The sequence below is a fragment of the Prunus persica genome, chromosome G8 (assembly GCF_000346465.2).
Source record: "Prunus persica cultivar Lovell chromosome G8, Prunus_persica_NCBIv2, whole genome shotgun sequence".
In the NCBI taxonomy this organism is placed as follows: Eukaryota; Viridiplantae; Streptophyta; class Magnoliopsida; order Rosales; family Rosaceae; genus Prunus; species Prunus persica.
In genome coordinates, this window is record NC_034016.1 from 10618968 (window position 1) to 10689543 (window position 70576).

Below are 70576 nucleotides of genomic sequence, written 5' to 3' on the forward strand. Positions count from 1 at the left end.
TATTTCTTTATACTTAGTCCAGGTGTCATAGCTTGATTGGTTAGATAGTGAATGGCTGAGATTGCTTTGATAAAATGCATCCAGCTGGTACTGTGCATAACGGTTATTTCTCCTCACACTAAGAGTGTGTTGTAGTACTGAAAATCTGAGCTAATGAGAATGTTCTCTCTGCTACACGTATAGCAGAGCAGTTTTGGATTTCTTCAAGTTTTCTTAAATTCTCTTCTCTCTTCTCACAAAATCTCATATACAGATCCTAAAACTCTAACAGATCCATCTCTTTTGTTTCAATCAAATGGCTAATAGCCATTCCAGCTTAATACAAATCCAGATAAGCCAAGATTTAATTCCTGATCATAATACATGCGAAAGTAGAGTGAAGCTACATACGAGTCTACAAGCTTAAAACGTAAGCTACGTATTGCAAGTTTTCAACAGCAAATCCCATTCCTTGTTGGACTGAATCTTGATGATATTTGGAAACCGTCATCTCTCAGTATATATATATTCTTGCCTTTCACTCTCTTCTCTTCCAAATTCCCACGCAGTCTCTTTTAGAAATCCCTCGTTCGTTCCCTTGATCTCTCGTTCGTTCCCTTGATCTCTCAATTCCCACACCATGAATCCTGCAAGTCTTGTCCAAGAAAAAATCAGGTTGTTCATAGAGAAGTTAGGCAAATCACTCTCGAAGAAGCATGGAGTAGTTCCAAAAGGTTATATAGATGTGTACCTCGGAAAAGAACGAAAGAGCTACCGAGTTCCTTTGAAGTATCTCTTGTATCCAACTTTCGAAAAACTCATCAAGAAGTCCCAAACCGATGTGCTCGATCCAAATATTGAAGGGCCTTTTATGCTTACATGTAATACTAACACCTTCGATAAGTTGCTGAAGATATTCAAGGAATACTAGATATATTGCATGCACTGCCTTGGTTGAAGATCTTCGGACTAGTTATTGATTATTTGTTCATTCATTGGTATACAGTTAATTTTTGTATTCAAGATTAGTTCTTGATTCACTTGACTAGAAAAAACCAAAATGAGTGAAGATGATGATTTGGCCACTCAGCCAAGACAAGGGTGGGGAGGAAGGAAAGGGTTTGAGCAGAGAAAGCTTGAGGAAGAAAAATGAGATGTTTAAGCCCAAAAAAAAAAAATTGAAAGAGGTTTTGTTTTTATTAAGAATTAGCCCCACTGAGTTTTCCCTTACTGGTTTTCGACCCGAATTTAATTTTTTATGCCATAGACCCCCATTTATTACAAAATATACCTTTGGAAATTGTTTAAATGTTATGTAATTTGAACCCTAATAATAAGGACTAATTACAATCAATAAGCAATTCACATTCTCCCTGCTCAGCAGCTCCTCCCACATCCGTCATGTATATATATACATCAAGCTTGTTAATAAAACTTGCTTTGTTGGATCCTAGTCAATGAACTTAAGTCACGAAAGCTAAATATTATTGCAGACAAGACAAAAGAAGCCTCTGTAGAAGACCTTCCTTCTTTCATTATCAAATCCCATAATATTTTCGATTGATCATATACCTACCATGAATCCTGCAAGTCTCGTCAAAAAAAAAAACTCATGTTTTTCATCAACAAGTTATGCAAATCACACTCTAAGAAGCATGGAGTAGTTCCGAAAGGTATATACCCGTGTACGTCGAAGGAAAGAGATACAAAGTTCCTCTGAAAGTATCTCTCGCGTCCAGCTTTCCAAAAACTCATCGAGAAGTCCCAAAACGATGTGTTCGATCCAAAGATTAAAGGGCCTCTTGTGCTTCGATGTACAGCCGACGACTTCCATAAGTCGCTGGAGAACTTCAAGGAGTATTAGAGATTACATGCACTGCTTTCGTTGATTATTATTAATATTATTGACTTTTGATTCGTATCCGACGACTAGCACACTTGTACTCTTGATTATTTGTTCATTCTTTGGTTCTTTTTATTTTTTATATTTTTTATATTCAAGATTAGTTCTTGATTCACGTGTATGGAAGTTCTAATATCTGTAAAGTCTTATATTTGTGAGATGGTTGATCGAAAGTTAAATATAATATTTTTCACATATTGGTTGTACAATCCCTTTTTATTGAGGGATTCTTCAAAAAAATTTTTCTAATGATCCGAATCATCTATTTTTTAGGTCTTTATTAATAAATTGAAAACCATTTAGACATCTAATTGTGTCCTACAAAATCAATGAACACGATGCTTCAAGAAAGTACTAAAATTTCAATAATTTAATTGAGTAGTCAAATGATAACGGATTCAAGTATTTTTTTGCAGAGATGGTTTTCAAATGAATATCTATAAAATAGACGCTTTGGATTAATGAAATACATTGTATGGTGACAAGGGTGTCCTTCAAATAAGTTATTTGAGGAATCCCTCAATTGAAGCTCATTGTTGGTTGTAAGAGTTAAATTATGTTAAATTATTTTACTTTATTCTTCTGTTTTGAATGAAAACCCTGGTAATTATTTCAAGAAAATATATAGTTTTATTCATGTGTCTTCTTTAAAGTAAACTATTTCATAACTCCAGTAGAAAATTATAATATGTTTTTTCTTTTAATTAAGAAAATTCATGTTTCTGGGTGCAAGTAGTTCACATGCAGGTGAAAATTAACATCTCTCTTTCACTTTATTTCCAAGATTAGGTTTCTACTCGGCTTATGAAAATTGAATATAGAGAGGAAAAGACAAAGTCAAATTCTGGATTAAAATACTCCAATAATACCATAGTGTAGTAGTATTTTTTTTGGGTAAGATGTTTTGGTTTTTTCTTAATTACTTCACAAAGGGAGCTTTGGTTTAAAATCAATAGGAAGGGCAGAAAGGCTGATATTAGAAGTTTTTTTTTTTTTTTTTTTGCCAAATATTTTCCTTAACCAATCCTTAATGTGGAATCATTTTGGCCCATTTGGGAATGTTTATATAATAAGCACTTATGCTAATTTTTAGTGCTTTGAAATTTTTGTTAAAGATCCAAGTATCAAGTGGTTCCTCGAAATCTGACAAGTACTTTTTTTAAAAACGCTACTTTTTTAGAAAGCATTTTTATGACGCAAGCATCTTATTAGGGCCAGCTTGGTGACGTTTTCGGAGAATGTTTTATGAGAAAGAAAATGAGAAAACGAATTTGCATTTTTAGGATTCGAAAATGCGTCTAGTAGATTAATTGGAAAACAGATTCATAAAATAAAAATAGTGAAAACGTGTCAGGTAGGACCATTTGAGAATAATAATAATATGTGAGTTATGTTTCAAGTATATTTTTTGCTAATTTCTGTCCTAATATATATTTTTTTAATTATGATATTTTAAAGGCTAAAATTATTACAAACAATGAAAAATGTATAATTTGAGAATAATAATGTATAATTAAAACAATTTAAAATTCAAATTTTAGAAAAACCTAGATTATAACATTATATTATCTTTAGTTATAAAAAAAAATTGAAATTGAATAATAATATGAAGATTTTATCATTAAATTAATATACACTAGTGTATCAAAATAAAATAATGAAATGGAGCGAAAAAACTGAAATTTTTTTATAAAAAAAAATTAATAAGACCCCAAAAAGTAAATAAAGTAAAGTAAAGAAAAAAAAAACAATCAGACCAATACGCTGGGTAGAAAATGAAAACGATAATTTGATGTTTTCAGTTTTTGTACCTGAGTTTGATTTTGTTTTCAAAAAACAAATTTTAGTGAAAATGAAAATGACATACAAACGCGTTGTTGGTAGAAAATGAAAACGGGGCCTTAAAAACGTTACCAAACGGCCCCTTAAATTTTTATGCAAAACACAATCATAAATGTTTTTAGTGCTTCCAAAAGCATTTCAAATGGCTTTAGCTCTTCCGTATCTTTTTACTATAACTCAATTCAAGTTCGAATTCCCCTCATCACACAATTAAAGGAAAAAAAAAAGGAAGAAAGCGAAAAGTCGACTCTCCAGTCCTAGTGAATCTTACTCATTAAGGCACTGTACGGACACAAGTCTTTATTTGGTTCACAAGGGGTCTTTCTTTCTCCAAGACTTTCAAATTCCAATACCAGAGGACAGAGAAGCTGAAACTCAAGATGGGTTTTGTGGGTCTTCTTGGAATTTCTCTTCTTCAATGCCTTGATGTTCTTGCATGGTATGCTTTCTCTCTGATTCTGAGAATTGATGAAAAACCTTGGTACATTTGAGTTGAGCAAATTTTCTCAGAAGATGATAAGTTTTCATGTTGTTTGTGATTTACTTTGTAGGCCTCTCCTTGCTTTGGTCTATCCTCTGTAAGCCTCTCTTCCGCACATACATATCTAGCTTTTCTGATGATGAGATACTCTGTAAAACGTTTTATTTTTTATATGTGTATCTTTATAGTTATTTTGATCATGATGATATGATGAGGATAATAATAATGTGACCTTTGATTTAAAGATTTTGAAATGGGGTTTTTCCATAGGCTTAAGGCTGTATTGTTCATGTTGATACAACGATGATGATGTATTCTTTGATGATTGTTTTCCTTTTTGACAGATGTTGTTCCATTAAGGCGATTGAAACGAATTCCATTTCGGATAATCAGAAGTTGAATACTTATTGGGTTGTCTTCTCATTGATTTTGCTCTTTCAAAATGCTTTCTTGAAGCTCCTACAATGGTAATTCTCCTGTTTTATTTAATTCCATAAATTGCTCTTTTTGTTTGCCAAGTACATAAAAGAAATCAAAATTTGAACCATTGATATTGTAGGAAAGAGAATCAATTCAACTTTCAGCCAAATTTTCTTATTTTTAGTTGTAATAGTTCCACAGACGATGTGAAGAAACCATGCTCTGTTTAGATGTGGATGAAGACATTTGCTTCACCAAATCTCACACATCACTCATGTTTGTCAGAAAAATATGTCTGTAAGGAAACTTCGTTTCGTTTCGTTTGCTTTTAAACTATCGTTCCACTTGTGTGTTCAGAAAAATAGAAATTAAAAATCTACCTAGTTAAACATCAGTTGAAGACTTTTTGGATAAAATGCTGAAATTCATTACAGGTTTTCATATGCTATTATAATGAGGAGGCTATTTTGTTACAATATTGGTTTCATCTATTTATGTTTCCTATTTCCCAATTCTGGACATGTCAGGCTCCCGCTGTGGCCATACATTAGGATAATGGTTGTCTTCTGGTTGGTGATGCCTCAATTTGATGGTGCCTTTTATGTCTATAAACACCTTGTCTGTCCATGCCTTACCATGGACTCCCAAATTGTTACCAACTGGTTCAACGAGCGAAGGAAGGAGTTGCTGTTTCATGCTGAGGGGGAGAGATATGTAAAGGAGAATGTACCTGAAGCTTTGGAAACTATTGCTTGCAAGGTAAGTAGGTAAAATTTGGTGAAGAAAGATATTAAAAATCGGATATTATGATGATGTTAGTTGAACTAATGCTTCAGCCGTAAAGAGTGGAAACAATTGAGCAGCAATTTTCTTTTTGAAGCTCATTTTCATTGCATTTGTAGGTTAGTCGGGCAGAGCCTAATCTCACTGGGACTGAAAACAGCAAATATACTTCTAGGGAGGCTAAAGAAAAAGCCATGGAGGTCGTCGCTGATAGAGAAGTTCTGAACACTCCACCTTCAAAGAAATCCCAGAATGAATGGACTTGTGCCATCAGTCAGGTAACCACCCAAAGTGGTACAACTGTTAATTCTGAGCTAGACTGTCAAAAACATAAGGCTGCATATGACGCACTAAAAATGAAGAGTGAGGCAGAGCCCACACTTACTCAGATTGAAAACAGTACATTTGCGGCCAAGGAGACTAAAGTAAAGACTATGGAGGTTGCAACGGGTAGAGAAGTTCTTGAGTCTTCAGTAGAAGTCCAGAAAGAGTTGACTTGTGCTCTGTGTGAGGTAACGACTCCAAGTGAAGCAACTTTGGATCCGGAATTGGAAGACAGGAAACCTAAGGTTATTATTAATGAAATGGTGCAAGGCCATGAAAATACTTTTCCAGCTTCAGTTACGGAAACTTCTGATGAATCTAAAGAGAAGCCAGCGGAGGGTGTATCCGGCGATGGACCCAAGAGGAACATTATTATAAATTTTAAGGAAAACGTGCAAGGCCAGCAACAGAACCCAAATGAAGTTTTAAGGATGAAGCGTTCTCGTCTGTGGTGCAATATTTGTCTTGTGGGCTGCAGTGGTAAGATTGACTTGATGTCTCATCTCAATGGAAGGAAGCATAAGGAAAATGTGCAAGAACTACAACAACAAAATGCAAATGAGGCTCCAAGGAAGAATGATCCACCTCTATGGTGCAATATTTGTCATGTGCGCTGCTCTGAGAGTAACATGGCGTCCCATCTCAATGGAAGGAAGCACAAGGAAAATGTGCAAGAACCGCAGAATCCTAGGAAGAATGAGCCACCTCTATGGTGCAAAATTTGTAGCGTGGGCTGCTCTGGTAATATTCACTTGGCATCTCATCTCAATGGAAAGAAGCACAAGGACAAAGTGCAAGAACAACAGCAGAATGCAGATATAGTGCAATGGAAGAACGATCCCCCTCTATGGTGCAAAGTTTGTGATGTAAGCTGCTATACTGAGTTTGACATGGCATCTCATCTTAATCGAAGGAAGCATTGGGAGCGTTTATCAGCTAGAATGCAGATTGTGGAGAGATAGAGTTGGTAATTCACATAACTCACCAAGATCCTATTTTGAGAGATGTGTGCTTGTGTTTCTTTCTGCTCTGTCTTTCTCTTTGTAGGAAACTTGAAGGACATTGCTTGGACCTAGAGAAGCGTTTTTCTGACACAAAAAAAACAAAATGGCTGGGTTCTCTCTGTGTTTTGTAGGGGTAGGAATTTGTGTCAATGGGTCGTGTTCTTGTCATGTTAAGCTACGATGAGTTTAACCAAATCATGTTAGCGTTTTATAAAACGAGTAACATGGCACAATTTGTGTAATGCACTAATAATTGTGTTTTGCTAATCGCATGAGATGACTGAACCTTTTACCTGTTTGGTAAACAAGTTATTAAAGATTACACAATCTACTCAAATGCAAAGGGTTGAAGCTCAAGTAGTTATGTGCAGTTACTTATGTGCCCGAGATTTTGTGTTCAAAATCTCTATCCCCAATATTGCATATCTCAAAAAACTCGGTTATACCAAATCAAATCACTTAACCTCTTTTTTTAATACAAGCGATAGTCTAAACTACAAGAAGATGAGGTTTTTCACACACATACTACAAGGGTGTCATGAAATTTGAACATAAAACCATTGGTCTACAAGTCAATTCTTTTTTTGACTTGGCTTAGACAATTCACATAACCTAAGGCCCCCGTTTGGTTCATGGGAAAGGAGACTTGGAGATGGGAAATCAATTACTTTTTCATGTTTGGTAAGTCTAAGCATAAGAAATTATTGCCTGGCCCATAGCAAGTAAGGGGGAAAGTGAAGCCATCCTCCAAACTTGAGTTTTGTTTTCCTCCTCATGAGAAAGTTTGGGAAAATGAGCCAATATTAAATAAACATTTTTCATGACTATTTTGTCCCAATTAACAATTTAGAATTACAATATATCATTAAATGCATTCTTTTTTTTATTTGATTTAATATGGGTATAATTGAAAATTTATACAAACTTTGTTTTCTATTTCTACTCAAAACAAATACGGGAAATGAAATAAAGTGATATCCCTCGGTTACTTTTCCAGCATTACCAAACGTGGGAAAGAAATCTTCCATTTTCCATCCCTTGGGAAATGACATGGAAAATAATTTCCCTTCAAATTCGTTCCGTAAACCAAACGGAGCCTAAATGCAGATAAGGGTTATTTCGCGAGTATTGTGCTTTGTGCTTATATCATTTCACTGGCATGGCAATTTCGTTATTAAATCAAACCAGGAGGGTTATTTGTCACTAGCAAGCACCGTACAAATTACAATTGCTGAAGGCCACTTCTCTCGACCCTCCAGTCCCTAATGTGAAACTTGGGTTTTAAGGTTTAAGGTTTTTAAGTTCCCCACTGTACGGACACAAGTCTCTCTTCGTCAAGTCTTTCAAATTCCCCAATCCCACCGAGGACAGAGAGACCGAACAGAAACGCTGAAGCCCAAGATGGGCTTTGTGCTTCTTGAATTTGCGCTTCAATGCTTTACTCTACTTGCATGGTGTGCTTTTTTCTTTTTCTTTTTTTTCTTTCTTTCGTTCTTTTAAAAAAAATCTTTATTTATATGAGAGTGAGTTGAGTTGAGCTGAGCCAATTTTCTCACAATTAATATTAACATAATAAGGTTTTCTTGTTGTTTATGAATTTTTTTTGCAGGCCTCTCCTTGCTTGGGTGTATCCTCTGTAAGTTTGTCTCTCCCACATACATATGTAACTTTCTGAAGAGATATTCTGTAAAGCTTTAGGTTTTCTTTATATAAAAAAAGAAGAATATATATATATATATATACACACACTTTAGTATCTTTTACTTTGATGTTCTGCATAATTTTTTTTCAAATAAAAATGCAAGGAAAATGGGTGTGGTTTCGAAATTACAATTTATTAAGATGATGGTTGTTGATGCCTGAAATTGGTTCAACAGTCAGGTCGACCTGTCGACTAGATTGAGGTCGGGCAGGACATGCCCGACCTGGTCTTCCTCCAAAACCCTCAAGAGAGTTATGGTGCTTAGGGATTGCAACTTCTAAGTAGAGATTGAGCTTGGACTTTCTTTCGGCCGACCTATCTTAGGTCCGGCTGAGATAAAATGGCCTCTTAGGCCCAAATTCGTTCTTGGCCTTTATGGTCTTCCAATACAAGTGGAAACACATCTCAACTATGGGTTCGGGTCTAGCTCGGCCTTGGGTTATTTTACCCCAGAAACAATAGTGATGATGTTAATAATAATGGGATCTTTAATTATTGATTTTGAAATGGATTTTTTTATTTTTTTTCCATAGACTTAAAAACTGTTATTTTTCATGTTAATACAATGAGGATGATTATTTTCTCTTTTGACAGATGTTGTTCCGTTAGGGCGATTGAGAACAATTCCATTTCAGATTCTCAGATGTTAAATACTTATTGGCTTGTCCTCTCATTGATTTTGCTCTTTGAACATGCTTTATTAAAGCTCCTTGAATGGTAATGCTGTTGTTCTATTTAATTGCACATTGCTCTTTTTGGTCGTCAAGTAAATGGAAGAAATTAAAATTCTGAACTTCGAATATTGTAGGAAACAGAAACTCAACTGAACTTGCAGCCAAATTTTTTTGAAATCCTTTCTGGAATGTGGATCTAAAGTTGTTTATTCCCCCCCCCAGAATTTTCTCAATTGATTTGGTCTTCCATGTCTCTTTTTCTTTCTTAGTACGTACATTTAAACTGATGAAATACGTACTATTGAGAAGAAACAGAGAGTTTCACAAACAATTTTAAAGTTTTTCTTTTTCTTTTTCAAAATGGTTGTGGCACAGCTTCAGACTATTTGTTTCACCAAATATTACATCACATTCATTGTGCAAAGTTCCATGGAACATCTACAAAGAAACTTCTACTTTTTTCTTTTTAATACTACGCTTCCACTTCTTTTTTCAGAATAATGCAACTAAATACCCCATCGAGTTAAAATATCAGTTAGGTTCTTTTTGATAGCTGAAATTTGTTACAACTTTTCAATGTGCTATGATCATGAGGAGGCTATTAGGTTACAGTATCTGTTTCGTCTATTTATGTTTCGCATTTGCCAATTCTTGACCTGTCAGGCTCCTGCTGTGGCAATACATTAGGATAATGATTGTCTACTGGTTGGTGATACCTCATTTTGATGGTGCTGTTTATGTCTATAAACACCTCATCTGTCCATGCCTCACAATGGACCCCCAAATTGTTATCAACTGGTTCAACAAGCGGAGGAATGAACCGTCGTGTATCAGAGAAAGCTTTCTTGCTGAGCTCGAGAGATATGTACAGGAGAATGGACCTGAAGCTCTGGAAAGAATTGTTGCTTGCAAGGTAAGGAAGTCAAATTTTTTCTTGAAGAAAATGTTTTATGTTAGATACAATATCGCTGTGAAGTAAATGTATGTTCTAGAATATCCCTACGTGTGTATGCACGTGGTGTTTTCATGAATTCTTACTTCAATGCTTTGAACTGTGGGAAAGCACAAATTCAGTTTTGGTTGTTAAATGAATCATTGTAATACTTTCTGATATGATACCTTGCTCCACCTTTTGCTTAGTTTGAGAGAGCAAGGTCAAATTTTGATGTAAAAGAATTGAAAATAGTTTCATCATAGAGAATGTGTACGAAATAGTTCGATGTTTGATAGTTTCATCCCTGATGTGATTCATACAAATTTCTTGGTACTTTCTATACATTTTAGCGGTTAGTAGTTCTTGTTTGAATTAGATGACAGTTTACAATAATCTCAAAGGGTAAGTGTAGTGAATCAAGTTCTCATCATGACCATTTTTTAGAGCCTAATTCATACAGTCAAAATCTGGAGAACCTAATGTTACACCGAAAGATATCAAAGCAGTGCAGGTAATAGTGAAAACAAAAGAAACAGAAGTTGACCAAGTAAAGGTTTTGCATATGCTAAAAAACTTCTCAAAACATTTTGCATTGTTGATGCATTTTGACATTCATAAAGAGTTGAAATGTACTAGTTGTAATTCATTTATGAAAAATGTACAGAACTATCTTCACTAATGGTTCCATTGCCTTTTCTGTTAAACTCTTTGGTGGCGAGCAGGTGGCCTTCACATATTTTCATCTAATTTTATACTCATAGTCCATTCTGTTATCCAATTTCGTCATACAAAAATTGATAGGTTTAAATTTTTTATTTTTGACATCTTGTACATGCTCATTTCTATTCTCGCAACATAATTTATGCTTCGTCTCACACGAGTGTGTAAAAAATACAACAACAATTGTTCTTTTTGAACCTTGTTTTCATTGCATTTGTAGGTTATCCAGACAAAGCATAATCTGACTGGGACTGGAAACAGCAAATTTGCCGCTATGGAGATTAAAGAAAAAGCCATTGAGGTTGTAGCAGATAGAAATATTATGAAGACTCCACCTTTGAATGAAGTCCATAAGGGATGGACTTTTAATTCCCATCTAGACAGTAAAATCCTCAAGAATGCAATTGAGGCACCGAAAGCAAGGAACCAGGCTGAGCCTAGGCTCACTCAAATTGGAAACGGTACACTTGCAGTGGTGGAGGCTAGTGTAAACCCTGTTGAGATTGCAACAGGTAGAGAGATTATTGAGTCTTCCCAAAATGTCCCGAAAGAGTGGACTCGTGCCCTTGAGGTAACAATTCCAAGTGAAAGAACTTTGAATTCCAACCTAATAAGGATACACAAGGCATCACATGAGGCACTGAATGCAAAGAGGCAGGCATATGTCCCCAAAATGGCCCTAGCTAAATCTGATAAGCATGAGGAGCCAGGAAAAAGTATACCGAGCATTGCATCAAAACCCAAGGTTATTATCAATAGAGAGGTGCAAGCAGAGGAGCCAGAAAACAGTATACCGAGCAGTGGATCAAAAGCCAAGTGGATAATCAATCGAAAGGTTCAAGTTGAGGAGCCAGAAAACAGTACACCCAGCAGTGGAGTAAAACCCAAGGTTATTATCAATCGAAAGGTGCAAGCAGGGGAGCCAGAACAAAGTATACCGAGCAGTGGATCAAAACCCAAGATTATTATCAATCGAACGGTGCAAACAGAGGAGCCAGAAAACAGTATACAGAGCAGTGGATTAAAACCCAAGGTTATTATAATTCAAAAGGTTCAAGCTGAGGAGCCAGAAAACAGTATACCCAGTAGTGGAGTAAAACCCAAGGTTATTATCAATCGAAAGGTGCAAGCAGGGGAGCCAGAACAAAGTATACCGAGCAATGGATCAAAACCCAAGATTATTATCAATCGAAACGTGCAAGCAGAGGAGCCAGAAAACAGTATACAGAGCAGTGGATTAAAACCCAAGGCTATTATAATTCGAAAGGCACAGGCAGAGGAGCCAGAAAACAGTATACTGAGCAGTGGATCAAGGCCCAGGTGGATTATCAAAAGAAAGGTGCATGCAGATGAGCCAGAAAGCAGTATACCAAGCAGTGGATCAAAATCCAAGTGGATTATCGGTCGAAAGGTGCATGCAGATGAGCCAGGAAACACTGTACCAGGCAGTAGATCAAAACCAAGGTGATTATCAATCGAAAGGTGCAAGCAGCTGAGGAGCCATCAGGGGGTATATCCAGCAATGAACTGAAAAGGAAACTTATAGTAACTCTCAAGGGAAAGGTGCAAGGCCAGCAACAGAACCCAAATGAAGCTTCAAGGATGAAGGATCATCGTGTGTTGTGCAAAATTTGTAATGTGCACTTCCCTGGTGAGATTGACTTGGCATCTCATCTCAGTGGAAGGAAGCATGAGGAAAATGTGCTAGAACAACACAAGGCAAGTAGTGGTCTAAGGATGAATGGTCCCCCTCTGTGGTGCAAGATTTGTGATGTAGGCTGCTGTACTGAGTTTGACATGGTATCGCATCGTAATGGAATGAGGCACTTGCATCGTTTATTGACCGGAATGTAGGGGTTGTGTACAGATAATGTTGATTGCTTGCATTCGTGCTCATGTATTTTGTAATTGTTTTCTCATTTGTAGGAAACTTAGAGATGACCCTGCATGCATTTAGAGGTGGTTGGATTTTACTACTGTGTTGTCTAGCAGTGAAAATTCGAATTAACTAGTTGTGAACGTGTGGCCCCAAGTTGTGAGTGCTGAACAAGGTATTAAATATTGGTCATTTTGGAAATATCGGTAGTCCCAAAATGTGGAAATTTCAATGGACATATCGAGAAAATATCGATAGCAGGAAAAATTAGATAAAAAGAATGAAAATTGTTAGAAAAATATGGAAATTTTGAATAAAACTTTGAGACATGTTTACTTAACCCTAAACCCTCGACTGTTCACTGGGTAACTCATTTCAACTTCTGGTGGCTAGGCTGCATTTGCAAGGGAAAATTGTTTAAGAGAGATACGTTCGCTTGTTTGCGTATTCGAGCTTATCGCCGGAGAAGACATTTTACTGAAAGTTCACATATTTAGATGTTATTATTACATCTTTGTGTTGGATGCTTTGTTAGGCCTTCTAGGCCTTCTAGGCCTTCTTGTTGTAAAAAATAAAATAAAATAAAATAAAGTTTCTTTTATTCTCTACCCCCTTTTTTTTTCTTTTTTCTTTTTTAAAAATTTCACCATCATGCCTCTTTCGATATAGGCCCAATTTTGAGTTTGCACTATAAATGCAGCTCACCTTTTTTTTTTACATATAGTTGGATCCAGCAACTCAATAGGCCAGCCAAGTATGCAAAGCCTTGACCACTGTTTTCAAAACATTTACACATATTACCATTGTACAGTCAATCCTCTAAATTTTATTAATTACTGCAATCAATAAATTAATATCACATTTCTACAATTAATCTCAATTTATCAAATACTTTCAACCAGTGAATACCTTATGGTAAGGTATATGTCTTTGGGTGGTTTGATTTACTTGCTTTGCAGGTTTGTGTATACCTCCTTCATAGGTAATTTCATATCATATGTCTCCTCCATAGGTAATTAACATTCATATCTATACCTCCTCCATAGATAAATAGCATTCATACGTATACCTCCTCCATAGGTAATTTACCTATCCTTACCTAATTAATATTGATGTATATTCCTAGTCCATAGATAATTATACCTCCAATGGATTGTAAAAAGAAAAAGAAGGAAGAAGAAAGAAGAAGATGAACAAGATGAAGAAGAAAGATTATAGGGATTTTTTTTTTTTTTTTTTTTTTGTATCAGCGCATTTTTCAAAATTAAAATGTATAGACAAGAAAATATTTTATAAATTCAAATCATAATTAACTAAAAGGTCAAATATAGTAATTATTGGCCTAAAATTAATTTCTTACCCATTCATGAATTGCAATTAGAATCAATAGTTGTATTAATTAGCTAATTATTATGATATAAATCAATCTTTCCCGATTTAAATCATAAGGGCATAATTAGAACATGAAAATAAATTTAAAAAGAAAAAATATATATGATTACATCATAAAATTAGAAAAAGAATGTAATATAATGTAATCCTATATTGCACCCAAATTCTATTATAAGAATTGGACTTATACCGAATTATTTAAAAAAATTATGCCTTGTTTGGCAATGGTTTAGTACTAGCCTCAATCTGGTCATAATGCAATATACCAAGACCATTGTTGTGGTCAAAATTCAAACAAAAACATACTTGTAAAGTCGCTTGGCACAGCTTTGTCTTTCGATGTCCACAATGAGTCCAGTCCCAGTTTTCTACAACCCTACAAGCTCTTCCTCTTTCATGTTAAGTGCTTGTGGTTGGCAGAGCCTTCATAACTCCCAGCGTACTTCACTTTGGCTGAGATGATACAACTAAATGCAGAATAAAACAAAGCTCAGATATGATCCTTTGGCATCTGCTCTGCATTCAAGAGAAAAGCAGAAAAATATAGATAGACATACCAAATTCTGGTTTTGCAGAATAAATTTTCATGATAATTTACAGGTCCAACACATAACTGGACGTGAGTTTTCTAACGCTGAAGGGCGAAAATCCAAATTGTGTCCCCCTATCACAAAATCATTTCACTATGACATTCAAATAGAAATTCAAAAAATCCCTGGAAATTGGACTGAATTGTAATCTTTATAATGAAATATTGATATCAATAATTGTTAAATGCATCTTACATCTCCAAGCTCACATTGGCAGAGAAATAAACCATATGCTGCATGTACTATCCTGCAATTCTGATAATAGGCTAAAATATATATTATGTTTGTCCTTCTACGCTTACTCTTTATTTCCTATATATAAAACTTTGCCCAATTTTTTGTTCTTTTCAATTCATGTTATAAGAGTGGTCACCGAAAAAAAAAAGACTGAAAAAGCATTGTAACTCAAAAATGAAAGAGGCAAAGCGCACGAAATAGCTACTTGACAAGCTTTTGTTTTGTGCAGAGGGCGCCAAAGACATTTCTGGACAAATATGCAGAGCATCTATCGTATCAAATACACCTTAAGCTCCCAAGTGGTTCAGAAGATGTAATGGCAAGGTTTGGTTTGAAAAGGGTTGGCCAGAGTTCTTTGAGTTTTACTCTCTCAAAAAAGGCAACTGTTTTTCCGGTATGAAGATGTAATTTTAAAGCTGCCTGCAACGAGTTTGTCTCAAGCCACCCATTCTTCAAAGTCACTTCGGGGTCATCCCTTAGGAAGGTAAGGGTCATTGACAACAGACAATTATACAACTTCATTTGGTTCAAACATTAATTTATAAATACTCCATGCAGGACTTTATTCAATACTAATATGATCTATGTTATGCAGCATCTTCCAGTTAGTTTCCGGAAGCATTTCACTACAATGAACCAAATCATGAGGCTTTGTCACTACGCTACACACACTACAACCCACACCACACAATCAAATTCAAATTCACAAAATGTATGAGCAAAATTGCACAAATTACCTCACTCCATAGAAACTTTGGCACCAACTTCCTTCATCTTCGCCACAATCGAATCCGCCTCCTCCTTCGTAACTCCCTTCTTCAACAGGGTAGGCGCCTTCTCCACCAAGTCCTTGGCCTCCTTCAGCCCCAAACTCGTAAACGTCCTCACCTCCTTAATCACTTTGATCTTCGCAGCAGCATCAAAAGAATCGAGCTTTACATCAAAGGCCGTCTTCTCCACCTTTTCCTCGCCTTTAGCCGCCGCCGGACCACCCTTGCCGGCCCCTTTCAAGCCGCCAAATCCCATCCCTGGCATCATCATCGCCATCACCGGCATCTCCTTTATGCCCAATTTCTCCCTCAGAACCTCCGTGAGGTCCGAGACTTCAAGCAAAGTCAGGCCCGAGATCTCATCCGCGATCGCCGACACCGTCTCGGACGGAGGTGGCCTTTGCTCCGGTGCATCGGTGGTGTAATTGCACACGAAATGCGAACATATCCGGGGCTTTGATTGGAGACAGGATAGAAGATTAGGGCTTTGGGGGTTTAGGGTTTTGTGAATGCAAGAAAAATGTGGGGAAATGAACCGTAAATATCTCATTTTGTTGGGCCTAGGTGTGATTTCAGGCAATTGAGGATGTTATCCGGGCATTGTGGTCGTGATTAGGTTTAACATTAGCTTCGTGCATCCGTGGCTTCTATAGCTCAGAAGAGAGTGACTGGTATGGCGCGAGAGGTTGCAGGATAAACCCTATACGGGGACGGAGGCTTAAGTTGGGCTCCACCAAGGTCTGTGAAACTCAGACAAAAATTGATGATGGGTCCAAATCCATTTCTTGGCCCTAGAACCTCCCTGAGCCCAAACGTTTTTGGGAAATTCTATTTACAATACACCCAACAAGTTAATCAGAACACCCAACACCTGATTTTTAATATTATAGCATGTTCACATATTAGACTGCATGTTTATTATATTAAGGAAATTTGGAAAACTAACTTTTTAGTAGCACACTAAAGACTTTAGTTTCTTTCTTAATTTTTTTAAAAATTTAGAGATATAGTCACTTGAGGTTCTGCTCGAACCATTTCGAGAACGCTCGAATGATGCTCAAATTCCTTTGCATGTCATATGCATTATTGGTTTTTCTGTGATGCATTGTAGTCTTATGGCATGTATTCATTAGAGAAGATTACTTTAGGTTCAAAGAAAGCAACAACCCTGCATACGCTATAGACTATAGTCCTTGCCTTAAAAGAAGCAGCACAAACAACACCTTACATAGCTAAGTAATGTTTTAACGTTACCACCACCAATAATGGAGCATCTTAAGGGTAAAGAGGATTTTGTAATTAGAAAAATTCCTATGATTGTCTTTTGGTCATGCTACTGAGAACTTCACTTCGTTTCTCCATTATTATTTTAATTCTTTGATGGGAACGTGAAATTTTTTTTATGATTAAAGGATCACTGATGGAATGTCGATAGATAAAGCCTTGAACACTGATTTGTACCCATAACTCGTTGTTGTTTTGAAGAAAACACTTAGTTGAGTCAAAAATAACGTGGCAATTTGAGATAATACTAAACGTAACTTTAGCTTTGTGATTAGCATTGTTATTCCTTTTATTATTCAATAAGTTTTGAGGTGTCTCTCATTATTACATTACATTGCAAAAAATAAATAAATAAACAAACAAAGATGTAGATTGTTGATGATGTGAACTAAAATCGGAACTTTTAAAGATTGTTGAAGAAGAAGAAAAAAATTGTACAATTTCCATGGAAACACAACAAGCACTAATTGCATCACTGCATGTCCACAACATAATGGCCACATCAAGCTTTTCAATCAGAATTTATTTTGGAAAAGCAGAAAAACACACTACTACATGAACTTTTTGGATGGTGATGAAAACTGTTCACTTTAATAAAAAGTTTTTGCATTCTTGCTTTATCAATTTCCTTGGTGTTCAATGTGTTTAATTCCTTAGCCAAATCAAAAAATAAAATAAAATAAAATAAATAACAATCTAGCCACAGCATGTGAAAGCTTTGGGATAGAAACAATCTTAAACTCTTGTAAATCTTGGTATGCACATAGAAATCAAAGCAAAATTTGTCTCTTCCAGCTTTCAGAGTTGCAAAGTCTGTTATATATGAATGGTAACCCTAAAGAAGAAGACAGGAAAAGAAGGGTAACTCAAAACTGAAAGAGGCAAAGAGCATTTAAGCAAAGTCTGGTTTGCCTTTTGCATGCTGACATATTACTGGATGGTCAGGCCTTGCTAGCTTAAAAGCACATCTTGGTGAAAATTTCTCAAAAAGGCAAAAGCATGGTGGCATATATTAGGTGCTCTAGCTAGTTTAGCACATTTTGGTGAAAACTTTCTGCTTTCTGCTTTAAAAAAAAGCATCTCTTCATCAGTTTTGTAGGCTTGAATCTGCAAATCCTGAACGTAGCCTTCATATTCATATGGCTACAGCCGTATTCTGACTCCCCAAAAAGCTGTTTGGATAATACACAAACATTTAAATCCCTCTACCTGTATAGGAAAATCTTCAATACTCCCCATCCCAATTTAGATCTCTCCCTCCAAGCTTTTCAGCTTTAATGTCAAGTGCTTGTGGTTGGCAGAGCCTTCATAAAAACGAAGTGAAGCCGTAGCTGCCTCCTACATTGGCTTTATCTTGAAGAAGACACATCTTAAAGTTTTCAAGTGCTACCTACAATGGCTGCTTTTCCTCACCAGAAAATTGATCTTCAAGGTCCAAAGTTTCGTGCTACAACTCCCCATTTTTTTAAGATGATCGCAGACGAGATTTCTGGAAACAAAAGACTTGTAAGCAAGCCCAACTCTCTCTTCAACTAAATACGTACATGCTCTGCAGCACAGAATACTTGTATGCTATCGATGTTCTTGGTTGCTGACTAGTCACTACTTAGTTCTGGCGTTTTACTCTTATCCAATCTTAGAAAAAGTATTATGAGAAACATAGTTTTTTTTCTCTCTCTCTTCTCTCCTACTCTCCTCACCTTCCCCTATACATACACTGCCCATCATAGTTATTTTATGGGCCACCAAGAAATTACAACTCTTATTTTTGCCTAGTTTGACAGATAGTAAGTGTTCGTGTTTCTTCTGTCCAAAATCAGAACTCATTTTTGCTCATTGTTTGAATTATATATATATTCTTTTTCCATTTTAAATTGGTGCCTCACTAAGTTTTTGAAAAAGGGTCTGGGAGTGCAATTAGACTTGAAACAAGACCCCCAATGTAGAGAGTGCAAATAGACTAATTTAGATGACACGCCAAATTCTTGTTTTGCCTAATTTTGAAATCTTGGTACTGACTTTTCTAAGGTCTAGGGTGCAAATCTAAATTGTGCACCTCTATCACAAAAAAAAAATTCACTATTACATTCAAATAGGAACTCGAAAAAGCTCTGGAAATCGAACCGAATTGTGGTCTTTGTAACGAAATATTGTTATCTATATTTGTTAATTGCATCTTACATATCCAAGCTCACATTGGCAGAGAAATAAAGCATATGCTGCATTTACTATCCTGCAATTTAGTTCTTTTCAATTGGTGTTATATAAGAACGGTCACCCAAAAAAAGAAGACAGAAAAAGCATTGTAACTCAAAACTGAAGGAGGCAAAGCGCATGAAATAGCTGCTTGACAAGCTTTTGTTTTGTGCAGAGGGTGCCAAAGACATTTCTGGACAAATGTGGTGAGCATCTATCAGATCAAATACACCTTAAACTCCCATGTGGTTCAGAATGGAAAATCAAACTCAGAAGATGTAATGGTGAGGTCTGGTTGGGAAAGGGTTGGCCAGAGTTCTCTGAGTTTTACTCTCTCAAAAAAGGCAACTCCTTACTTTTCCGGTATGAAGGGAACTCAAAATTCAACGTTTTGATATTTGATGAAAGCGGCACAGAGATGGATTATCCCATAACTATAACCCTGATTGAAGAAACTGATGAAGAAGTAAGTCTGTTGAAAGTTTGGAGTATTTTCCAGCCTTCCCAAAAACGAAGCACAAAACTGATCCTTTGCTATCTCCTCTGCCTCAAGAGAAAAGCAGAACAAATCCTCATTCTTCATCAAGGCCGTCATCTTCATCTTCATCTAAAAGGGTTCATGTTGAAGCTGCCAATGAGTTCGTCTCAAGCCACCCATTCTTCAAAGTCACTTTGCGGAAACACCTTGGGATGGTAAGGGTCATTGACAACAAATAATTATACAACTTCGTTTGGTTATTCAATACTAATATTATCTATGTTATGCAGAATATTCCAGCTAGTTTTCGGAAGCATTTCACTACAGTGGAGAACCAAATCGTGAGGCTTTGGGTCGGAGATAGATCGTGGACTGTGAAACTGATTTTTCATCGTAACAACGATCAATTAAGTGCTGGCTGGAGAGCATTTTTAAAGGAAAATTTGTTGAAAAAAAGGAGATGTTTGCATCTTTGAGCTTATCGACACGAACAACGTTGCACTGGTAGTAAGCATTTTTAGATGCTGATTGCGAGGGATACCATTTTATTCTTGATTTCTTTTTTCTTTTTAATTTGATCCGTAAAAGATGATTTTCCAATGTAGCTGTTTGAATTATTTAAACCTCTTTTTAATTTCCTATAAAAGTATTTTTAAGTATAACATGTACCGTTAGCGACAAATTATCATAAAATAGTCTTCGTTGAAATTTTATTAATCTAGTAATTTTCTCCTCTTCTAGAAGCATGAAAGTTTCTACTACACTACCCGAAAAACATGATGATTGAACCCAAAAAATAGATAATCAAACATTCGTCAATTAAATAAAGAGAAAAACTACAAAATTCATTTGAACAAACCTTGCCTCAATATGGTAATGTGGTTAATGAATCACATAAAGAAAGTTGTTTTCCACCATGCTATGTCTTTCACGTGTACTTTGCTTACATTCTTTTTGTCTGTCATTTCCTTTTTCTCTCTTTGTTTCCCTCATGCATCTCTTCATTTGGCTCCCCCTATGTTTTTTATTCAGTGCCTAGCCAAAAGCAGCCTCAAGAAGTCAAAGTTTAAACCAATGCAAATTCACTCACTTGTTCAAATAAAATGAAATACAAGAATTTCAACTAGGGCAGTATATAAAATGAAGATCATACGCGCGAAATACATAATTTAAGGACAATAAATCAGCACTTAAATTATTATAAATGTGCGATCTATCGAGTTATCATGATGAATCATAGCAACGGACATGTTATGCGTCAACTTTTCATCCAACAAATGTATATCCCTTTCCAAAAGTCGGGATTTGTTGTATGCATTAGCTCTAGAATCACTACATTTATTCGAGTAGCATATACTGTCAAAGAAACTATAACTGATTTAATAAATGAATAACTTAATCTTTGAGACAAACATATGGCGTCGACACTACGCCAGAAAAATAACCTTGAGAGTTGAGTGACTGCAACAGGCACAATAGTCGTACATATCAAGTGACAAACACTTCAAAATAGACACTGCAGATAGCCTCTCCCTCCCTTAAAACTTTTTTGAAACATAAAAACAAAGGACAATGGGAGACGCCCATCCATTTCCAGAAGTTCGCGTTGAGGCTACATTGATGATGTTGCTCGGTAGATTCTTCAATTTCTAAAGTTTTTTTTTAAGCAAGCCTATGTTCACTTATGTTTTTTTAGTAAACACTGTTTGTTTCGATTTTTTTTTTTTTTTTTTTTTTTTGGACTCAATTTGCGAATATCTTTCCAGTTGTAGTGAAACTTTACCTTTTAAGGTTTGATCGCAAACTTGACCCCGCTGTACGGACAAGTCTTGCTTCTTCACAAGGTCTTCTCCAAGTCTTTCAAATTCCAATTTCAAAGCTGAGGACGACGACAAGGAAACCATACAAAGAAGCTCAAGCTCAAGATGGGCTTTGTGGGTCTCGTTCAATTTTCCCTTCAATGCTTTGATGTTCTTGCATGGTATGCTTCTCTCTAAGAGAATGAAAATCTTGGCACAATTGAGTTGAGGAAATGTTTCTCAGAATACAATATAATTTTTCATCATTTCATGTTGTTTGTGATTTTTTTTTTTTTTTTTTTTTTTGCAGGCCTCTACTTTCTCTAGTGTATCCTCTGTAAGCCTCTCTTCCCCCACACACATTTTTATTTTGTTTTGAAGAAACTCTGTTTTCATCCTTGTAGAGTCCACTTTAGCATCTTTCACTTTGCTCTTGTGCATAATCTTGAATCTGGGTATTTTTCTATTTCTTTGCCAAAGGAGAGTAATTTTTCGATATTACAATTAATGAAAATGATGATTTGGATAATAATTTTATTTTTTATTGATTTGATACAATGATGATGGTTTCCTTGATGTTTATTTTATTTTTTTGACAGATGTTGTTCCATTAGGGCGATTGAGGCCAATTCTGTTTCAGATTCTCAGAAGTTGAATACTTATTGGGTTGTCTTCTCATTGATTCTGCTATTTGAACATGCATTTATGAAGCTCCTAAAATGGTAATGCTGTTGTTTATTTTATTGCATTTGCTTTTTCTGGTTTCCAAATAAATGAATAGAAAAGAATACAAAAGTTGGAACCTTGCATATTTTAGGCCACAGAAGCTTTAACAGAACTTTCAGCCAAGTTATTAGGAAAGCCTGTCTGGAATGAGTTTGAGTGAGGTGGTGAGTTTGAAACGGAGATGTCGAAATAAAATTGTACAAGGAATCTCAAAGATTTTCTAGCCTTCACTAGAATCACAAGGAGAGCAGAAATTTTCACAATGTGGCTGTTGTTCTCAGTAGCTATGGAATTTTCAGAGGTGAATTTGTGTGGCATATCAATTCATTGTGGTTTATTGAGACAAAACAGAGTCTCATAAAGAATTTTGAAGTTACTTTTTAGGACGGTTGTGATATATTGTTCATGTTCTCAGATATGTGGTAGCTTTCTGGTAATACATTCACAATTATATGGAGACGCATTTGGTCGTAAAACCACATTTTAAAAACTAACAGATATGAAAACATGCCTAAATCATAGGTTATTTGAAATTGTTCTCGTTGCTCTTTTCGAATTCAATTTAAACATATGAAATGGATGTAATTTATTCGTTCAGCTTCAGACTTCTTGTTCCAGAAAATGCCACATACCACATCTATGTACATAGTTCCACGGAATTTTTACACAGAAACTTTTAGTTTTTTTTCTTTTTAAATGAAAATGAAATCTATCGAGTTCCCAAGTTAGATATCACTTAGGTCCTTTCGGGCATAGTGCTGACATTTGTTTCAACTTTTCATTGTTTAATGATCATGAGGAGCTATAAAATTTGTTTCATCTATTTGTGTTCCTTGTTTTTCCATTTCTGTACCTGTCAGGCTCCCACTGTGGCCATACTTTAGGCTAATCATTGTCTTCTGGTTGGTGATACCTCATTTCGGTGGTGCATTTTATGTCTATAAACACCTTATCTGTCCATGCCTCTCCACGGACCTCAAAATTGTTGTCAACTGGTTCAACAAGCAAAAGAAATCCTCGTTTAACAGCGACAATGTTTTTACCGAGGTGGAGAGATATGCACAGGAGAAAGGACCTGAGGCTCTAGAAAAAGTTGCTGCTTCCAAAGTAAGTATGTTGAATTTGGTGAAGAAAATATCTTGTTTCTTGTTATGCCTACAGTTGTATAAATGCTTTAACTGTGGAAAAACACATTCTATGGAATCGTTGTCAGAGATAGACTAATAATGCTTTTTTGCTTCAGTCTGAGAGAACAAAGTCAAATCCCGATGCGAAAGAGTTCAAAGCAGTTTCATCTCTGGAGAACAGAGAGGTACACTGTGTGAGATCCCTGATGCAACACCTACAATTTTCATAACACTTTTCTATACACTCCAGTAATTTGTAGTTGATGTCTTTTGTTAGATGAAATCCAAGAACTGTGATCCTTGCAATAACCCTTGAATTTTGGCTTTCTCTGATTACTTCTTATGACTGAGAATTTCATTTTGATTTTGAATTATGCTTGATTTAAAGAGAAAATATTGTGAAATTAAGTTTGCATTTGCAATATAAGTTAGAGCCTGATTTATTAATTTGATGAGCTAACCTTTAACTCCCTTGGTCTTCTTCACAGATTCCAAATTTATCCAGAAAGCCTAATGTTGCATAGAAGGATATTAAATCAATGCAGATGATTCTGAATAAAAGAAGCCTAATGTTCCTCAGAAAATATATGCGAACATTTTCTCAAAATGCTTTCGTTGACTTTTTAAAACTCGTTGTGTTTGTCAAAACAAATTGGGAGGTTTTACTTTACTTTTTTTCTTTCTTTTTAACATTTTGTACATGCTCATTTCCGTTTTTGCAACAGAATTTCGTATGCATTTGCAGGTTAGTCAGGCAGAGCCTAATCTCACTGGAACTGAAAACAGCAGATTTCCCAGTACGGATATTAAAGAAAAGGCCATTGGGATTGCATCAGAAGGAGGAATTTTGAACATTCCACCTTCAGAGAAGGTTCAGGAGTGGACAAGTGCAGTCAGTCAGGTAACGACCCAAAGTGATACAACTTTTAACTCCTACCCGGACGGTAAAATACACGAGGCTGTATATGAGAAACTGAAAATAGAGAACAAAGCTGAAGCTAAGCTCACTCAGATGAAAAATGGTACATTTGCGACCATGGAGACTCAAGAAAAAGTTGTTGAGGTTGTTACAAGTAGAGAAGTTATTGAGTCTGCCCTACAAGTCCAGAAAGAGTGGACTTGTGCTCTCTGTCAGCTAACAACTCAAAGTGAAGCAACTTTGAACTCCCACCTCCAAGGCAGAAAACACAAGGCAGCATGTGTGGCACTGAAAGCAAAGAGCCAGCCATTTGCGCCAAAAATTGCCCCGGCTTCAACTGCAAAGGAATCTAATCAACCTAACAAAGAGCGAGGAAACAGGACGACGAGCAGTGCATCAAAACAAAAAGTTATTGTAGATGAAAAGGTGCAAAGCCAGAAAAATAGCATTCCAACTTCAAGGACAAAGACTTCTGATAAATCTAGAAAGGAGCCAGCAGAAGGTGCATCCATCAATGGAGGCCAACAACGAAATCGGAATGAGGTTCCAAGCAAGAAGGATTATCGTATTTGGTGCAAAATTTGTAATGTGCACTGCCCTGGTGAGATTGACTTGGCATCTCATATCAGTGGAAGGAAGCATGAGGAAAATGTGCTACAACAACAACAGAAGGCAAATAGTGTTCCAAGAATGAATGGTCCCCCTCTGTGGTGCAAGATTTGTAATGTGGGCTGCTATACTGAGTTGGACATGGTATCTCATCGTAATGGAAGGAGGCACTTGGATCTTGAATCGACTGGAATGTAGGGGTTGTGGACAGATAATGTTGGTTCCTGGCATTACTCATAAAGATACTGTGGGGAAAAAAAAACAATCATGCTCATGTATTTTCTAATTGTTTTCTCCTTTGTAGGAAACTTAGGAGATGGCCTATTTGCATTTAGAGGTAGCTGGATTTTACTACTGTCTTGTCAAGCCAGTGAAAATTCAAATAAACTAGTTGTGAACGTGTGGCCACAACAAGTTGTGAATTTTGAAGAATAGGGTTGACAGTGACACAAACACGATCTCTTCTGACTTGTTAAAGTACTTCATCATAAACATTTTGTTGAAATTCTTTACACCATGATGTCGGATTGTGGAAAAAAGTATAGAATCAAATCCTTATTAGGCCTCTATTTCAACTTTCTATTGCAACATTTTTTGATCATCAATGAAGTTGTTATTTGACTGAAAACATTAATTGAGCTCAAGCTTCAACTTTTGATTGAATGCTCAAACTTCACCTCACTAAAGGACTCCCAAAGTAATAGAAAAAAAAAAAAAGCACCAAATGTGGAATACGTGCAAATATAGAAGGGAAAAAACCTTGGCATTGATTTATTGTAATGTTCAGACAGGTTTCAAGAAAGGGAAATGTTTGTGAACATGACACCAGTGGCCAACCGGTCGACCCAATTCAAGATCCAGCTACGAAATTTTTTATTTAATTGCCACAACTTAAACATACACTATTGGAGTTTGGAGCTGAAATTACTGCGCCTACTAGCTCCATACTTTTCCTCGTTAAGAGATTTATATTGTACTTATTCCAATTACCAGAATCATAGAGCTCAGTATTATTGTTATTGTTTTACCTCCCATGGGTAATTTGCATGCATGGTCTTCCATGGACATGATACCTGATTCTTAAGCTCCTACTTCGAAATCACATTATAGCTGATTCTTAAGCTCCTACTTCGAAATCAATCTATAATTTCCTGTCACTGGTGACCACAGCAATAGACCACTATCCTACCTACCATTGGAAGCTAATGGGACATATATTTGAATGATGCATCACCAACATAATGAATGTGCAATTTGTTGAGTTATCATGAATTAACATGGCAACGAGCAGATTCTGCGTTGACTTTTTATCCAATAAACCCTTCCAAAAGTTAGGTTGTGTTGCGTTAACGCTAGAATCATTGTTGTTATGTAAATAGTAGATACTATCAAGCAAACTATATCTAATTTAATAAGTTTTCGCATTTCACATTCTGAACTGTTGGCATGACTTGACTTGCACACCAAGATTCTCGTATTGGTTGTAATTTATTTACTTTTCTATTTTTGCTTTCCTACTGTAAATAGAGTTAGGGTTATAGTTTAACTTAGCTTCTAAGGTTACTTAGCCTCCAAGGCGTTGATGTACTCAAGGTCTAAAATATCGGGAGTTTCGGAAATATCGGTGGTCCAAAAACCAGGGATATATCGATGGAAATATCGAGAAAATATCGATATCGATAAAAATTGAATAAAAATCACGGAAATTGTGAGAAAAACTTGGAAATTTTTATTGAAACTTTAGAGGATGTTTACTTAGTCAATTGTCTATTATTTTATCACAAAAAATTGGAAGGAAATGCATGGCATGGTGGGTTTGAGTGATTTAAGTTGATTATGCAGCGACCTGACAAACACTGTGACTTTAGAAAATATGTAGTAATTAGTGAAAAAAAATTAAACACACCATAATTTTTTAGTTATAATAATTTACCTCAATATATTACACTTGATACATATGATAAAATACATGAGCTTAACCAAAAAAACGATATCGATATTTAATACACTGGATGTACTATATGTGTCTCTTGCAAAGAGAATAATACATTGAAAATTGCGACAATTATTCTTCCATTCATATTTACAAATGCATGGCTTAATTTTTAAGACAATCATATGACGATTGGCCGACATCGACACCCTGGGAGAAAAAAGACCTTGAGGGTCGAGAGCCTACACCAAGCACAATAGTCTTACGTGTCAAGTGACAAACGCTTCAAATTTGACAATGGGAAACACACTTATCCCTTTTCACAAGTTGGCATTGGGAGGTTAACTACACTAATGTTGCTTGGTAGATTCTTCCATTACGAAGTTACTGTTTTTAAGCTTATGTGGGAGTACAAATAATAGTTTAACAAAACTACAGGGATGGTGGTTTCTCACACACGAAGGCGGATCTACACTCCAACCTAGTGCAGATGGAGGATGTGTATCTCGCAGATTTTCTCATTGTCTACATTGAGAATAGTCAAACAATATAGGTAGAATATTTTTCAGGTTATATTTCATTCTCCAAAAGAATGTATTTATAGTACAAGGATGTAACCCTAGTAGAGTCAAACTAGGAAACAAGATAAAAACCTAATTACACAATATCTATATAAAAAGGAAAGAAATATAATCCTAATAAACTAGGAAATAAATATCCTAATTAAGCTAGGATCTCGCTAACACTCCCCCTCAAGTTGGAGCAAAGCTGTCACACATGCCCAACTTTTCAAGCGAGTTGAGAAAGACCATAGTAGACACAGCTTTCGTAAAAACATCTGCCAGTTGATACTCGGATGATATAAACAGAAAAGAAATAATTTCAGCATCCAACTTCTCTTTAACAAAATGTCGATAACCTCCACGTGCTTTGTACGATCATGTTGCATAGGGTTATGCGCAATTGCAATTGCAGCTTTATTATCACAATACTAATCCATGGGTTTCTGGGGTACAAACCCAAGATCTCTCAACAATATTCTCAACCATAGTAACTCGCACACACCTTGAGCCATCCTACGGTACTCGGCCTCGGCACTAGACTTAGACACCACTTTTTTTCTTTTTACTCCTCCAAGTAACAAGATTACCACCAACAAATGTGAAATACCCAGACGTAGAACGTCTATCAATGATTGAACCAGCTCAATCAGCATCCGTATACCCTTTGACATCTGTATGACCATACTTGCAAAACATTAACCCCTTTCCAGGAGTTACTTTCAGATACCTCAATATGCGCATCACAGCACCCATATGATCTTCACTAAGAGAATGCATAAACTGACTCACTACATTCACTGCATATGCAATATCAGGACGTATATGAGATAAATAAATCAATTTCCCCATAAGTCGTTGATAACACTCTTTATCTGTAGGACTTGATCAAGATACAACCCCAACTTATGATTCTGTTCACTAGGGGTATCAATTGGTTTACAATCTAACATTCCAGTCTCTGCAAGTAAATCCAAAATATACTTTCTTTGAGACAGAAAGATACCATGTTTAGATCTAGCAACTTCAATCCCAAGAAAGTACTTCAAATCACCCAATGACTTCATCTCAAACTCAGAAGCCACATACTTCTGAAAATTTTGCATTTCTGCCTGATCATCTCCAGTCACAATTATATTATCAACATAAATAATTAAAGCTGTCAATTTACCTTTATGACGTTTTAGAAACGAAGTATGGTTTGAGTTACTCTGCACATACCCAAATTTCTTCATAGATGCTTCAAATCTCCCAAACCACGCTCTTGGAGACTGCTTCAATCCATATAAAGACTTCCGCAGCTTACACACAACACCCTCCTTAGAGGTTACAGGAATACCAGGAGGGAGATCCATGTAAATCTCCTCCTTGAGGTCACCATGTAGAAACACATTTTTGACATCGAATTGTAATAAAGGCCAGTCGCAGTTAGGAGCCAGGGACAATAGTACACGCATAGTATTGAGCTTTGCCATTGGAGCAAAGGTCTCCAAATAATCCACTCCATAAGTCTGAGTATAACCCTTTGCTACCAATCTAGCCTTGTAACGATCAATGGAACCATCAACTTTATGCTTCAAAGTAAACACCCATCTGCATCCAACAGCTTTCTTCCCTCGTGGCAAAGGAACTAAATCCCATGTTTCATTCTTGTTCAAGGCATCCATTTCAACATTCATGGCATCCATCCATTTGGGGTTAGATAAAGCATCCTGCAGCTTAGTTGACACACATACACTAGATAATTGACACAAATATGATGCATATGACTTAGACAAACGATGAGTTGACACATAATGGCTAATGAGATATTTAGACTTGGCATGTATATCAGGAGAATATTTTATTTTAAGTTTCCCACGAGTGGTTCGTGGGGATAACTGATAAGCTGACACAGATATATCATTAGAAATTACCTTATTTGATTCACTATCACGAGCCGATTAGGGCACTGGCGGGGCAGATGGGGGTATTGCATTGAACTCATCCATACAAGAATAACTGTAATTATTTTCAGATACAAGCAACTGGTCACTTGCTTCAGTGTGACCGGTCGTTTCGACATCGAGAGCACCTGCTTCATGTCCAGATATGGGTGACTGGTCGAGTTCCAAAGGGCGATCAGTCATTTCTTCACAGGGACCATAAGTTTCATCATCAGATATGGGCAACCGGTCACTTGCTTCAATGCGACAGATCGTTTCCTTCCCGAGAGCAGTATCTTCAAACACATCATTCTCCAATCCAAGACTCTCCAATTCACTCCCCCTCTCCCCCTAAATTGGAGAGGAGGGAGAGACATAATAGGGCGCTTCTTCATGAAAAGTCATGTCCAAAGTAACATGCACCTTCTGGGTAGCTGGATGATAGCACTTATAACCTTTATGAGTAGAAGAGTAACCAATAAAGACACATCGCAGAGCACAATGATCAAGTTTACTCCGTTGATGAGAGTAGACATGAACATAGGCAACACACACCCAAAAATTTTAGGGGGCAACTTGGAGACTGAGACAGAGGAAACATGGTCACCAAGCACATCATGTGGAGTCTTAAAATCAAGAACCCTGCTAGGAGTACGATTAATCATATAAGCAGCAGATAAAACAGCATGCTCCCAAAGATGATGGGGAACAGACATGTCCAACATAAGAGAGCGGGCAACTTCAAGTAACTGACGATTCTTGAGTTCAGACACACCATTCTGCTGAGGAGTAAATGGGGTTGTCGTTTGGTGAATAATACGTTGAGCACGGAAGAAAGATGTCAAAGTGTTATTCACATATTCGCCTCCGTTATCAGTTTGGAATATTTTGACCCGAGCATGAAACTGAGTAGACACCATAGTACAGAACTCTGGAAGTATGGAAGCAACATCATGTTTATTTTTCAGCAAGAAAACCCAAGTTAGTCGGGTACAATCATCAATAAATGTGACGAACTAACGAAATCCGTTCGAAGTAACGCGAGCCGGACCCTCCACATCGGAATGCACTAAATCAAAAGGCTTTGCAGCTTTACTGTCACTCAAAGAAAACACAGTGCGATGACTTTTGGCCAAAATACATGTCTCACATTTAAAACTGGACTCATCACAAGAGCGGAATAAAGATGGAAACAAATGCTTAAGGTAACCAAATGACGGGTGTCCCAAGCGACGATGCTATAACCAAATTTGTTGTTTATCTTTGACACTGCAACGTTGAATAATATTAACGACACGATCACGAACTGGTGCAGAAGGCAATGTCAAATAATGTAACCCCCTATCTGTTTACCATACCCAATCGTCTCGTGAGTCTTGAGATCCTGAAAAGAGCAATGCGTAGGATAGAAAGTAGCAAAAGCATTAAGAGTATCAAGTAATAGACTAACAGATAACAAGTTACAATGGATATTGGGAACTAGTAATGCACGAGACAAGGACAGAGTAAGAGTGAGAGAGATTGTACCCTCACCAGTAATTGGAGAGGGCAAGCCATTAGCACTAGTTGTGTATGGGTCACAAGTGTTACTAGACAACTCATCAAAAAATTTAGCATTATAAGTTATATGATCAGAAACACCAGTGTCAATTATCCAAGTATTGGAGCCAGTACCTAGAATAGAATCAGAAACACACAAATTTACAGAGGCAGCAGCAATAACACAAATAATGGATTTATCACTTATAATTGCAGCAGAAATTCAACAGATCATGGCATAGTACACAGCGGAACACAGCAAAGGCACAAATAACGGCAGATGCACGAAGACAGCAGAGTACACAGCGGAACACAGTGAAGGCACAAATACGGCAGATGCACGAAGACAGCAGAGTACACAGCGGAACACAGCAAAGGCACAAATACGACAGATGCACGAAGACAGGAATGGCACGAACATAGTAGAGGCACGAACACGACAACACAACACACAAACCCAGGAGGGCATACACGGCACAGGTAGAGAAATATATATATATATATATATATGTATGGGGATAAAGCACGGGTGGGCACAACACATAGGTCATCATAAAAGTTGGCTCTGATGTCAAGTCAAACAATATTGGTAGAATATTTTTCAGGTTATATTTCATTCTCCGAAAGAAGGTATTTATAGTACAAGGATGTAACCCTAGTAGAGTCAAACTATGAAACAAGATAAAAACCTAATTACACAATATCTGTATAAAAAGGAAAGAAATATAATCATAATAAACTAGGAAATAAATATTCTAATTAAGCTAGGATCTCGCTAACAAGAAGAGCTTTATGTTAATATTAATTCAGATTCAATAATCAAATATTTTGATACACTCAAAGAGAGAAGGGTTCCACTTCACTAGGTAAGCTCTTTAAATTTTTTTGCAATCGACCATATTTTTTTGAAGTTGGACAATGTTTGTAATTTGGTATTTATTTATATTTTATACTTCTTCGTATTATATTTGCTTGTAATGTGGGCTTGTTTGATTTATAAAATTTTATTCACATTTTTGTTTCAAGAGAAAAAATACTTATAATATATTTCTTGTATATAAAAAAAATTTAGCCTACCCTTATAAAAATTCCTGGATCAGCCATTGCTCACATATACAATACCAAGATGCCAGAGGGTTTCGAACTTGAGACCGCTATTTTACAAGTTAAGATCATTTTCCACTATATCAGACCCCATCGGCATTTTTAAGCTTATGTTCACTTATGTTTTTTTTTAGTAAACAAAACACATCTTTTGTTTTTTTAATAGCTAAAATTACAAAAATACACATGCCACGTCAGCACAGTTAACAGTGGGTGGGCATCGAGGTCGGAAAATCGAAACATCGAGCCAGACCAGATGAAAAAAAAGGGGGAAAAAATTGGTTGACTAAAAAAGTCAACAAACCGACATCAAACCGGACCAGACTGATTCCAACTGGTTCTAGTTCCAATTTCACACCTTACCAAATCGAACTGGACTAGACCAGTTGTGTATATTTTTAATTTTTTTACAAAATTATTTAAATTCAATGTTACATTTTTTAATCTCATAACTAATATTTTCCCAAGTTCAACTTCAGAAAATCTCCATTTTCTACGCTCAATATCTCTCTTTGTATGAAATTGGATAATTTGTAAATTTTCAAGCCCAAAAATTAAAATTTTAGTTGGAATATGTATAAAAATAATAATAATCCGGTCCAAAACTAAAAAAAATTGGAAATCAGATAAGAACTGGTTCAAACCAAATCAGTCAGTTTCAAATTTTTTTTATATACTAAAACTAGACCGATTAAATAGTTCCGTATCCGATTTCAATTTGATGTGAAAATCAGACCGAACCAGACCACATCCACTCCTAGTTTTGTTGATGGAAATTGACAAAAGTAATAAAGTGAGAAAATTTCAGTATTTTTAGAGATTTTGATGATTAAATGAGCAAATTTCAGTTTTAAAAAATAATGTGAGATCGAGCGCCCTGTTTCAGGGATAAAACAGTAATTAAATCTTTTTTTACTCATTTTGCAAACGCGGCTGCTGGCGTTTCATTTTTTTATATTTTATATTTTATATTTTTCCTTTTTCTTTTCGGACGACTGACTTTCCAGTGGCATGGAAAACTTTACCTTTATTATAAACTAAACTCTGGACAAAAGTTCCACGCTGTACGGACAAGTCTTGCTTCTTCACAAGGTTTTCTTCTCCAGGTCATTCAAATTCCGATTTCAAAGCTGAGGACGACAACGACAAGGAAACCATACAAAGAAGCTGAAGTTCAAGATGGGCTTTGTGGGTTTTGTTGCATTTTTACTTCGATGCTTTGATGTTCTTGCGTGGTATGCTTTTTTCTAAGAGAATGAAAATCTTGGTACAGTTGAGTTGAGCAAATGTTCTTGTTCATCATTTCATGTTGTTTGTGATTCTTTTTCTGCAGGCCTCTACTTGCTCTGGTGTATCCTTTGTAAGCCTCTCTGCCCCCACACACATTTTTATTTTATTTTGAAGAAACTGTGTTTTCATCCTACTAGTGTTTTTTTCTTGGGACAAATCCTACTAGTGTTCACTTTAGCATCTATGGAAATGGGTTTTCCTTTTTTTTTTCTTTCTGTTTCTTTTGTCTACCAAAATGAAAGTAATTTTTCGATATTGCATTTTATGATGATGATGCTTTTGATAATGATTTTATTTTTTACTAATGTTGATACTGTGTTGATTGTTTTTTGATAGATGTTGTTCCATTAGGGCGATTGAGGCCAATTCTGTTTCAGATTCTGTGAAGTTGAATACTTATTGGGTTGTCTTCTCATTGATTCTGCTATTAGAACGTGCATCTATGAAGCTCCTAAAATGGTAATTCTGTTGTTTAGTTTATTGCATTTGCTTTTTCTGGTTTCCAAATAAATGAATACAAAAGTTGAAACCTTGCATATTTTAGGCAACAGAAGCTTTTAACTGAAGTTTCAGCCAAGTTACTATGAAAGCCCTTCTGGAATGTGAGTTTCCCCCAAATTTTGCCCAATTAATTTGGTTGTCCATAATATTTGTTTCTTAGTACATAGAAGGGAAACAAATGGAGAAGCCGTAATAAAATTGAAAAAGGAATTTCAAAGATTTCCTAGCCTTCACTATAATCAAAAGGAGAGCAGAAATTTTCACAATCTGGCTGTTCTCAAAAGCCAGAATCTTGTGGCTAGTATGGAATTTTCAGAAGTGAATTTGTGTGGCATATCCATTCATTGTGGTATTATTGAGACAAAACAGTCTCATAAATAATTTTGAAGTTACCTTTTAAGATGGTTGTGATCTATTATGTGGTAGCTTTCTGGTAATACATTCACAATTATATGGTCACATTTGGTGGTAAAACACACTTTTTATATACAATCGTTTTACCTATATGAAAGCATGCCTAAAGAATAGGATTATTTAAAATTCTTCTCATTGCTTTTTTCTAATTCAATTCAAACTTATGAAATGGTTGTAATTTATTCGTTCAGCTTCAGAATTTTTGTTCCGGCAAATGCCACATATCAAATCTAGAGAGTTAGATATCAGTTAATTCCTTTTGGGCATAGTGCTGACATTTGTTTTAACTTTTCATTGTTCAATGATCGTGAGGAGCTATAAAATTTGTTTCAATGTTTCTTAATTTTCCATTGCTGTACCTGTCAGGCTCCCTCTGTGGCCATATATTAGGCTCATGATCGTCTTCTGTATGGTGATACCTCATTTCGATGGAGCTTTTTATGTCTATAAACACCTAATCTGTCCATGCCTGTCCATGGACCTCCAAATTGTTATCAACTGGTTCAACAAGCGGAAGAAATCCTCGTTCAGCAGAGACAATTTTCTTGCCGAGGTGGAGAGATATGTGAAGGAGAATGGAACTGAAGCTCTGGAAAAAATTGTTGCTTCCAAAGTAAGTAGTTCGAACTTGGTGAAGAAAATATGTTGTTGTATCATAGGAATAAATTAGTTTTTAGAATATGCCTAGAGGTGTGTGCACTAGTATAAATGCTTTGACCTGTGGAAAAACATATTCTAGAGAATCGTTGTCAGAGATGGACTAATAATACTTTTTTCCTTCAGTCTGAGAGAACAAAGTCAAATCCCGATGAGAAAGAGTTGAAAGCAGTTTCATCTCTGGAGAAGAAAGAGGTACACTGTGTGAGATCCCTGATGCAACTCATACAATTTTCATTACACGTTCTATACACCCCAGTGGTTTGTAGTTGATGTCTTTTCATAGATGAAATTTTAAAACTGTGATCGTTGCAATAACCCCTGAATTCTGGGTTTCTCTGTTTACTTCTTCTGACTAGGTTTTGTTGAAGAATATTAAGTCCCATATCGGAAACTTGACTAAATAAAATACAAAATATAATGAATGGTTCTAGTACTAATAATACCGAGGCCTTTTGTGATAAAACCCCACATCTACTGGGCTTTGTAGGTGGTTAAGTTGGGGACAATATCGGTGTTGTTAGTAGTGGGCCACTAGCCCGTCTCTCTGAATTTAACAGGTTTCTCTGTCTACTTCTTCTGACTCAGAATTTCATTTTGATTTTGAACTATGCTTGATTTAAAGAGAGAATAGAATTTTGTATGCTATGAAGACTGGATGCGGTAAAACAATTTTCTTTTGGACCTCATCTTCATTGCATTTGCAGGTTAGTCAGGCAGAGCCTAATCTCACTGGAACTGAAAACAGCAGATTTCCCAGTATGGATATTGAAGAAAAAGCCATTGGGGTTGCATCAGAGAGAGGAGTTCTGAACACTCCACCTTCAAAGAACGTTGAGGAGTGGACAAGTGCATTCAGTCAGGTAACAACCCAAAGTGGTACAACTTTTAACTCCCACCCGGACGGTAAAATACACAAGGCTGTATATGAGAAACTGAAAATAGAGAACCAGGCTGAAGCTAAGCTCACTCAAACGGAAAACGGTACATTTGCGGTCATCGAGACTAAAGAAAAATCAGTTGAGGTTGCAACAGGTAGAGAAGTTCTTGAGTCTTCCCAAAATGTCCAGAAAGAGTGGACTTGTGCTCTCTGTCAGCTAACAACTCAAAGTGAAGCAACTTTAAACTCCCACCTCCAAGGCAGAAAACACAAGGTGGCATGTGAGGCATTGAAAGCAAAGAGCTGGCCATTTGCGCCGAAAATTCCCCCGGAGTCAAAGGAATCTCATCAACGCAAAGAGGAGGAGCCAGGAAAGCGGCCAACAAGCAGTGCATCAAAACAAAAAGTTATTATAGATGAAAAGGCGCAAAGTCAGAAAAATAGCATTCCAGCTTCAGGGACAAAGACTTCTTATAAATCTAAAGAGGAGCCAGCAGAAGTTGCATCCATCAATGGAAGCCAACAAGGAAACCCGATTGAAGTTCCAAGCATGAAGGATTTAACTCTATCGTGCAATGTTTGTAATGTGCACTGCCCCAATGAGATTGTCATGGCATCGCATCTCAATGGCAGAAAACACCAGAAAAAGATGCAACAACGACAACAGAACCCAAATTAAGTTCTAAGGAAGAATGAGTTTTTGTGGAACATAAATCGGCACCATCACACCACAACCCACTAAACTCGTTTTACATGAATTCAAAGCAATAAATTGTTGCCAACTGGGTCAGTCCAATGGAATTGAGTTGAAGACCAATGGTCTCAGGTTCCTATGGCACCGGAGTAGTGTGTATTAGAAATCTTCTTTCCCCTTATAATTCCAATTATAGCTTGTATTCGGGAAAAAAAAAACCTATAAAATATTTTAACAATCAATGGACCTCTTTTATGCCATATTCCAGATTGTTTTCTATCATGTTTCACTTATAATTTTTAATTGGTTTCTTCTGGATGCTAGTTGACAATGACATTAGCAATTTCAGGTTGTCTCAATACTCGCCCCGTAGAGAGCTAGTCTTGTTCTCATTTTTAATATTTTTCTTTTGCTTTTTCGAAACAACTCGACTTTTAGATTCATCTGCCGACAGCGTCACTATGAATCATACAGGTCTACTGAAGTGAAAAAAAACTTACATGCAACGTTTTCCTATCCTGATTAATAACGCCATGACACGTAAAAAAATTATTTTATTTGTCATTATATTATTGTTCGGAAATAGCACAAGGTAGAAATGATACTATTTTCCCTGGGGGAATGTTTGGTTTGGATGAATATTAATTCAATTCTTCATCAACTTTTAAAAATTATTTAGTTAACATTTTGGTGAAACTCCTTACAGTAATTCGTTAAGCCAAATTTCGTCTTTTGACTGCGTTCCGGAATGAGTATGACCAGTTGGACCATTCATTCCCTCATCTGGCCATAATTTAACTAAGTGTGCTAGTTCACCTCTTTTTAATGAGTACAATTTCTTGCTTAAACATATGTTTTGCCGTATCGAAACCCCCACCTCACAAAAGGAACTACCACAGTAAAAAGAAAAACGAGAGCCTCGAAACGAAGAAACCAAATGCGGAAGAAAGCACAAAATATAACAGGAAGACAACCTTGACATTGATTTATTGTATTGTTCAGATGAGTTCCAGAAAGGGACATGTATGTTTGTAATCACGGTAACTATGCCTTCTGAGAAGTTGGCATCGCGAGATTAACTACACCGCTGCCGGGTAAATTCTTCCACTGCTGAGTTACTGTTTTGATCTGGGTGAAAAAGTTAACACCAGCCTTACCTGTAATGCATACAAAAACTCTTGATAATTTACCAGAACGAAATAATTCATTCTATACAACCATCGTTTGAACAATAACTACTCAAAAACAGATTGCTACCATCATAAAAAGAGTTGAGTAACAGGTGGAAGAGATATTTTACCATAGAAATTCAGATCGCCTGCAAAAGATGCCTTGTTGCCAGTAAAAGAGAAAAATGGCAAGGGAACTGGAATAGGAACGTTGATTCCAACCTATTTCATACTCAAAACAAGTTAGAGAGTGATATAAAGTGTATCTTTATTTGCCATATTATCTTGCAAATTCAGCAGCAGCAGATGCTCAAAAGACTTAGTTTACCTGTCCAGCCTCTATCTCAGTCTGAAATTTCCTTGCAGCTACCCCAGATGTAGTAAAAATAGAAGCTCCATTGCCATATCTGTTATAAAAATAAAAATAAAAAATACTCATGTAAACCGCATAAAATATCTCTTCAAAACTAATGCTATTTAAGGCAACAAGAGAAGCAATAATTAGTACTTGTTTCTGTTAACAAAGCTTATTGCCTCTTCTAAGCTGTCAGCCTGACATTAAGAAGAACAAAGGATGTGTTAACAACCTCCATACCACGCAAGGAGAAAGATGACAGGCAAAGAAACAGGAATTCAGTCAATCAACATACCTCCAAGCAAAGAAGAACCGGACCAAAAATTTCTTCCTGCACAAAAGAAGGCAGAAAATAATCAAGTTCCTTCCAACATAAAGATTCAATTGATTTTCATCCTTAGAAATTTCAGTCCATATCAACATAAACAAACAAATACAAGGTGCTGAATCTCTTGGTATCCTACCAAATATGTGCCTAAGACCTTGGGTCTGTTTAATGGAAAGGCAACCCCTACTGGGTAGCCAACAACCACCATCTGTTTTGAAAATATAATGGAAAATTTGAAAGGGAAAGAGACTAAAAATCTGAAGGAAAAAAAAAAAAAAAGATACCTTGTGGCACTCCATGTCAGCTGTAACATTTGATAAGATCGTGGGGCCAATGAAATTTCCATGCTCATATCCTGGAACCTGTTTGTTACCAATGATGAATAAGTAGATAAGTGACCAGTTTCTCTTTAGAAAAACTGAGTCTGGCAAGCACACTAACTATCTAATATAACATAGAGAGGGGAGAGACTTATCATTAAAATGTCAAAACTATTTTGTGCTAGCAAGTTAGCAATAAGTGGGAAGCATCAAAATATAAAACGCTACCGCTATATTTCTGCCATCAAGCAATAGCTTTGCACCACTTTCAACACCAGACTGGATTAATTTGCATATCCGTTCCTTTGCCTGTGAACGAATCCAGTAAAAATTCATTAACAGAAACTAAAGAGTGAAGCCAATGTCAACCACATGAGCATGCACTTTAACAACTAATATGTTATTTCGTTAGTCATTCATGTAAATGTGGATAATTTATAGAAAGAAGACTTAAACAATGTCACTCTTTGGTAACCTAATTGGTATTCTGGGAACGGGAGGAAAAAGGAAAAAAAGACTTTTAAAGTGCTTACTTGTTTGCTAATTACGGGACCAAGGTCAGCATCAGGTTCTGTTCCAGCACTTACTTTCAGAGCTTTGGCAGCTTCCACAAGTTTGTTCTCCCTGGAAGAGTTTTATAGTTAAAATCTAATGTCAGTCTTCAAACTCAATTTTCTTTTTCTTTTTCTTTTTTAAAAATTTTAAAAACGCCTAGATTACATGGAAATAACAAGATATCTGGGACACCAATGATTGAGAAAAAATACAAAACAAAACAAAAAACTTCAACGACAGAATGTAGGTCACTTCTTAAAACATTCCATAGAACTGATACTTATTTTACTAAGCATTAATAGATACTAATAAGGTGGGTACAGAATTGAATTCATTTACCCTAAAATAGATAACAAAGAATTGGAACTTAATCATGTTCATTTCCTAGTCTGCTTTTACATTGTGTTTTTTAATAAATTTAAAAGAAGCTTTCAGGAGGATAAGACTTGTCACAACAGGGATGGTTAACACGCATAATTCAGATACTGCAAATGTCTAAAGCCATTTTCCTAAGTGAGGAAAGTGTAATGTTTTTATTTTGAATCTACATGAAGGTTAGATAAGGTTCTACTAAAACCTTATCTTGGATATGTTTTTTTAGAGGAGTCTTCTAGGAAACAGAATAAGGGTGAATATTGGTTTTTGGTCTTCTCAAGCACCACTTAACTCTTTTTGGAGAAGCCTTTTAGAACATAGAACATTGCCAGAGCAGCAAGTGGAGATTGATTTGAAAAGGTAAGGACATCGAAGGTCAATAACTTTGGTAACACTCCGAAGGTAAGTTTAAAACTTTCAACCTTCAAAGAAAAGGATACGCGAATGTGGAAGGCATAATAAACCTTAATGAAACTAAACATATGGAAAAAAAAAAACATAGTACCATGACTTTGAACCTCCAACAAAGACAACTGTGCTGAGTGCCATGCACCGTTGTCCTGCAGCACCAAAGCCAGCAGCAACTAAAGCATTCATAGTAGCATCAGCACTTGCATCAGGCATGACAATTGCATGGTTTTTTGCCCCCATATTAGACTGGAAAAGTAGTTACCCAGGTAACCAATTCATTTCACTTTCAACTGGCACAAAGGTATGAAAGCCACCATTTGGCTCATAAGAGAAACAGTTAAATACAAAGCGGACTTACCTGAACACGTTTCCCTTTTGCTGATGCTCTTGAATATATGTGCATGCCAGCCTTTGTGATGTAAACATAAAAACATTGTGTAAGAGTATAGCTAGACCAACTGATACATCACAATAAAATTGCAAAAAGAAGAAGAATTTTTCCTTTCAAAAAATTAAATATGATAAGAGCATGCTCCTTTGTACCAGAAACATAGCGGTTGACATGCAAACTTATAGGTCTGAACAAAAGTTCACAACCAAGGTAAGAATAGAAATATTAAACCCGATATATTTATTCTGTAAGTCAACAAACAATTGTTGGAACAAATTAAAGGTGTCAGAACAGAAACCAACAAATTAATCACTCAAAGCAACATTCGAATTTGTCTTGCTAAAAAAATGTCTGGAAAAATAATTTCAAAAGAGAAAACTTAAATTGTTATCATACTTCTAACTCTAAGCAACTTTACATCCTAAAGTAAACATATTGGGGTCTACTTTGACACTAAAATCGCTTCCACAAACAAACTATGAGTTCATAAGAAATTCTCAGTGACGTGATATGGCTATCAACTGAATTGAAGACTTTATGTAGGGGTGGTGAGTACAACATGAAAACCACAATAGTTAGCTACATATTGGAATAACAATCGAGTTCAGGTATTTTTAATTTCTTTTTGGGACTGAAAATAAATTGAAACACGCATAACGGTCCAGAATGTTAAGACTACAAGGACTATTAGTGTTGTTAACTTAACGTTCCAGATTAAGATGATAAAACTATACATAAAAGTACATACAGAAATTGGAATATGGATGTAATCACTGTGAGAAAACTTACAGTATTAGAACCCACAAATGATACAGCTTTTATATCCTCGTCATCACAAATTGCATTGACAATATCCTGCCACAATGTAATATACATTCAGGGAAACCGATTCCAGTAGAGGTACCAAACTTCTGATATGAAAGCTTCCAAAAAATTCAAAAGTTGTCTTTGGAAAAATCATTGCAAATATAAACACAACTGTACAACATATGGTATACAGCACTGTTGGGATTTACAGGTGCAAAACTCTTAGCTTCTCTTGCTCACAATTTTTCATGCAACCAAACTACATTTACATTTCTAAGATATATATACAGGGTTTAGAAATAATAAGTTATCAATGAAAGAAGCAGCGAAGCTTTCTTTCACAGGGAAGGACATCACGAGTCATCTGCTTCACTGTTAACATCTGGGGCCCACAATAATGATTTACACAAAAAACTACAGCCCCAAGCAAGTGAAAAAATTGGCTTCTTTTTGTGGATCCTTCTACTTTATTCTCACCAATGACCCATGAGATGGCAAATATATCCAAAATACATATATATAAAAATTTCAACATCTTCGGAGTAAATATCAATCAAAATCCTACATGAATCGTCGAGAGCATCTGGCCATCTAGTTAGGCACAACTTAGACAATAAGGTATAGTAGGGCTAATAAAAGTAGTTTGAGAACAATCATACATTGGTTCCATGAACAATATTTAAGACACCATCAGGCAGACCAGCCTCCATTGCTAACTCTGCCAGAATTACAGAAGCCCCTGCTCAAAAGAAAATATAACAGATCCCTTTTTAAATAAAAGCATGGAGATTAAAGTGTATCCATGCACGCATGAACTGACCTAACATAGATGTAAAAGAAAATTTAGAATGCACAATGACCATCCTGTAACCAGCGTACATGCAATGAAGAAAAAAAAAGTAACAAGTCAGACAATCAAGATGACCTCCAAGGGGATCTATCAATATATGACTGATGATTTCCCAAGATCCTTGCATCTGATATATTTTAGCAAAGTTACCCTATTTATGCTATTTAAGCACAGTGCAGAAATTAAGCGTTTCGAAATATCAACCTTCAAGTTTCCTGAAGATCAAAGTTCTTGTTATAAATTCAACAAGTTCAAACAGAAACAACATCTACAGTCTCAAAAAAAACTATAACGATCTATCATCAAATATATGAAATATAGATTGATATATGATAACACAAACATCAGGGTGCAAATAAATTTTTTAATGAACTTTTTCTTGCTTCTATGGTTTTATGAAACAAGAACTTGAGCGAGGTAATGCTCCAGGACTAGATACACGAGTTCTAAGTAAATCATAATCACCTGGATCTTTTTCTGATGGCTTTAAGACAAAGGTATTCCCACAAGTAACTGCAAGTGGGAACATCTGCAATAAAATCAGGAAAGGATTAGAAACCGTTGATGTTTTCATTTTCTTTATTTGAAGGAATGGAAAGTCAATGAAGTACCATTTAAGAAATAAATTTATAAATACAATTTTAAAAAAACCCTGGTGTTTGTGTGCTTGTGAGAAGCAACTATAAAGACAGAGATAGAAGGATTCATTGCTCGATCAGATGCATTATTACAGTTTCAGCATGCTTAAGCATTTAGATGATTGGTGAATATACAATGTTTAAATAAAATTTTAACAAGAAACCAAAATGAGGTGAGAAATATAGTAAGGATAAATCATGTATATGAAAAGGAAAGGAAAAACTGATGGTCATTTCAATTCAATCATGTCACAGGGGAAGAAGATAGTAAGCTCACCCATAAGGGAATCATTGCCGGAAAGTTGAAGGGACAAATACCAGCACAAACACCAAGCGGCTCTCTAATACTGTATGTGTCAATTCCATTTGATACGTTAGAAACATACTCCCCCATTTGCAGAGTTGCTGTACCACAAGCATGCTCCACCACCTCTGAATAAGAAACCAATAAATTCTCAGAGCTTCAACATCACCCACTGAACTCCGTAATTATCCTGCAGAGAATCTTATTCACAACAAAGTACAAACACTGACCTAGCCCACGAAATACATCTCCATGTGCATCCTTCAATGTCTTTCCCTGTTCAGTGGTAATATTCAAGGCAAGCTTATCCTGAAAACAGAATAAAGAGATTTGTATTACTCAACCAACTGTACCCTTATTTAAATGTACAGAGAAAGACTATTTCAAAGTTCAAACCCAGCGCACTTACAATGTCTCTCCGAATAAGCTCTTGGAGCTTGAACATGACACGTTGACGGGCCGTAACTGGTGTGTGGCGCCATGATTGAAAAGCCTGCTTTGCTGCAGACACTGCAGCTTTAAACTCTTCATTTGTGGTCAAAGGAACTTGTGAAACAACTTCTTGTGTTGCCTATGACCAAGTTTTAAATACAAGATAACAACCATGAATTCTGTAAAGTTAACAACAAGAGAGAAGAAAAGAAGAACTGAAGCATATGATGCACTTACAGGGTTGATAACATCAATGGACGCAGATGATTGTGATTTAACAAAACTACCTCCAATTAGATTGGGAACGCTCTGATACAACAAAACCACTTAAAATTAGATTAAATGAGAATTCTCCAATCTGAACTTTCCTCCACTTGAAATTGGTAGTTAAATCAAAAGTTGAACCCCTGAAAAGAAAATAAATAAAATCCCAACAGCTGCTTCCATTTCATTTCTCTTCATCTTTTCGTTTTTAGACTATTTTCTCAACAGCCAAACAAATCATGATAACCGGAGTCTACTCAGTAACAGTAACCATGAACCCACTTGAATACAAACAAATCATGTACTCGTCAAAATAAAAAATACATAGTCAAAACTACAAGCTACATGTGTGCGAATGATACATCATTTTCCCGAGAAAGAGTTCATTTTTCCTAGGAAACAAACAGGAGCTAAGCCAGTCTAAGATTGATTACCGGAGGGCTACCCTGCTTGGAAGACGGCTCGGCAGCTGTGGAGAAGTGAGAGCTTCTGAGAGCAAAGATCGCAGGCCTCAAAGCCTTCAAATTTCTCACTGCAACACAACAATATTAATACGTTGCAATCAAATTTCAAATCTTTTTTATCAAAATCATCTTTGTTTTAACTTGTATACCTCTTTGAATTGAAAGCTGCAACATTTTTTTCTTTTTCCTTGTTTTTTCGTTTCGCTCAATTTGATGAAAAGTGTCACTGACTTGGAAGCTTTTATCAGTTGGCGAGAAACAGCCACCCTTGATGACTGAGTAACTGCAGTGTATCAATCTCTTCGTATGTTATCCGACGGCTAAGATTTTTGCTGACCCACCTGGGCCCACCTGTCGATTGGAGGGACTTTCTGATTAAAAATTTAATTGCTGACTATGAAGCACGATGTATATGCATACACCAAGTTTTCATGTTAATCCACTCAGGAGAGTGTTTTCTTTTATATTTTTTTAGATTAAGTACATTTCATACCCTTGAGGTGTGGCCATATCAAATTCTATATATACTAAAATCTAATGCAAATGCAACTAAACACTGTAGTTAAGCACAGTAAAATTACGAAAATGCCTCTATTTAAAACTGTAGAGCTGTTGGTTTTTCACTGTTTAAATCTGGAGGGTTCCACTGTTTTACAGAACCACCTTTTTTTCCACCGAATTGCTTGCCTTTTTCATTTCCATTCTTCTCATCTTCCTCTGCTCTTCCAAAGTGCTCACTTTCCAGCTCCCTTGAGTTTTATTAGGAAAGGGATTAAATCTTACAGATTCGCTGAGGCATTTCCAGCGTTGTTATTCTTAATTTTTTTTACTCAATTGTCAATTAATTTTTCTACTTAATTGTCAATTAATTTTTCTGACTTCTCTGTTCTCCCACCAAAGCAATATATCACCACTGGTCTGAGAAAAACAGAGTGTAGTTTGTGAGAGATGATGCAAAGCCCATTAAATTGGTGACACAAACCAAACTTACAGCTAACATTGGTGACATAAACAGATCAGTCAAAGCATAAAAACCAAGTTTTTTCACAAAAACAAGAGCAGAGAATTTATTTCTGAAAACGAAATCCATCAAGCACACACCTCTAATTTGAAGCCTCTTCCACTGTCACTGATCAAATGGGTTTTACCGGCTAATCTCCTTAAACAAAGTACCGTGTGTTGAGCTAGAGACTGGTATAGCTGGTGGACAGGAAGGGCTCTGCCCAAAGAAGAAGATTTCCTTCAAATGGTAGACAACCATGAAATAGGCTATTCCATATTTGGCCAGCAACCATGCCTCAGCTCAACAAACCCAATTAGAAAGAAAGAGATTTTATAGAGAGAAGTGAAGTGCATGGGTCTCTCTGTTTATGTGTGCCTCTGTGTGTGTTTGTGTGTGTGTGTGTGTGTGTGTGTGTGAGAGAGAGAGAGAGAGAGAGAGAGAGAGAGAGAGAGAGAGGCGTGTAAGAGACTTTTGAGTCTTGTTTTTGTGCACACAATATAGAGTGAGCTGGAGAGATGGGTCAAGAGGTGATGAGTACGACAACATTGTACTTTTCTTTTGTTGGGTCTAAATCATTATACTATTCTTTTTTAGTTGTGTTTATGTCGTAGCCAAAAGTTACCTTATTCTTCTCTCATTAAAATTCCATAAAATGCTTGAACAAAACCAATCAGGTTTCAACAAAATAGAAATTGGCAATGATTTTATCTTAACCTCTATTGGTTTTCTTTGGGGTTCTCAGGAAACATTTCACTTGATTTCTTGACTTGGTGGGCTTGATTGATTATGAGTTTTGAGTCAAATATGCTCACTGTGCATATCTGTTTAACTAGGCTTGATATTAATATATGCATATTGTTTGATCGTTATAGAATTCAGTTAATTCTTTGATATAATAATAGATATTTGTAATTGTGAAGCTGTTTACACAAAACTAAATTTATGTTGGTGTTAAAAATATAAGCAGGATTTCATATAGTGATGAAAATTTTGTCATCTTTTTGTCATCCTATGATAACCTATATTTCTCTAAAAATGTGATTCGATCCAAATATAATTCAATTATTTGTTTATTTCACAACTTGAATACACCAAAAAGCAAGGGACTAGACATTTGCATTCTGCTGTCATTTTCGAGGTATAAAAACCCCTCTAATTCATTGTTTTTTTAAATTGAGCATTATTAGTCATGTTAGTCAATTGATTTTAAGTATTTTGTAAGATTTTATATTTTATTTTCATCGATTATGCTTGCATACAAGTTATTTAGAAGTAATCCTTATTTTGTTGATTGATACAAGTTGGATATGCTTTATTGCTAAAAAATTTCTCCTCTTTTAAATATTTTCCCTTTGATGTTCTCATTGAACATTTTATCTAAATCATTAATCTGGTGAACTTGGTTGATTATAAATTTTGAGTTCAATGTCTCAATTGTACATATGGATTTAACAAGGCTTTATATTAATATATATATATATATATATATACTGTTTAATCATTATGAACCGAAGTTGGTTGTCTGATAAAATAATAGATATCTAGAATTGTTATATTATATTTTATTCTTCTGCAGCTGTGTCTTTCTACAAATATATTTTGATCGAATAAAAATTAGTATCGTTGCTTTGTAATCATGATACAGTGATATAAAAAATTTCGTACTATGTACTTTCTTTATAATATGTATGCATGTATGTAGATACACACACATATCCGATCCAAATATAATTCAATCATTTGTTTATTTCACAGTTTGGATACACCAAAAAGTAAGGGACTAGACATTTGGATTCTGCTATCATTTTCGAGGTATAAAAACTCTTCCAATTCATTGTTTTCTAACATTAACCAATATTAGTCATCTTAATCACTTGATTTTAATCATTTTGTAAGATTTTTTATTTTATTTTCATCGATTGTGCTTGCATACAAGTTATTTACAAGTAATCTTTATTTTGTTGATTGATACAAGTTCAATATGCTTTGATGCTAAAATTTTCCCCTTTTTTTAAATATTTTCCCCTTGATGTTCTCATTAAGCATTTTATTTAAATTATTAATCTGGTGAGCGTGGTTGATTATAAATTTTCAATTAAATGTCTCAACTATACATATCGGTTTAACAAGGCTTTATATTAATACATATATACTGTTTAATCATTATGAAACGAAGTTGGTTGTTTGATAAAATAACAGAGATTTAATTGATGTATAAAATTAAATACTTTTTCTTTATCAATTTAATTATTTGGATTTGAACCTATTAACAAAAACTATTCTTCTACTTATGTATTTTAGGTTGTTGCTATCATCTTGCTTTTGCATATGTGTTGCTACAAGTGCTTAACAAATTCTCTCATTACAGGTCAGTATTTTCTAACTTTTCAAAAAAACTGTGCATATCATGTATAACTAATTGATTAGCAAATATTATATCATTGGAAGATTTTCATTTATATAATTCTATCATCATATTTCTACATTTATTTTGCATTCTTAGAATTTAAATGTTATTAATAATGTGAAATATTACTTATATATATATATATGTTTTTTTTTCTAGATATCAATTTGTTTTTGGGAAATTGAAATCTTCGTTGATAATGTCGAAGAGAACTAGAAATACCATGAGAAAACAAATCATGCAAGAACCTCATAATCTCATCATTTCAAATGATATACAAGTCCCAAATAAAAATGTTTCTCATATTAATGATAAACATCCAAGCGAGAAAATTCCCATCAACAGTGATCAAAACATTTCTCAAGCTGATAACAAAAGACAAAAATGTGTTGAAAGTACATCATCTATCAATGTGAATACAGTTGAAACAGCAATAGATGAAAATTGAATTTCATCGTTTTAATCAAATGAGTAAAGGTCAAGCGATCTTTCAAAGAAATAGGCAAGGTGGGTGTTTCCCTTTCCTTCAAAATTTTCTACTAAACTTGAACTACATTGTTCTATTACTAATAACCTACATTTATGTTTTCTATTCTCTCCATTCTACACCCCTATAGGAATAATCCAAGAATATGCAGATTTTGGAGAGAAGAATCATAAGTGCATTTATTGTGGTGCACTTTTTTGATTACAAGAATCCATTAAACAAAGATCAAAAAACAATGAGCCTCTCTTTACTCTTTGTTGCCAACAAGAAAAATTAAACTTCAAAGTCCAAAACCAACACCTTGTTTTTTAGAAAATTTGCTTGATCCTAATAAAGGGAAAAAAAGTGTATTATTTAGAGAAAATATCAGGGTTTACAATTCTATGTTTGCATTTACTTCAATGGGAGCCAAAATTGATAAATCAACTAACAATGGATCAAGCCCTTATGTTTTCAAAATCAGTGGTCAAGTTCATCATTTAATGGGTTCTTTACTACCTCCTGAGGGTCAATGTCCTAAATTTGCCCAACTTTATATATATATGATACCCATAATGAGGTTATGAATCGGCTTGATGCAGTTAATTGTAATCAAAAAAATGAAAAGCTAGATCAAAACATTGTGGGAGGTTTAATTCAAATGTTTGATCAAACAAATGAATTGGTTAAACTTTTTCGAACAATTAGAGATAAATTTGAAAAAGGTTCTTCCTCCTCTAAAGATCACATTGTTAGGCAGGCAATCCAATGATAGCAAACAATATGAACAACCAACATATGATGAAATTGGTGGTTTAATAGTGGGAGATATAGGCCTTTTTTATTCAAATAGAGATATTATAATAGAATTTAAAAGTGGAGAGTTAAAACGTGTGACAAAATTAAATTCAAAATTCATGTCTTTACAACATCCTCTTCTTTTTCCTTTTGGTGAAGATGGGTATACACCTGACTTAAAATGGCATTGTACAAGCCATGAATCTAAACGAAGAAGAATTCCTATGAGAGCTTTCATAGCTTATCAAATCCAAGAAAGAGTGTTTCAATTCGATACATTATTAAAAGGTGGAAGATTGTTCCAACAATTTTTAGTAGACACTTATGCAGCACTTGAAGAAGATCGATTAGATTATATTAGGAAAAATCAAAAAAATTTAAGAAGTGAGGTTTATAAAGGCATTTATGATGCAATTTCAAAGGGTGATAATGATGCTGATAACATACGTCAAAGAGTGATATTGCCTAGCTCATATACTGGAAGTGCTAGATACATGCTTAACAATTATCACGATGCTATGGCAATTTGTAGACAATATGGAAATCCTGATTTATTTATAACTTTCACCTGCAATGTTAGATGGCCCGAAATTGTAAGAGAGTTTAATACAAAACCTGGATACAAACTAGAAGATCACCCTGATATAGTTTCAAGATTATTTAAAATAAAACTTGATGATATGATCAATTATATCAAATCAAGAGAACCTTTTGGAGAAATCGAAGCAGGTAAATTTTAAAAACACACCATTTATACTACTCTCCATTTTTATCATTTTATTAAATAATAAAACTAAGTAAGAATTTTTTTTCCCTTTTTTCACCCAATCAACACAGATGTTTGTACTGTCGAATTCCAAAAAAGAGGATTGCCACATGCTCACATGTTGATCTGGTTAAAACAAAATTATAAATGTTATTCAGCAGTTGACATAGATTCTATCATTTCTTCTGAATTACCAGACAAAACTGTAAATTATGATCTTTATGATATTGTGGCTCAATTTATGATCCATGGTCCATGTGGACAAATAAATCATCATTCTCCATGTATGCGAGAAGGAAAATGTTCTAATCTTTTCCCAAACAATATAAAAGCGAAACAATTTTTGAAACAAATGGTTACCCTGTATACAAACGCCGTGACGACCCAACAAAATTTGTGATAAAAAATGGAATACAAATTGATAATAGTTTTGTAGTACCTTACAATTCTAAATTACTGCATAGATACAATGCTCATATAAATGTTGAATCCTGTTGTCAATCAATGCTTATAAAATATCTTTTCAAATATATAAACAAAGATTCAGATAGAGCTAGAGTAGTTTTCCAAGAGAACCAACAAGATGAAATACTAGCCTATCTAAATTGTAGATACATATCTCCATATGAAGCTGTTTGGAGATTGTTTCAATATCCTATTCATTTTAGAAAACTCTCAGTTGAACGATTACCAATACATTTACCTTTAGAATAAAATATTATTTTCAATGATGATCAATCACTTCAATCAATTGTTAACCGAAAAAATATTGAATATACCATGTTAACAAGTTGGTTTGAAGCTAATAAAACTTTTCATGTAGCACGAACATTAACGTATGCAGAATTTCCTTCAAAATTTGTGTGGAATTCTCGCACTAAGATGTGGAAACCTAGAAAAAAAAAAAAAAGGATCCCTTGGTAGAATAGCTTATGTACATCCTACATCTGGTGAATTATATTATTTAAGAATGCTTTTGAATTTGCAAAAAGGGGCTTTTCACTTTAATGACCTAAAAACTGTTAATGGTATTATAGAACCATCATACCAAGCTGCATGTAAATCCCTAGGTTTGTTAGGAGATGATAAAGAATGGATTGAAGCCTTAGCAAATGCTGTAAACACAGCCACATGTCCTCAATTAAGGCAATTATTTGTCACAATCATTTTATTTTGTGATGTAGGAAATCCTCAAATTCTTTTTGACACTTATTGGCAAAATATGTCTGAGGACATTTTACACAAATTACGACAAACTTTCGGAATGCCAAATCTAATTATATCAGAATCTGAATTAAAAAACTCTCTTTTATTTGAATTAGAACAGCTTTTCAATGTATCTTCCAGCTCTTTAAAGGAGCATCACCTTCCTATGCCTGATGAATATAGAATGTTAGAACTTAGAAATAAATTGCTTAGAGAAGAATTAAATTACGATTATAATAATTAGAAAAAGAACACTCCATTTTAGTTACACAACTTAACAAAGGTAAAAAAGATGTATATGATTGTGTTATAAAAACTGTTAAAGAAAAAATGTCAGGCCTCTTTTTTGTCCACGGTCATGGAGGAGCAGGAAAAACTTTTTTTGTGGCATACTATAATAAGTAAAATTCGATCCCAAGGAAATATTGTTTTAGCTGTTGCTTAATCAGGAATAGCATCATTATTATTACCTGGTGGTAGAACAGCTCACTCTAGATTTAAAATTCCCTTAATTGTTAACAATTGCTCAATATGTCAAATAAAAAAAGGAACTCATCTTGCCAAATTAATTGAAAAAGCCGCGTTAATTGTTTGGGACGAAGCTCCTATGAATCACAAACATTGTTTTGAAGCATTAGACAAATCACTTTTTGATATTTTATCACATTTAAATCCTTTAGATAACAATGTTCCATTTGGTGGGAAACCTTTATTGTTGGGTGGTGATTTCAGACAAATATTACCAGTTATTCCAGGAGGAACAAGATGCCTCTCTCAATAGCTCTTATTTATGGCCTTTTTTAAAAAATATTCCATTTAAAAGAAAATATGAGACTCTCGAAAAATGGATTAAACACTGAAGAAAAACAAAAAATAAATTATTTTGCTGCATGGATTTTGCGCATCGGTAATGGTCAAATTGTTGATATAGATGATCCAAATGATAAAGATGCATCTTGGATCAAAATTCCTCAAGATTTACTTATACATTCATACACGCATCCTATTCATTCCATTTTTTTAGCAACATACCCAAATTTTGAAAGAAATTTCAACAATTTCACTTATTTAAGAGAACGAGCTATTGTAACACCTCGAAACACAACTGTAACTGAAATAAATAACTATGCAATTGATTTATTACCTGGACAAGAACGAATTTATTTAAGCTCAGATTCTTTATGCTCATCATCTGAAAATTCTGAAAACCTTACTATTTTATATCCTACAGAATTTTTAAACAAACTTGAATTCAATAGTTTACCTTCATACTATTTAGCTTTAAAAATAGGAATGCCCATCATGCTATTGAGAAACTTAAATCAATCTTCAGGTTTGTGTAATGGAACACGATTAGTTATTACACAATTGTATGATAAAATTATCGAAGCAAAAATACTTGCCGGTAGTAACATTGGTCACAAAGTTTTCATACCTCAAATAAGCCTTACAGCAACTGAAAACAAATGGCCTTTTGATTTTTAAAAGGCGCCAATTCCCAATTAGACCATGTTATGCAATGACAATAAATAAAAGTCAAGGCCAATCATTGAAACAAGTTGGACTATATCTTTCTCAACCTGTATTCACTCATGGACAACTTTATGTTGCATTATCCAGGGTTACATCAAGACAAGGTCTTAAAATCCTAATAGAAAATAATAAAGAAGTACCAAATAATTACACTAAAAACATAGTGTATAAAGATGTTCTTCAAAATTTATAATGAAGTTCCAATTTTGATGTATCCATAATTAAATATTTGTATATTTTTTCTCATGACTTTTAATAAATATATACATGCAGTTTTATGCTAACAAAAAATATATTTTATTTGCAGATTTAAAGCACAATGAGTTTCACTTATATTCGTGATTTACAACCGTTCCAATTTAACAAGAAACTCAAAGTACGTATCTGCAGAATGTGGCGAGCAAAACTTATTGGATCTAATGATCAATTCGGCGGCCTTCATTGTATCCTGGTTGACCAAAAGGTAAGAAAAGCTCTTTTCTATGTTATTTCAATTTAATTATAATAACATCACTTAAAGAAACCCTTTGTTTAATATCTGTTTCTGTTGAGATCCCTTAGTTTTTGATGGATGTTGGCGTGTAAGTGTGTGTTCTTCTTGTTATTGACACTGAACCCATTTTTCTAGGAGGCCATAACCATATAAAGTAGGTATAAATTCGGTCAAAATGTTTCTGTAGAGGATCTGAATAATAAACAATATTGCTGTAAACTGTATTATCTATGGGCTTTGTTAGGTCTGGATTCATTATATATGGTCTACTTAGTTTTTTATTTTTTATTTTTGTTAAATGAATGTATTATCATATATTTGTATTTCCTTCCTTTTAAATATAATTTCCCCTTATTAATTTTTCTCTTCCTCTTTTTTCATATATCTGGATTCATTATGTAGACAGATGCAATACAAGCTAGCGTCAAAGAGATCGACTATGATTTTGTAGCTCCAAAAATAAAAGCTGGTTCCATTTATGAAATAACATATTTCCACACTGGTCGCAACAAACCATCTCACAAAGTTGTACCACATGTTGCACAATTGTTCTTTAATGCGAGAACAACTTTCAAAGAACTACCAACCATCCACCCACACATTCCACGACATCGATTTTATTTGTAGATTATACTCAATTGTCCACTCGCATAGACAAAATTGACATCCTAACAGTTAATACTCTATATATTATTAAAAACTATGCATATATATACAATAAGTATTTATCCAAAAAATTTCCACATTTTAATATCCTTATGATATTTTTTTTTCATCATATTGCAAGATATTTTTGGACACATTACTGGAATACAACCATTGGAACATAAAATGGTGGGCAATGAGAGGCTTGAGAATAAATGTGAAGTCTGCATCGAAAATATCATGTACAAATATTCAGAAAATGTTTATAATTCAAATTTTAAACTATTATATCTCTTTCTAAATATTTTTTTTCTCCACATCTAATCATTCAGGAAAGAAGATGTTAGAATAACCCTGTGGGGAGATACTGCAAAAACTTTTGATTCCCAAGCTTTACAACAATTGACATCGCCAATATTTGCAGCTTTTACAAGCCTGAAAGTTAAACAATTTCAAGGTATCCAATTTATTTTCACTTTTTCCTATTATTTACACTTCATTTCAAATAAAAACAAATCTAATTTATTATTTATCAATATGTAGGGAAAATTGTTCTCAACAGTAGTGTCTCCACATTAATTTTTATCAATCCAGATATACAAGAATTGGCAGCCTACAAAACGATGCATGAATTTTTATCATTTTTGTTTTAACATATACCTTTGTTTCCCCATTTTTCTAAATTAACACCTCTTTTTTATTATATAAAAATAACAATAACCACAGCTTTAATGACTCTACACATGCCATTAAAATGATACCTTCTTCCGCCACTCAACTAATGACACCTCAACATTTAGAAGCTGCTAAAAAGCTATCTGTCCAAGAGTTAAATGTTCTTGATCCAGAGACACATAAGGTAAATACACTAACTTCTTTCTTTAATCTCTTTATTATTCATATTTTAACATACAATTTCACAAATTATTTAAACTAAATTTCACTTTATTCTTCTCTTATCACTATATATTTTATAATTTTTTTTGCTATATTAATATATATTTTTTAAATATATTTTAGGACACTCCCATTTTATGCAGAGCAGCTATTACGCGTTTTGACACACGTAACGGTTAGTGGTATAAAGCATGTCCATCTTGCTTTAAACAACTTAGAACTGCTGCCCACCGTGATGAACTTTTGTGCCCAAAACACAATAATCAAATTCCTCTCCCTTGGTAATACAAATCTCAACAATTTGTTTCATTTTATTTTTCCATAAAATTTAAACGCAATTATTTTAAATTATTAAAACATTACATAAATTTTACATACAGGTTCAAAGTGAGCTTGGTGCTTGAAGATTCAACTGATGAAACCAATGCAATCATAATTGGAAGACCAACAGAACAGTTGTTTAGAATTTCTTGCAATGAATTGGTTGTTCAAAGAGGTTTTACCGACCAACAACAATTGCCAGATGCAATTCTGCAAACAAGAGGACAAGTTAAAATTTTTCAACTTCGATTTGGGAGCATGAGAAGTGATTTCAACAGAAATGATCTACTCATTCAAGCAATCTTCGACGACACAATGCCACTTCTTGAACCAACATCGCAATCATCTGACAAAAGTTTGGCTGCACATGATACAGAAAATATTGATGCCCAAATGGTTCCACCCATTACCTCACTTCTCTCAAAGCAAATTCCAAGTGCATCTTCCACAAGCTCAGCTGATGCTTCTATAACAGAAGCTACCCCAATTTCAAAAAAAAGATACAGAGACGCTGTCAAAAGAGCTCTCTTTACCTTTCGTCCACCAAAAAAACCAAAAGGTTAGAATTTATATAATAATTAACTCCTTTATATCAATATTTACGCATATTCTAATATTTACCAATATATTTCTTTCTTTTCCATTTAGCATTTCTTTAAGTCATGTTCAAACCGAAAACGAATCTGAAAAAATGGTTGCAACAAAAAGCATGGAGGAAATTGTATCAGATTCTGATTTACCAATCATTGGCTTAAAGAAGAAACCAAGCATGGGGAGTTTGGCAACCAGTACTTCTACCCCGAAATTAGAGTTTGTATTCTCTAATTCACTAATCTTATTTAAATACATATTACATGCATAATATTCAATTATTCATACCTTCTGTCATATTCTGATTGATGCTTTGTTTTAATATATTATAAGATTATCTCTACTTATTATATAGGTCTAAAAACCATTTAACCACTATTGAATTAAGTATAAATGAAATTTTTGCATGCTGAATGTTTGGAAATATTATTAAATTGTCATATTAACAGGTGAATTTTTTTGAGAAATGTCCGTTTTCAGGGGAGGTTCTGCTCCTTTTTCAACAGAAATGTCAAGCCCTTAAGTTATTTCAACTCCAAATAAGGGCAAAAGAGTCATATGTTCCTAATACATAAGAGAATTAAAAGCCTAAACATTATATTTACATCCTTTTTTTCAATTTTTCTTCAATATATCCAACCATGATTATTTTACCTCTCTTCAACTTTTCCTTTAGATAAACACAGAATTTAAAATATGTTTACTTTGTGTTACTTCAATTGAAAAACCATCTACAGCTTGCTCATTAGTTCTCTTAATTTTGTTACTTTGTGTTTCCTAGATTGGAAAACCATTTATAACTTTCTCATTAAATTGTTAAATTATATTATTCCTGTTTATACATAATTAGATGTTTATGATTATTGTCCTAACTCAATTTTCCCCATTCATCAACATTAACATTTACTATTTTCCCACTTTTTTATAACAGGGTCAAGACCTCCATCAAAGAGAAGAAAAATCATGAAGAAATTGCAAAACAAAACTCGCCCAATTAAACAGCATGCTGCTCAAAACTATCCAAATTTTGCTATTTTGATGGCTACTTCTCACTATTAACATTTCAATGTATATACAAACAAGTCTATTATTTTAACATAACAAGTCGCCTGTAAAATATGTTATTACTTCCTTTTTTGCAACTTATACCCCCTTAGTTAAACATAATGCTACAAGTTAAATCTCATTGTATATATAAACAATCTTACTTTGTCTACGTAATTTCAAAACCTGCAGCATTGTGCGGGCTTTTCTGCTAGTTGGATTACGAAGTTTCAATTTCACGAAGAATGAAGGGAGAGCATAGAATCATTGCAGGAATAGATGTATTTTCCCACTTGGGTCACAAATCTTTGCAATATTTAAAAACTTTTGACAGTAATGTTATCGACACCAACTTATATATCAACTGTTGAAAGTTTGAATGAAATTTAAGGACATTTGTCTTACATTGGTAGAAAGAAGAAAAAGTGAGATCTTTATAAGTGTGGGAGTCCCACACTTAGGACTAATTTGGCATTGTTGTGCTGTGAAAATAATTGCTATTAGATTTGCTGTAAAAGAAATCAACTGTGAGAGAAAGTAGTTTGACGTTTGGTAAACATTTTGTTAAAAGTGTTGTTGGCATTGATTCCAGTATAATAAGAAAATGATTCCCGCATAATCATTAAACCGGCGCCTCTTCAGAACTGATTATATAGCTGTTTTCCCTTATAGCTTTCTTTCACATCAATTTTTAACAATAAATGATTTTCTCATAGTTTACCAAACGGGTTGTGCTTCCCAAATTTTTTTTAAAATCACTTACCACCCCCAAATAAGCAATGTCAAACAGGCACTTAGGGTCAGTTTGGCATTGCTATGCTGTGAAAATAATCGCTGTCAGATTTGCTGTGAGAGAAATCAGCTGTGAGAAAAAGCAGTTTGGCGTTGGTAAAATTTTGTTAAAAGTATTGTTGGTATTGATTTTATGCATAATCAAAAAATGATTGCCGCATAATCATTAAACCCAGCGTCTCTTCGAAATTGATTCCTGCATAATCAAAAAATGAAAGCAGCTAATTAGCTGCTTTCCCTTATGGCTTTCTCTCATAACAATTTTTAACAAAAAGTGATTTTCTCACAGTTTACCAAACGGGTTGGGCTTCTCAAATTTTTTTTAAAATCACTTATTACCCCAAATAAGCAATGCCAAACGGGCACTTAATAAATAGAAGTTGGGCCAAGTGAAAGTCAATTAGGCTTCAAATTCGATTTGGGCATTAAATATTATATTACTAAGATTTAATATTTAATTATAAAAAAGCTTTGGGCCTTGGGGCACATCAGATTTAATTTTTTTTTAGTTTCGAATTAATAATTGTTTTTATTAATTCAGATTATTTTAATTAATTATTTTCTAACAGTTGTGACTCTTTTTACAAGATTTCAAAATAATGCTACACTTATCTTATTTTTATTCCACATTTCTATACCACATGATGTGGCATGTCCATATCATATGTCATATCAATTAAATCAATGAAATGTATTTTAATAAAGAAAGTTTAATTAACAATTTTTTTAAAAGTGTTAATAAATCATAAAAGAAAAGAAAATATTAAATAATTTTAATTGATGTGGCTGTCCACCTCATCTGCCACATAAGATGGTATGGGAATGTGGTATATAAATGTGGTAAGAGTAGCAATTATTCTTATTTAAATCAAACAAGGCCTCATTCGTCAAACACAGAAAAAAGCATTCTACAAGCATGTTCACATTGTCTGATAGGAAAACAATCAAAGTTCGCCAAATTCAAAGTCTTAGTATTAGGACTTAGAATACAAATAGTTGAATCCTGTGAGGTAGTCACCTATAGAACTTCAAGAACCGAGAATGGGTGAAATTACTGCCTTTAGGATATTACATCAAATCTCCAAGCTCTATCAGAAATCCAAGTCAGTTTATTTATTTATTGTTTACTATATTTCAAATTACAGTTTGTTATAAATTCAATTTCATTGATATTTATATATTGTTGATATATATATATATATATAATTATTTGACTGACTGTTGTTTTTCCAACATCAACTGACGTGGCATACGACATGACAATTCATATCACGTGCCATATCATCTACTTTAATTAAGTTGCCATGCTATCTACGTAATGACATGGTTGCCATGTCGTATGTCACATCATCATTAAGTTGATATATATAAGTTGGTTCTTGTAACCAATGGCGGATCCAAGAAGGGTCGAGTGAAGGCTATTGCCCCTACTCACCCTTCTTGCTATCCATGAATTCTTCCATAATTTCCATTGAAATTCTACTGCAAAGCAAAGCTGGAGTGTAATACAATTAAAGGAGCTTTCATTTTAAGACACTATATAGTTTACTAATTTGAAAGATATGAATACAAGTTCACCTAATTAGCATAAGGCCAAAGATCAAAAAGTAGTACCTAATTTTACAATAATGTAATTAAAAAATATTAAAATTACACAAGATGCCACTCCTTATAAGTCAAGCACACTATGCCACATGTCCACCTCTGGCAATCCCCCTTCTGGCCAGCCATCCATTGCTGGCATGTTGTCGCCGCCCAGCTACCATCGACGCCGCTCATCGCCGGCCATCACCTCCCGGCCAACCACCGCCGCCAGCTTCCAACCAGTCACCAACTACATTGCCCTCGACCTTAAAAAGGTAGGAAATTTAGTGTGCTTGAAGAGACTCGAACCTGGACCCTCAAAGGAGAGTAGCCTCATTCACAAACCACTACACAACCTTGTTTTTGTGATATTGTGTTAGTTACGCAATATTTATATTAACAGTCAATGGTTTTATTTTATTTTTTAAATTTATTTCCACATCGATACATGCAAAATTTGTACCAAATCCCTCATGCTTAGCTCTAGAATTATACAAAACAAAATACTGTAGATATCAATAATGTAAACAAAAATAAAAACTGTAAATAAAACCAGAAATTGCAAAAAAAACAAAAACCAAAAACCAAAAAATTCATGCCAACAACTAGTAACCTCAGCTTCTCAGCATCCAATCCCTAGTTCATCAACACACACACACACATACTCTCTCTCTCTCTTCACAAACAAGCAAACACTGTTAAAAAAAAGTGCAAATGCTACAATGCGAGCTCACACAATGCAAACTCCCTTCCCCTGTCCAAATGAAACCCCAACACTCTGCACATCAACCACTGATCAAAACAGAAACTGCAATCCACAAACTGAAACTGTTGAACTGTTCCAGCCAAAATTGGCCTTGAACTCGGGTTGTTTGGGTCTGTTATTTTGGGGAGATGATAAAGAAAGTGATGGCGAGCAACTTTCGTGAAGGAATGATGGCGTGATAAGGTCGTTACAAAAATGGAAAGTCGTCGTGAAATTGGGAGGCCGCGACTGCTCGACTGTTCCAACCAAAATTGGCCACAAATGCTGGCTGTTTGGGTCAGGTATTTTGGGAAGATGATAGAGGAGGTGATGGCAAGTAACTTTCGTGAAGGAACGATGACAAGATAAAGTCGTTACGGAAAGTCGTCGTGACTTCGTCGTGAAATTGGGTTTAAGGCAGGTCGTGACTGCTGGACTATTCCAGCCGAAATTGGCCACAAACACTGGTTATTTGAGTCGGGTATTTTGGAAAGATGAAAGAGGAGGTGATGGTGAGCAACTTTCATGAAGGAACAACAACGAAATAAGGTCGTTATGACGACGGAAAGTCACCATGAAATTGGGAATATGGCTGCCCTGTTTTCCAGTCGAGGGAGAGAGAGGGGGAGGATGAAATTTGATTTTGGCAAGGCTTTTCAACAAAAAAAAGGTGAAATTGTATTTCTTTTCTAATTTAGACAGTCCCAATGAGTCTAAGCCTTCTATTTGGCCAAATCCAAAATAAAATTTGATTCCTAGTGTCACGGGTCGCACATAACCAAGTGCTACTGTGACTCCATTAGGACATCTATACGCTTATGAGATAGTCTAAGTATGGAATGGCGAGAGCTTAAGAGCTAGAATGGTTGGTGTTGCCCGAGTTGCACTTGTGAAGGGTATTTTTGGTATTTTAGAAGGTTACAGGATGAATTTGAGGAAGCTAAGAATACCGGGATGTTCATGATGTTGAGACACATGTAACACAACTAACGGTTCGCCATATTCGGAGTTCGTATGAAAGAGTTATGCCTAATTATGACTCCTCGTGCATAGGTGATGTTTCCTCCTATTGGAAGGCTAAATGCATAAAATGCTATATAAGAGGTGACATGGTGTCATGCTCTCTACCACCCTTGGTGCTTACACCCTTGTGGCACTAAGCGAGCATCCTTATGACATTGGAGGTAGTCATAAGTCGGGCATAAGATTGTTGAAGGATATTCTATATCTCTGAGGGAAAGGAATTCCCGAGGACAGTACGAACACGTGGGGCCGTTCGTATTGCTCATCGTTGAAAAGAGTGAGGTCAACGTATGGCATTCACTATGCCTTTGGCTAGCAAGACATTTGACAATACTCGATGCACTTGGCTTGGTTCAGCCTTGTTTAATGTTGAATGAAGATATTTGGATGCCGGTACGCATGGGTTACGACCCCATGCAATGCATAGGTGATTATGTGGGACATTCGGAATACATATACTGCCAAGGCGTGGGCGACATGCAAGTATGATAGCTTGCGTGCATAGCTTGAGGACGTGGGCTATCTTGGTTGCTAATGGAATGATCGACAGAAGTGTGGGTAAACCAATGGTGTGTGGGATCGCTAGGTCTTAACTTGGACATGAGCGAGCCACGAGTTAAGCATGAGATGTGGTAGATGCAGTTGACGTGTCTTATGCAATGCTTGATGTATGGGCGTCGAGGGTTCGTTGCCGGATGCTGGGTGATTGTATTGTCATAAGGAAGTGTGACTCGTTGTCTAGCCATGGAGCGTGGCGCCCATGGAAGACGACACTTGATGGTGAACCTTTCACTGAGTTGTGAGAGTCATGAATATCATGAAGATGGGAGAAGGCTGACTGGGATTCGAAGGGATCCTAGGCCTCACGGGTGTGCTTTAAGCGGTGAAATGTGTGTTTCGCTTTCATCGCTCGCTCATCCTGTGAAACTAGGTATTAAAACCCAAAAGAAACACTCTATGTCTCAAATCCTAATTAGTAAGGATTGTTATGTTTAATACCTGATTTTTCTTAAATTGTAATGGGAAATTTGCATAAATACCACCTGAACGATTAGTCATGTGCACTACTACCATTTGAACTTTTTATTTTTATTTTTAACCACCTGAAATTTGTAAAGTGTTGAAATCTACCACTTACGTCTAACTCCGTTAAAAGTTCTGGTAAATTCAAAGGCATTTCTGTCACTTCACTATAACTAAAAATAATTTTTAAAAAAGAATTAAAAGAAGAAAAAAAAGTTAACCACATTAGAGCATCTCCAAGAGAAGAGGCAAAACGGTAGGCAAACCTCATTTGGCTTGCCATATCAGCATTTTCATGATTAGAGAGAAGAAGCAAATGGGTAGGCAAAATATACCTACTTTCCCTAACAAGGCAATATTACCCCTTTAAAGTGAATAGGTATATTTAACCCCACTTATTTTATTATTATAAAATACAAGTTTCTTTTGTTTTTTATGTTGGGTGAAATGAGATAAATGTAAAAAATATAAATATTAATATTGCATTGCCTAGTTAATTTGCCTAGTCAATTAGAGTGAGCAATTTTTTTCAAAAGGCAACTGAATAGACAACATGACACATCAATCTATGTAGTACACTTTTGCCTACTTCGTTTGCCTATACCATTGGAGGTACTCTTATATCAGACTTCCCCTACCCCTTTACTAATGCATTGTCCCCCACTCCCTGCATTCACCATACATTACTCCATATTTATCTTTTCTCTTGGCGTGGATTTTTTCTCTCTACTCTCTGCTACATATCTCTCCTGCAAAGCTAACTTGCATTGCACTTGTTGAACCTCAAATTCCAGTGGTTGACTTAAGAACCTTGACCACCCCAAGGTGTGGGAGTATGGAAGATTGAGAATTCTAAAAACTAAAGAACATGGACATGAAGGACAAGTATCTTAATATTCTCTTGATTGAAGGTTGATAGGGATATAATTACAAAGATGATGCTTCTAGCCTTTTCTGGCTAAGAAGTGGTGTGTCCTTTATTTATGGGGATCCCCTCCATTTATAGGTTTCTTTTACAAGATATTTGTAAGTTGTGTTAAACGGCTTGGGGCTTATCCGACCATGTCATGCCTGAGTGTTCGTCCCATCATGTGGTTGGGCTAATTGGAGATTGCCATGTTTCAGTCGTGATGGTTTCACATGGTTTTAGTAAAAGGTGGGCTGCAGAGTAGTCTGTCCTCCGTCATATCTTGTTCGGAGACGAATGGGAAATCTACACGTGGGATCAGAGGTGACAAGAGTGGTGGTTCTAGAAGTGGTGTACTGTTCTTCTGTTAGGAGATAGAGCTGATGCTTACCCAAGCTGCTTTCTGTTTGGAGATAGAGCTGATGCCTATCCGAGCTGATCCCGTGTCTCATAAAACGCTCCCAAGAGGTTCCTGTAGCTCTTGAAATGCTTGTGAAGATGCTTCGTATTTTCAGCCATGGCCGCAGCTAAAATACAAAGTATTGCATGCTGCTGGTAAGTCCGCACTACTTTATAATTTCTTCACATCAATGGAAGATGCATACGAAATCATGTTCTATCTTGTAAGAATCGGCACGGTCCAAATTGGATCAGTTTCATTTTAAAATCATGATCGAACCAATTATAATATAATGGTTTGATTCGTTTTAGTTTTGACAAAAGTCACAAAAAAAACCAAACAAAACCAAACCAATTTAAGAAAATTTGGTTTAGGTAAAGCCCAATCTATTTCCTTTCGATTATTTCAACATTGTTTGTACAATTACGGTTTGAATCGGCCAATTTCGTCGCCTTCGTCGGTTTAAGCAAGTTGTGAATTTGAATAAAAAATGCAAACCACCCCACATGTTAAAATATTTCCTTTAAACAATTGTATGGATATAAAATTTACCAACCGCATTATTAAATGGATATAGGAAAAGAAAAAAAAAAACATGTTAGTGAATGTCATCTAATTCTACAAAAACCTTTGTAAAACATTATTTGAGGATCATGATTCATGACATAGGAGCCATTGTCATGTTATGAACCGAACAAAGGAGATAAGAAACCAACCACCATGATTGAAAACGAGACTGCTGTTGAACCTTGTCCTTATTGATCCACTCTTCAACTCTAAAATTTTTTTTTGTAAACTCTAAAATATAATTTAATTATAAGGACATCTATGTACAGATAGACATTTATCAGTAAGACATTCTGGCTTGCTAATAATAAGATCCCATATGGACTAAAATATGAGTCCCAAATCAATGTCCAACATCCTCTCTATGAAATCCACTCCAACATTCTGGCTCCGTCACTCCAGTAAATCCTTCCATTGTTGAGTCACAGTCTTGATCTGGGTGTAAAATTGAAGTCCAACTTTGCCTGAGGTTCAAAAATCTCTAGCTTGAATTTCAGAGAGAGTTTTTAAAACTTCCCTATCTAATTTACTCAACATAATTGCCTCAAGTAAGGGTGGGCGTATAATTTACCATCAAAACTAAGATCACCAGCAAAAGATGGCCTGGAGCTAGTAAACAAGGAAAAGGGCAATGGAACTGATATAGGAACATTTATGCCAACCTGAACCAAATCCAGTTCAAATCAAATCACATTAAATAGAAGTTACATTCAATCAAATGTATCACGGCCAATAATTAATAGCAACTTTCATTACCTGGCCAACTTCAATCTCAGTCTGGAATTTTCTTGCAGCCACACCAGATGTTGTGAAAATAGAAGCTCCATTGCCATATCTATGAGACAAGGAGATATAAGTTTTAAAGGTTCTGGTACCACTATGGAAATCAAGAGAGTTTCTCTGTTTGGAAATACTTATTTTTGTTGACGATGTTTATAGCCTCTTCGATGCTGTCAGCCTGGCAATCAGAAAAATTAAAATTTTAATCCGTCCTGACATGACTACACAACCAATTTGTCAATTAAGGAACAAGAGCTACGAATATCAACCTGCATACAAAGAAGAACAGGGCCAAAAATTTCCTCCTGCACAACATAAGGTGTTAATATTGGACTAGGAGATCAAGACTAATTGAAAGTTCAAGTCTTCAACTGAAAAATCAGTAGACCTTATAACACTCCATGTCAGCGGTAACATCAGATAAGATGGTGGGACCAATGAAGTTTCCACGCTCATACCCTGGAACCTGTTTTTTTACAAATCAATAATTCAAAATTAGAACAGCTAAAGCCCCTAAAATATATTGCAAACAACCAATTCTTAACCATAATAGAAAATCAGCAATGTAAATGCAAATGCCAAAACAAAAATAGAAAAGAAAGAAAGAAATGGTCATATACTTAACCACTGATATTTTGCAAAACTTGAGACAAAATTAGTGATATAGCATTGACCAAAAGAGCTACAGCCATGGCAAGAAATAATATAAAACTGAATTCGAGTTATATTAAAAAATGGAATAATCAACCCTTAAATGGAAACCCCCACCCCAAAGTTTGGTCATGCCACAGTTCTTCAATGCATACTAAAACTACTTTACATTCTGTTAAGAAAAAATGAATTTGTATTTCAGATAAAATATCCATGTCCTGCCATGTATGACAAAGTGGATTCGTCAGATTTGATTTTCTATAATACATAGCATTTATATTTACCATTATATGTAGGTGGCATTTTATACAACCATCCACAAACACAATATACCATCTTATCCATAGTTCTACGGGAATCAGGTGAAATCAGCCTTTCAAGCGGCGATCATGTATGACATACTCTTTTTCATCTGTCTCTATTCTTTTCCTAGGTGTGATCGATACTTTTTAGCGACTGGTTATAAAAAATATTATACATTTTTTTTAATTGATTACTGTCCTTGAATAATGATCAGTGGCTCTTTTCAACTACTGTATACTATTTAATTATAAAAAATCAATTCTAGAAGGTTTAAGCCTTGTCTCACCAATAATAAACCGCCTCACATTACTCTTTCTCCTTGGGAGCACTAAGCACAATAAAATCGCACTAAACATGGTGTAATATAAGAGAGAATGAAAAAACCTTACCACAATGTTTCTACCATCAAGCACCAGTTTTGCACCACTTTCAACACCTGTTTGAATCAATCTGCATATCTGTTCCTTCGCCTGTAAGTAATGAAGAATACAGGTAATTAGGAACTGATAATGAGCCAGACGCAACACTACAAGCATCCGATCTTACCAAAAAATTCTCAATCATGCTGCAAAGAAATGACTCAAAATTTGTTTCACTTATATACTACAACACGTATATAGGGTATCAATTATGTGAAGTAATCTGTGAAAGGTATGAATCATCTAAACCTGCTTGCTAATCACTGGACCAAGGTCTACATCTGGTTCTGTTCCAGCATTAACCTTAAGTGCTTTGGCACGCTCCACTAGTTTATCTTCCCTGGAAAGGTCATAACAATAACAAAACCCTCTTTACCGAATTATTTGATATTTAACAACCAAATTAGTTCTGACATGCTACTCACACATGCACAGGGACATTATGCACAATAAACAGACACATATTTCTTATACATTAATTCAACAAAGTCGCATACCTAAGAAACTCAAATATATCCCTTCTTTATTTTAAATTTTGATTTGCACACCTTCAGAAGAGTGTCAATAGGACTTTGACATGCATAACAAATTAGATCCACTATTCTTTTCACATTTATTCTTTTCTTTTTGTTCTCCGGATACTTCCACCCTAAGTATGGGCATTGGGAGATCTCATCACAGTTGAAAACTGGCCTAGTTCTACCACCACAAACCTATGTTTAGCAGCCCCTGAGGTTAAGGAAATCAAACTCTTAGAGGTCAACCATATACAGTACTTTCAAACTAGATTTTGGTCATGCACACTAATCTCAGACTAAATTTATTAATGAGATATGGAATATCATCAAAATTGGGTTGCATAAAGAATAGTTAGTCCATTTGGCGTTACAAATTAAAACAATCAATTAAGTATACACAAATTACAATGAGGCATAACTCTTTTTTTCAACCAAGTAGTAGAGTTGAACTACGTTATTTTAGAAATTTACACAGCAAATATTTATATAAAAACAAATGTAATCAGAAATGTATATCAGAAATGGGATTGCAACAAATGCAACTTATTAAAAAAAAAAAAAAAAAAAGAGTACTGACGTTGGCTTCCAACAGACTATTCAGTAATGCTGTTACTAGGAAATACACTAATTTGACACAAATTAAATGCAGGCAGTCTCGTTTACATTAATAGGGAGTAACTGCAGCTCGGTAATACTAAACATAATTCTTTTTTTTGGAAATGAAATACTAGCAATAAATACTGCATATTGAGCACATCCAATTCTAAATGGATTGTAGGAAACAAAACTAACTTTCTGAAATAGTTTTCTAAATTCAAGATTGTTTCCAATAAACACTGAAACGAATTCACAAATTTCAGTCAAAGAGAATAGTTTCATCACTTATTAAATTATTCTTAAAAAAAAAACAAAGAAAAAAAGAAGGCAAGGGTAGGGATGCTGTAGCAAAGAAAATAATAATAATAAGGCATGCACCTACTTCATATAATCAATCATACACTTCTTAATAAAATCATAACATCTCTAAAAAAGCAAAAACGATGACAATATTGAAGCAACATCCACTCACTACCAGAATCCTGATCCAGATAAGGTTCTTCTACAGAAATGTTTAGTCTTGCTGATTTTATTTTTTCATGGGCATGCAAACACCTTGAATCTACAGTACAGGTTTAAAAAGTATAGTAGGAATTTGTGTGTTCTAAGTATGGGTTCCATCTGACTACCATATGTCGGAAACCCAATAAAACCATATTAGTCTATCTTTCTATTCTTCTATCTGTATCCAAAGTGCACACAGAGGTGAAATAATTCATTCTCAGCGTTGCTATGTTTACAGTTTTTAACCTTCAATAGATATAACTCAAAAATACCAGGATTAAGGAAGTCTAAACATTGAATAAGGGGCAAAAATGCAATACCATAGACTTATGCCTCCGACAAAAACAACTGTACTGAGTGCCATACACTTTTGTCCTGCAGCACCAAAACCAGCAGCTCCTAGAGCATTCAAAGTAGCATCCATGCTTGCATCAGGCAGAACAACTGCATGATTTTTGGCCCCAACATTGGACTGAAGACAATAGTCAACCAGCCAATTTACATTGACTTCAACTACTGCATTGGTAAAAGTGCAACCACATTGCTCATAGTACGAATATTAGGTTTGTTAGGAAAGAAATGCTTGAAATTACCTGAATGCGTTTCCCTGTACCCAATGCTCGTGAATATATGTAAGCACCAGCCTTTCAAAATTTTGAAGAAGAAATGATCATGAAAAGTAAGCCCAAGTGAAAATGCAATAAAAAGAGCAAAATAAGACACGAGAATTTTGAGATCACAAAGCTAAAAAACTGTATGTTTCTACTATAATATGTATAGCACCAAAATACTATTCCGAACAGGAAACAAAGAAAACAAAGAGAAACTAAAGCTGAGATAAACAAAACAAAGAATGAAACATTACAGTCAAATGAATTATCATGTCAAAATCAAATATTCCTGTAGGGGTTGCTAGATATCAAGTTAGGATACATAATAAAAAAGAACCTGCATGAAGATGTACTGTGCATGGTACGTAATCTAAAGGACTTGCTTAAGATAAGTTTCTGGAATTTCAGTAAACCTAAGGTTGTGCAACTTACTAACTCAAATTTTAGTACAAAATTTGAGAATTATTTCATCTATGATATAAAATATTATTTTATTCTATCATTAACTCATGGTCGAACCAATGATCCCTGACATTAAATCATTCTTCCAGGATGATGAACGATCCATGTTTTTAAAACATTGATCCATAGTGAAATAAAGCTCCTTATAGTACATCACTATAAATTATTGGCTGTGACCTCAAAAGTTGGACACATATTACAATTCGAGCTTACCTTCATGTAGCTATAAATCCACCATGTTTAGCTACATCATCCCACTACAATTAAAGGTCATTATTTTCTACCACTAGATGAAATGCAAACTTATAAACCGAAAAGGAGAAGGCAAAAAGGACATATTAGTCACAGATGTTTAACACTTGTGATACTTTTCATATAAACATAAGAAAACTGCAACTCGTAACAGTAGTTCAATTGAGGAATAACTTACTGCATTCGGTCCGACAAATGAGATAGCTTTAATATCATCATCATCAGAAATAGCATTGAGAATATCCTGCTCCGAATTAAAGTTTAAATAATGTCAAATTTTACAGCGCAATAAGGACACGTTAACTGCTAAGGAATGTTGAATCATTAAAACAGAATAAGTTCAACTCCAGTTAAAAGTTAAAACTTCTGGATTAAGACAAGAAGAAAAGTGAATAACGCAAATGACATAGACCAAACAGAAGTGGATTTGTTTGTCACACATTCAATTGAAAAAAACCACATGATTTACTAAATAGTTACAGCATCAAACATTTGGTGCAATTTAAAATGGTTTAATGGACTTAACAAAATCTGATAAATGATTGTTAAAAGCTTACATCAGTGCCATGGACAATGTTTAGCACACCATTAGGTAAACCAGCCTCAGTTGCTAATTCTGCAAGCATCACAGAAGCCCCTGAAAAACACAACAGAGTACGTCACTTCTTTTTAAGCACAACCATATGCACCTGTAGTGAACCAATAAGTAGGTTGTCAAAAAGTCCTAGTGTTTAAAGGGAGAAAAAGGCATTAGAGGCAACCCATAATCCCAGTTGTTTTAATTTGCAATACTGTACTTAAAGTGAATAGAACAAAAAGAAGAAAAAATGAGGGCAAAAATATAAACAAATTGAGGGAGATACGAGGAGGAAGAATACCAAAGGCCCCAACCTCCAATGATCACCAACATGCAATACTCATCTACACTATAGACCAAAGAAAGACAATCCCTAGAGGGAAAAAAAATACACCCACAATAGACAATTAGGAGATACAAGAAGAAGCCAACGGCTGTCCTTTCCAAATCACCAACTAGACTGATTAGTACAAGCGGATTAACCGATCTGACCAGAATAACCGAGAACCAGTAGGTTCGCCAGTTTTTATCATATCAGAACTGGCCAAAAATAATGAACCGGTTGGTTCAACAATGTACTGATACACCTGATCATGGTACTGCCCAGTTCATATGAAGTGTGTGTCTTTATGTTCAGTTGAACTTGAACCAGCCAATGCATATTATAAAGTAAGCATCATTACGCAACAAAAGCGTTGTTACGTATCCTGGATTCTAACATAGAGGATAAGTCATGGAGTTAAATAAAAATACATATGTTTATATACTGAAAGGATACAAATTTTAATGATCGTCTCAAAAAAAGTGCAAAACTGTGGATATGGAGTCCACATCAAAACTACAAAACAATTCTAGAGACAAAATTAATCACAACCAGACCAAAGCTAAACAATATGAAGGTATATACAAAAAAATGTGCATATATAATGTATTCACAAGCTCTCCCATGTCATTGGGGTTTTAGGTTAATTCTTGAATTGGCTTCCGCTTGGAATTTCACTATGGGATGTAAAATTGGCTGAAGAGTACTGATATATGAATAATTACCCTCATGAGTTTTGAATATGTACAGTAGGCTTTTAGGAAAAATCCATGCCTATTATCTCTAGTTTGAAAATTGACACAAAATCCCTACCAATATCATTTAAAACCCCAAAAAAATATATATATACAAATTACAAATTAAGAGAGAAAAAAGAGTTAAATTGAATGCATTATAATTCTAAGGAGCAAAAGCTGTAAAATTCAAATCACATTACTAGGATGGTTTTGGCAATCACCTGGATCCTTCTCTGATGGCTTTAGAATAAATGTATTGCCACATGTGACCGCAATAGGGAACATCTGCATATAAAAGGTGCATAAGAAAATACTTTTTAAAATTAAATCAAACTTTTCTCTTTCTTTTATTTTTGCAACAAAAAGTCTTTCTTGCACTATGTAAGATCCTAACCTTTGCATGAACACGATTAAAATACAAAACTTAACAATAACAATTAGTTTAATGGCAAATTGGAAATAGCTCAAATAAGTTCCAACTTATCACAGCAGGAACTGTTTGAGTGAATTTGCCCACACAGGTTTTTTGTTCAACATCTATGCACCATGCATCTGTGCTCTGTGTTCTGCAAGCTCATAATTGTTGCACTATATTGTGTAAGCTTTTCAATTTCTCCATGTTTGCATTCCTTCTACTCTTGTGTTTAAATACAAGTAACCAACACTGTAGGTTGAAAGTAAGGGAATATATATCCCAAAACAA

General features: G+C 35.0%; 7 protein-coding genes and 1 long non-coding RNA gene across 12 annotated transcripts in view; 5 read left to right on the plus strand and 3 right to left on the minus strand.

Moving 5' to 3' along the window:
• On the plus strand, positions 3958 to 7059 carry LOC18767917. The gene is made up of 5 exons (XM_020553761.1): positions 3958 to 4163; positions 4276 to 4302; positions 4550 to 4672; positions 5153 to 5384; positions 5528 to 7059. The coding sequence occupies exons 1-5, from the start codon at positions 4105 to 4107 to the stop codon at positions 6692 to 6694; spliced, it is 1608 nt and encodes a 535-aa protein (XP_020409350.1). The 5' UTR covers positions 3958 to 4104; the 3' UTR covers positions 6695 to 7059.
• LOC18768582 lies at positions 8030 to 12815 on the plus strand. The gene is made up of 5 exons (XM_020569906.1): positions 8030 to 8190; positions 8346 to 8372; positions 9033 to 9155; positions 9776 to 10025; positions 10987 to 12815. Exons 1-5 carry the CDS (start codon positions 8138 to 8140, stop codon positions 12232 to 12234), a joined length of 1701 nt encoding a protein of 566 aa, XP_020425495.1. The 5' UTR covers positions 8030 to 8137; the 3' UTR covers positions 12235 to 12815.
• Positions 14014 to 16396, minus strand: LOC18767652 (50S ribosomal protein L7/L12). 4 transcript variants are annotated; one of them, XR_002272838.1, is made up of 3 exons: positions 15599 to 16396; positions 14592 to 14698; positions 14014 to 14501 (listed from the first exon to the last, which is right to left on the minus strand). XR_002272838.1 is itself a non-coding variant. In XM_020569908.1 (2 exons), the coding sequence occupies exon 1, from the start codon at positions 16179 to 16181 to the stop codon at positions 15600 to 15602; it is 582 nt and encodes a 193-aa protein (XP_020425497.1). In that variant the 5' UTR covers positions 16182 to 16395; the 3' UTR covers positions 14014 to 14545; position 15599. The 4 variants fall into 4 exon arrangements, 3 of the variants coding, with proteins under 3 accessions (XP_020425497.1, XP_020425496.1, XP_007200574.1); XM_020569908.1 differs by lacking the exon at positions 14592 to 14698 and having other exon boundaries at positions 14014 to 14545; positions 15599 to 16395; XM_020569907.1 differs by lacking the exon at positions 14592 to 14698 and having other exon boundaries at positions 14014 to 14550; positions 15599 to 16395.
• LOC18767385 lies at positions 21170 to 25397 on the plus strand. The gene is made up of 6 exons (XM_007199121.2): positions 21170 to 21570; positions 21699 to 21725; positions 21988 to 22110; positions 22975 to 23221; positions 23358 to 23426; positions 23987 to 25397. The coding sequence occupies exons 1-6, from the start codon at positions 21515 to 21517 to the stop codon at positions 24965 to 24967; spliced, it is 1503 nt and encodes a 500-aa protein (XP_007199183.1). The 5' UTR covers positions 21170 to 21514; the 3' UTR covers positions 24968 to 25397.
• Positions 32825 to 36543, plus strand: LOC18767109. Of its 2 annotated transcripts, XM_020569909.1 has the most exons (6): positions 32825 to 33065; positions 33164 to 33190; positions 33457 to 33579; positions 34402 to 34648; positions 34819 to 34887; positions 35400 to 36543. In XM_020569909.1, the coding sequence occupies exons 1-6, from the start codon at positions 33010 to 33012 to the stop codon at positions 36249 to 36251; spliced, it is 1374 nt and encodes a 457-aa protein (XP_020425498.1). In that variant the 5' UTR covers positions 32825 to 33009; the 3' UTR covers positions 36252 to 36543. The 2 variants fall into 2 exon arrangements, with proteins under 2 accessions (XP_020425498.1, XP_007201385.2); XM_007201323.2 differs by lacking the exons at positions 32825 to 33065; positions 33164 to 33190; positions 33457 to 33579 and adding an exon at positions 33611 to 33722.
• LOC18766536 (methylmalonate-semialdehyde dehydrogenase [acylating], mitochondrial) lies at positions 37207 to 45330 on the minus strand. Its single transcript, XM_007199725.2, has 20 exons — positions 45031 to 45330; positions 44079 to 44280; positions 43900 to 43997; positions 43439 to 43510; positions 43179 to 43340; positions 43000 to 43078; positions 42743 to 42897; positions 42293 to 42356; positions 41637 to 41716; positions 40960 to 41025; positions 40138 to 40188; positions 39874 to 40025; positions 38972 to 39062; positions 38667 to 38747; positions 38403 to 38480; positions 38086 to 38121; positions 37944 to 37987; positions 37764 to 37842; positions 37567 to 37657; positions 37207 to 37423 (listed from the first exon to the last, which is right to left on the minus strand). Exons 2-20 carry the CDS (start codon positions 44101 to 44103, stop codon positions 37311 to 37313), a joined length of 1617 nt encoding a protein of 538 aa, XP_007199787.1. The 5' UTR covers positions 44104 to 44280; positions 45031 to 45330; the 3' UTR covers positions 37207 to 37310.
• LOC18766801 lies at positions 54014 to 54599 on the plus strand. Its single transcript, XR_002269507.1, has 3 exons — positions 54014 to 54105; positions 54267 to 54424; positions 54524 to 54599. It is a non-coding gene; the product is annotated as an uncharacterized LOC18766801 (long non-coding RNA).
• LOC18766983 (methylmalonate-semialdehyde dehydrogenase [acylating], mitochondrial) overlaps positions 63174 to 70576 on the minus strand; it is an 11588-nt gene continuing 4185 nt past the window's right edge. The window contains exons 9-21 of the mRNA XM_007201677.2: positions 70095 to 70158; positions 68795 to 68874; positions 68416 to 68481; positions 67506 to 67556; positions 67233 to 67384; positions 65543 to 65633; positions 65264 to 65344; positions 64309 to 64386; positions 64190 to 64225; positions 64055 to 64098; positions 63897 to 63975; positions 63712 to 63802; positions 63174 to 63604 (exon numbers count right to left, since the gene is read on the minus strand). Coding sequence (XP_007201739.1) covers positions 63534 to 63604; positions 63712 to 63802; positions 63897 to 63975; positions 64055 to 64098; positions 64190 to 64225; positions 64309 to 64386; positions 65264 to 65344; positions 65543 to 65633; positions 67233 to 67384; positions 67506 to 67556; positions 68416 to 68481; positions 68795 to 68874; positions 70095 to 70158 — 984 coding nt within the window. The 3' untranslated portion in view covers positions 63174 to 63533. The remainder of the gene's footprint in view (positions 63605 to 63711; positions 63803 to 63896; positions 63976 to 64054; positions 64099 to 64189; positions 64226 to 64308; positions 64387 to 65263; positions 65345 to 65542; positions 65634 to 67232; positions 67385 to 67505; positions 67557 to 68415; positions 68482 to 68794; positions 68875 to 70094; positions 70159 to 70576) is intronic.

Bases quoted from the DNA above. Each gene is read 5' to 3' on its own strand.
- LOC18767917 (XM_020553761.1), top strand. From the start codon at position 4,105: ATGGGTTTTGTGGGTCTTCTTGGAATTTCTCTTCTTCAATGCCTTGAT. The intron at 4,303-4,549 runs GTAAGCCTCTCT...CCTTTTTGACAG, and splicing joins CTTGCTTTGGTCTATCCTCT to ATGTTGTTCCATTAAGGCGA. The intron at 5,385-5,527 runs GTAAGTAGGTAA...TTGCATTTGTAG, and splicing joins TGGAAACTATTGCTTGCAAG to GTTAGTCGGGCAGAGCCTAA.
- LOC18768582 (XM_020569906.1), top strand. From the start codon at position 8,138: ATGGGCTTTGTGCTTCTTGAATTTGCGCTTCAATGCTTTACTCTACTT. The intron at 8,373-9,032 runs GTAAGTTTGTCT...CTCTTTTGACAG, and splicing joins CTTGCTTGGGTGTATCCTCT to ATGTTGTTCCGTTAGGGCGA. The intron at 10,026-10,986 runs GTAAGGAAGTCA...TTGCATTTGTAG, and splicing joins AAAGAATTGTTGCTTGCAAG to GTTATCCAGACAAAGCATAA.
- LOC18767652 (XM_020569908.1), bottom strand. From the start codon at position 16,181: ATGAGATATTTACGGTTCATTTCCCCACATTTTTCTTGCATTCACAAA.
- LOC18767385 (XM_007199121.2), top strand. From the start codon at position 21,515: ATGGGCTTTGTGGGTCTCGTTCAATTTTCCCTTCAATGCTTTGATGTT. The intron at 21,571-21,698 runs GTATGCTTCTCT...TTTTTTTTGCAG, and splicing joins TGCTTTGATGTTCTTGCATG to GCCTCTACTTTCTCTAGTGT. The intron at 23,222-23,357 runs GTAAGTATGTTG...TTTTTGCTTCAG, and splicing joins AAAAAGTTGCTGCTTCCAAA to TCTGAGAGAACAAAGTCAAA.
- LOC18767109 (XM_020569909.1), top strand. From the start codon at position 33,010: ATGGGCTTTGTGGGTTTTGTTGCATTTTTACTTCGATGCTTTGATGTT. The intron at 33,191-33,456 runs GTAAGCCTCTCT...GTTTTTTGATAG, and splicing joins CTTGCTCTGGTGTATCCTTT to ATGTTGTTCCATTAGGGCGA. The intron at 34,649-34,818 runs GTAAGTAGTTCG...TTTTTCCTTCAG, and splicing joins AAAAAATTGTTGCTTCCAAA to TCTGAGAGAACAAAGTCAAA.
- LOC18766536 (XM_007199725.2), bottom strand. From the start codon at position 44,103: ATGTTGCAGCTTTCAATTCAAAGAG. The intron at 43,511-43,899 runs GTAATCAATCTT...TTGTTGTATCAG, and splicing joins CCAAGCAGGGTAGCCCTCCG to AGCGTTCCCAATCTAATTGG. The intron at 41,717-42,292 runs GTGATTATGATT...TCTTTTGAGCAG, and splicing joins GCCATCAGAAAAAGATCCAG to GGGCTTCTGTAATTCTGGCA.